The sequence below is a fragment of the Bombina bombina genome, chromosome 6 (assembly GCF_027579735.1).
Source record: "Bombina bombina isolate aBomBom1 chromosome 6, aBomBom1.pri, whole genome shotgun sequence".
In the NCBI taxonomy this organism is placed as follows: domain Eukaryota; kingdom Metazoa; phylum Chordata; class Amphibia; order Anura; family Bombinatoridae; genus Bombina; species Bombina bombina.
Genome location: NC_069504.1, coordinates 1,069,995,715 through 1,070,067,803, shown reverse-complemented (window position 1 = coordinate 1,070,067,803; position 72,089 = coordinate 1,069,995,715). Strand labels below are relative to the sequence as shown.

Genomic DNA, 72,089 nt, shown 5'->3' with positions numbered 1-72,089 from the left:
TCTTGAAACAGCACTGTTGAAAAGAGAAAGTAGATGGATATACCTTCTAAACACTGTCCAACCATGTGGCATGAATGAAAATAATAATTTTTATGTACATCTTCAAACCTAGATTAGAGGCAACAAACCAAATGTGCCCTAAATAAATACAGAGACAGACACACCAGTTTGATCAAATAATAACATGACAAACATATCTGGCATAAATAATAAAATCATCAGCTTCTATCTCATTAAAAACAATGTGGCTAATAAACTTAGACAGAAAATACCCATCTTAATAATGTTACAGTATTTTTAGTTAATAACTGAAACCTATGGATCATATGAACTTCACAAATCTAATTCTTATAGAAATTTCAGTAGTAAATCTACTTTACACACTATAAGCAATTAACTTATAGTATTTTATTCTATTATAAAATAACAAAAAGATCACATTTTTTCCTGTATACGTTACATACACCAGATTGCACTTACTAGTAATCACTATCCCTCACTTGGGAATATATTATACACTTATGCTCAAATTATATTTGTGACACAGCACATACGAGTATACACTGTATGTGCAATATAATATATTGCATCATATTTTGACTCAGTCAGACACTATATCTATACAACCATGGTTGTTCATATAGTTAGATTCTTTATATATTATAGTTTATTTCAATTTAATGTATTCTGTTGTTTTTCACCAGCTATAGCACTTTGTAATATACACATATATAAAAATTCTTTTTGTTTTCTAACACACTATCATAGTGCACTAGATTCTAAAATAAATTGTAATAATACTTTTCTAATTCACATGTGCTCTAGGTATTCATTGGTCCATAGTACATAAAACACAACAAACCCTAACAGCTATTGTTAACTTTAGAAAATATTTATATTTCAGACAATATCACAGGTACAGATCTATCTGCACCAAATGATTATCTAAGAAAATATCTACTCCTATTTTATTTTTTATTTAATGAATCACAATTTAAACATAAATAAAGTAATTTAAGCCAAATGAATGGCTGTATATGACTTGAAACAAGGGGATGAGAAGTGTGACATAACAGAACAAACGTGATACTTTAAGGAATATGGTATTTTCACAACAATCTGCATAACACTTTATTATGGTAACAAGAAACATTAAAAATTAGGATAAAAATTTGAGGTGAAAATATCGTTATAATGAAATCCTCTAATGCTGTCACATCTATTCCTACAAAGCTGTTTGATTTATTCTAATATTTATCATCAGATATAAAATGCTTCTCTACATGAATCGAAAAATGTCACACAGAACTTATGGTGATTCATAAAAGTATTCGATACATAGTTCTCTAAGATGGTAACTTTGTTGCTGTTTCTCCCCCTCTCTATCCAATCAGATGCATACTTGCATCTGGCGTCCGTGATTGTCTGGCTCCTATAGCTAGGGTAATAATACAATACCCAGTGATTGGCAGAACTAACCAAACTGACAAGCAGACTATCCAATCAAAATAGGAGATGCTGTTGTGGGACCGGGTCCTCAACCCACTTAAATTTCCTAACTTCCGACGGCTCGCCGCCTTTGAAAAAGCCCGATACGGGCGAAACCGGTCAGGGGGTTGTAGAGCTTAGGGGAGCTCTATTTATTTTTAAAACTTTACCTTAAATTGTTAGCCTATATAGGTGGAAATAGATACAATACCAATACTTAATAATCGGTACAAACAAACTTACAAATATGTTAACTGGTTAAAAAACTGAGCTATCGCTTAACTTAGACCAACAGAATGTACTTAGTTACATACTATTAGAGAGGAATCTTATTTAAACCTGGCTATTTAATTTAAGCGGCATACAGGCATTTTACGCAGAGAATATGTTTTGATACCAATAGGCCTATACTAAGAAGTAATGCAAACGATCACCTCAGGTGCTAACGGTCTGCTGATTGTGCTGCAATTTGTACCAAGCTAGTTACTATTGTTATATTGAACTAGTAGGATTGACATTACTGTTGAAATACAAAAAAAGAATAAAATAAACTTTTAACAAGTAGCTTCATAAGAGGGTATAGCACCTTAGCAGCATCAATACAAACCGGATATCTACCGGCACAGTTACAGGGCTATATAAAAACCTTGTACATTAGCACAACCTTAGATGCATGCTTAACTATAGCTAATCCACTAGTTTATTTTCTACAATTTATCGCATATAAATCTTGTCTCCTATGACATTATCCCACTAATACAACAGGGGATTAACTCTATCTTTACATAAAGCAAACAAACAGCAAACATATTGACCTTAGTCATTTGTAATGAGATATACTAAACGCAAATGACATAGTGACTGTTGCAAATAGACTTTTACTTGACAATTTATAGAAAAAATATTTCAACCTGATATGCCGCAAAAATGATGTGCTAACACACACCATTATAGTAATATCAACAAATGAAGCCAGAATTTTATTGCAATATTTAGTAATAAGACACGGACACCATTTTATTCAAGTTGATCTTTATTTCTAGTAATCAATATGTCAACTTAATATAAAACCACACAGTTGGTACTATACGTGTCTCTATTGCCTTATTGTATATTATCTCAGGGACAATATGAAAGTGATACTAAAGTGATATCACACAGGTACAGAAAATCATAAGTAAGTTTTCATGTTGACTGCAGATAAGGGGTTACATGCAATCTGCATGCTCTTAAAGCTACAGTATCCAGTATTAACTTAAATATTACATGAATATGATACTATGTACATAAATATGTGACGTCACACAATCATAAATAAAATCTACAAATACACTCACAAGAGGTTGTGTGCGATTTGAATGCTTTAAAATTCGTTGTGTGCTTTTTTGATTACTTTGAAATTTATTTCAACTCAAGTATAATATGAACTTGCTGGTATAAGCACAAATAAAGTGATACCACACAACCATAAAAGTGCATATAAACACCTATAAGGTGTCATACTCTATCTATATACTTTGAGAATATATAATCACAACATACCCTGTGAATAACATTATAATACTGATCCTCACTATTTTTGTCTAATAGTGGTCTATGATATAGCTCTCCACCTATATAAATTCCTTTAACTACTTTGGATATCTCAAAGGCTTACTGATAATTTATTATAATAAATTCAATTTTTTGGTTGTTTTTAATCGTGAGTCTTATTTTAAAATACCAAATAAAAGTTATATTTTAATTTTCCCAATTTTCTCCACTACTAGTCCAGGCGTAGAGTGCTATTCGTGCAGTCTTTTGAGAGGTCCCTTCCTCTTTTTTTGCTTAGTATATTATATACTGCACAGCAGCAACTTTTCTGCTATAATATAAATTCAGACAAGAACAAGGGTTTTTGTCAGCCAATACTACTATAGAAAAGGTCGCCGTTGTGGTGCCACTGTATTTTGTGTTGTGTAGTTTCGTGCTCTGTTGAGCACTTAATCATAGGGTGAGTTTGTTCAGTGTTCATAGCCTATTTAAAGGCACAGGACACCTGAAGACAATTACACATTAAAATATTACAACGTTAAAAATACATATCGAAATCTACCTTATTACAAACTCTATGGATAACAGAAGAAGGAACAAATAAACAAAAAAAACAAAACAAAACAAAATATTACATTGTTCCACACAGAATTGTTATGTTAAACAGAACAAGCATTTCTCTCAGATATAATGTGAAATAGAAAACTTTTTAGGTTATTATATGCTGTACATCTCCATCACCAATGAGATCAACATTATGTCATTCCCAACCTACTGTTGGATGATAAAAATATATTGATTTTACATCCTAATGAATATCAGTCATACATGTTAGTATAAAATATCCGTACAAAAGCCCAAATAGGGGATAGATACAAAAGCCCATATAGGGGATAGATACAAAAACCCATATAGGGGATAGATAAATTACTTAAATACACTAACATAATGATAGAAAAAATAATAAATAAATCAAATGAATTCAAATTAAACAATTCTACAAAATAACTCATATCCCATTCACGGTTTAAACCTAGGGGGGGTGATAGTTCTCAGTTTATATATCCAATATAATTCTTGCTTTAATAACAGCCTGTTCCTATCTCCACCCCTAGGTGGAAACATAATGCGATCTATTACTTGAACCCTCATGTGAAAAATATTGGTCATATGTACCAGATTAAAATGTCTAGCTATCGCCGATTCTTTTACATACTCCTTAGTGTCCCTAACATGTTCCCTAACTCTGGACCTCAACTCCCTACTCGTTTGACCTGTGTATTGTAGATTACAGTACTTGCATTCAAGGAGATAAACTACAAAAGTAGTTCTGCAATTGGCATAGAATTTATGTTTAAACTCTTCTCCTGTCTGGCTACTCCTGAAGCCATCACCTACTTGCACAAAACCACAAGTTATACAAGAACCATGGCCACATTTATAGGTTCCCTTCCTCCTGATCCAATCACTTCTATCAGAGTTGTTGGAGCAAATTAAGCTAGGGGACAACTTAGATGACAATGTAGGTGCCCTTCTCGGCACAAATTTACATGAACCAATAATTGGTCTTAAAACATCATCGTTTTCTAACAAATGAAGATTCCTCCTCAGGATAGAGCATACCTGATAAAATTGTTTAGAGTATTCAGTTGAGAATACTACAGTATCATACTTTATAATATTTTGTTTTCTGGTCCCTCTGATTAATTCCTGCTGGGATTTTTGTCTCACCTCATTAAAAACCTGATCCAAGAGATTTTCATCATAACCCCTTGCTTTGAGGCGTTCAATAAGGGTCTTAGCCTGTGCTTCAAAAAGACTATCTGAATTAGTATTACTACGCAATCTCATAAGTTGACCCCTGGGAATAGATCGTACCAAATGTGGTGGGTGACATGACCCAGCATGTAGGATAGTATTCCCAGCTGTCAATTTACGATAAGTGTCACTAATCACCTCACCAGTTTCCACGTCTCCCTTTAGAGTAAGGTACAAGAAATTAACCACCGACTCATACAGATCCCCCACAAACTTTAGATTGAATTCATTTTGACACAAATATCCGAGAAAGTCTTCATACGCAAAGGGTTCCCTGACTATGAATATCAAATCGTCAATAAAACGCATATAGAAAACTATGTTTTCTTTAAAGGGATAATTTTCAGTGTACAAATAAAGATCCTCCCACAATCCCACATACAGGTTTGCGAATGAGGGGGCAAATTTGGCCCCCATAGCAGTTCCGCAAACCTGTATGTGGAATTCCCTATCGAACATAAAAAAATTATGCTTCAATAGAAACTCAATAACTTCACATAGTACAAGTTTAATCTCATCAGTGAATCTTGTATGTTTGTCAAAAAAATACCTAATGGCCTGTATACCCATATGGTGTGGTATACTGGAGTAAAGTGCAGTGGCGTCCACCACAATCCACTTATACTCCTTTTCCCATTTAAGGTTTTTTAGCAACTGTAGGAGATGCGTAGAATCCCTCAGGTAACTCTTAAGACCCCTCACCAGGGGCTGCAAGATAGAATCCATCCATTCTGAGGTGGGTTCAAGCAATGACCCAATCCCCGAGACAATAGGTCGTCCCGGGGGTTGGGCCAAACTTTTACGCGTTTTGGGCAAATAATGAAAAATCGCCGCCTGTGCACGTTGGTATGCTCTGTTTTCCTCCCCGGATTAAGCCATCACTTCCGCGTCTGTAGCGTCTGGATTCCTGTGAAGTTAGTATATAGACAACAATAGGTTAAAATGTAATCAGTGACATAAGCATATGTCTGAGTAGTAGCGTCTAAAGGATACAAAATGTCACCAATACACAAATTATACATTATAAATAAACATATCATCCTAGAATGCAAACATAATCCTTGGCAGGTAATTATCCTATGTACTCTCAATCAAACCTCTTTTAATGTATATTTGATTGCCGTGTTTAAAACAATGTAAACTTATCATTTTCCCCTGATACAAAGCGTAAAGATAAACTAGAAAACATTATACCTCATATAGGAGGTGGCAGTCTCTCTTGGACCCCTGATGCTATTATATAGTGATTTGAGGATATAATGGGGGATATGTAATAAATAAAAGGCATATAGGCTCGCTTTTGGACCCTTAATAGTATGATACAAGATAGTGACATAACTAACATGTGAAACGGCAGAGTAACAGAGAAGTAGACTGTCACATAAAATTGCTCTTGTAAGTATCAAAATATGTGTATCAATATATCCTATACTATAAAAGGCTAAGTGTGTTTGTCCGAAGCTGTCATGCGCAGTAGAGACAGCAAGAGGAGAAACACACCTGGCCTTACAGTCCCTACCTGATCTGCAGTGCGAGCAGAAGTGGGCGTGGCTGGGTGTGGGTGGGGGCGTGGCCGAGCATGAAGGGGCATGGCCGAGCGTGAAGGTCCGTGAAGGGGACGGGTCCAGACGGGCCGTGAAGGGGGCAGGGCCAGGCGGGCCCATGAAAGGCCGTGCAGACTGAGAGCTCAAAACAGTTCAAAAGAGGGGAGAGAGGGGGTAGGAAAAACATAAGAAAGGTGAGAGAGAGATCAAGAGGGGAAAGAGAGATCAAGAGGGGAGATAAAGAGAGCACAAGAGAGGGAGAGAGAAAGCAAAGAGAGGGGGAGGGAGAGCAAAAGAAAGGGGAGAGAGATCAAAAGAGGGGAGAAAGAGAGAGGGGGAAATAGAGAGAGAGGGGGGAAGAGAGAGAGAGAGGGGGAGGGGGAGAAAGAGAGAGAGAGGGGAGAGAGAGAGGGGGAGAGAGAGGGGAGAGAGAGAAAGAGAGAGAGGGGGAGAGTGAGAGAAGGGGGAGAGAGAGAGAGAGAGAGAGAGAGAGGGGGAGAGAGAGAGGGGAGAGAGAGAGGGGAGAGAGAGAGGGGGGGGAGATAGAGAGAGGGGGGGGAAGAGAGAGGGGGAGAGATAGAGGGGGAGAGAGAGAGGGGGGAGAGAGAGGGGAGAGAGAGAGAGAGGGGGAGAGAGAGAAAGGGGGAGAGAGAGAGAGGGGGAGAGAGAGGGGGGGAGAGAGAAGGGGGAGAGAGAGGGGGAGAGAGAGAGAGAGAGGAGAGAGAGAGAGAGAGGGGATAGAGAGAAAGAGAGGGGAGAGAGAGAGAGAGAGAGAGAGGGGGGGGGGGAGAGAGAGGGGAGAGAGAGGGAACAGAGAGAGAGGGGAGAGCGAGAGAGAGAGAGGGGGGGAGAGAGAGAGAAGGGGGAGAGAGAGAGAAGGGGGAGAGAGAGAGAGAAAGGGGGAGAGAGAGAGAGGGGGGAGAGAGAGAGATGGGAGAGAGAGGGGGGGGGGAGAGAGAGAGAGAGGGGGAGAGAGAGAGGGGGGAGAGAGAGAGGGTGGAGAGAGAGAGGGGGAGAGAGAGAGGGGAGAGCGAGAGAGAGAGGGGGGATAAAGAGAGAGGGGAGAACGAGAGAGAGAGTGGGGAGAGGGAGAGCGAGAGAGAGAGAGAGAGAGGGGGAGAGAGAGAGAGGGGAGAGAGAGAGATAGAGGGGGGAGAGAGAGAGAGGGGAGAGAGAGGGGAGAGAGAGAGGGTAAAGAGAGAGAGAGAGAGAGAGAGAGAGAGGGGAGAGAGAGATAGAGGGGAGAGAGAGGGGAGAGGGAGAGAGAGAGGGGAGAAAGAGAGAGATAGAGATAGAGGGGAGAGAGAGAGAGTGGGGGAGAGAGAGATGGGGGAAAGAGCGAGAGAGGGGAGAGAGGGGAGAGAGAGAGAGGGGGGAGAGGGAGAGAGGGGAGAGAGAGATAGAGGGGGAGAGGGAGAGATTGAGAGAGAGACAGGGGAGAGAGAGGGGAGAGAGAGAGAGAGAGAGAGGGGGAGAGAGAGAGGGGAGAGAGAGAGAGAGAGAGGGGGGGGAGAGAGAGCGCAAAAGAGAGGGGAGAGAGAGAGCGCAAAAGAGAGGGGGGAGAGAGAGCGCAAAAGAGAGGGGAGAGAGATAGCACAAAAGAGAGGGGGAGAGAGAGCCCAAAGGAGAGGGGGAGAGAAAGCGCAAAAGAGAGGGGGAGAGAGAGAGAGAGCGCAAAAGAGGGGGGGAGAGAGAGCACAAAAGAGGAGGGGGGAGAAAGCGCAAAAGATAGATAGATGGGGGAAAGAGCGAGAGAGGGGGGAGAGGGAGAGAGGGGAGAGAGAGAGAGAGGGGGGAGAGGGAGAGAGGGGAGAGAGAGATAGAGGGGGAGAGGGAGAGAGAGAGAGAGAGAGACAGGGGAGAGAGAGGGGAGAGAGAGGGGAGAGAGAGAGAGAGAGAGAGAGGGGGAGAGAGAGAGGGGAGAGAGAGACAGAGGGGGGAGAGAGAGTAGGGGGAGAGCAAAAGAGAGAGCGCAAAAGAGAGGGGGGAGAGAGAGCGCAAAAGAGAGGGGGGAGAGAGAGAGAGCACAAAAGAGAGGGGGAGAGAGAGCCCAAAGGAGAGGGGGAGAGAAAGCGCAAAAGAGAGGGGGAGAGAGAGAGCGCAAAAGAGGGGGGGAGAGCACAAAAGAGGAGGGGGGAGAGAGCGCAAAAGATGGGGGAGAGAGAGCGCAAAAGAGAGGGGGGAGAGAGAGAGCTCAAAAGAGAGGGGGAGAGAGAGAGCTCAAAAGAGAGGAGGAGAGAGCGCAAAAGAGAGGGGGAGAGAGAGCAAAAGAGAGGGGAGAGAGAAAGCGCAAAAGAGGGGGGGAGAGAGAGAGTGCAAAAGAGGGGGGAGAGAGAGCGCAAAAGAGAGAGAGAGAGCTCAAAAGACAGGGGGAGAGAGCTCAAAAGAGATGGAGAGGGAAAGTGCAAAAGAGAGGGGGAGAGAGAGAGAGCAAAAGAGAGGGGGAGAGAGAGAGCGCAAAAAAGAGGGGGGGGGAGAGCGCAAAAGAGGGGGGGAGAGAGCGCAAAAGAGGGGTGAGAGAGAGTGCAAAAGAGAGGGGGGAGAGAGAGAGCTCAAAAGAGGGGGGGAGAGAGAGCAAAAGAGAGGGGGAGGGAGAGAGCGCAAGGGGTGGGACCGCTGTACCCTGCAAAAAATGGCCCATGTGAACGGGCTTTAGGACTAGTTTAATAATAAAAGGAAAAGGTTCTATAGGGTGCATTTCCCTTCCAGTGTAAGCCCACTGGACAAGGGGGGGAAAGTCCGGGGATATTTGAATAAATCAGTTAACAAAGACTAAAGGAGCCATGTATCTGGAGTTCCTGACTATGACATAGGGACCGTGTTACCTCCGTATAAGAATTCAATGAAACATTATTGTCTCCTGTATCTAAGTAAGGAAGCAGTCGCTATATTCTCTGGACATATTTACTAATTATAAGAGACAGAGCCCGTAAGAAACTAATAACTGTAAAGGAAGGATACACTTTTAAAGCTTGTTTGGTACAGGGTGCATACATTGCAAGGAAAAATAAGAGCTATGCATGAAGTTTTAACCACATAAGGTATTCAGTTAGATGCAACACTCCTCACCACTAGACCTATATGTAGAAGAGATGAATGTGGTACCTCCCCTCAGGATTTGCTGTCACCACTGGACGAAGACGGAAAAGGGGTATTGGATATGACCTGCAGAGTGGCAAAGGGTGAGGGGAGATACCTTCCCCCTCTGTTTTTCATTTAATATAATTTCCCTGAACGTGTTAAGAGCATATAAACATTCAACACATTACATTTTCCAAACATTTCCTGAGACCAAATGAATAAATGATATTAACTAGGCATAGTCACACAGTACATAATATTGGAACATATATTAGTTTGCAACCCATATGTTAGGTAAGTTTCGTGACAGTCCCACACATAAGGTAAGTTATTAACAAGACTGAGTGGTGTACCCTACTACATACAACAACCTCTATTAATAGATATTCTAAAAAAGGTTGTTTTCGGATTATAACATAAATCGGAACTAAGATATTTCCGTCTTGGCTGCACATCATCCTCCTAAGGAAAATATAACCAACCATCATAGCACATAACCAGTTATGGTTGATATATGCTAGCTATATACCTCACAATAATGGGGGTGTTACAACACATGCAGTATATAGTATCCATATAAACAAGTGGACAGACTGTATACCAGAATTGTACTGATTGTATATCACAGAAGAAAGGGCTTTCATATCCACTTTGCTATATAGTTAGGTTTTATCATCTGGATCTATTGTAAGCTGTAGTATTGTTTGTAATGGAAATATACTTTCAACAAACAAAGATCAGCCTAATATTGAAATTAAATGATATACTATTTCAAAATCACACCTAGTAAATACCGGTTAGAAAGAGGTATTTTCAAGAACATAAGAGACAGTCTGGATCAATAATATGATTAATAGGTTGTATATAAATCTGAAAGAGAATATACAGAGTATATCTCGTCTAGGGGACTGATGGCGGATTCTCTATCAGCATTACAGCTAAGACTGTGGCCTATATTGGGTATGAAGGCCACGTGAGGGATCCTTTATGGTAAGAATTAACAGTTATATTAAGTCACATAATACTTTCCTATCATTCCAGCTCTTGCCCAGATATGTATCTCCTAGAATCCCGCAACTTGATTGGGAGTGTGATATAATTGAGTGGGTATAGGAAGTGTTTCCAGTGTTTCGCTTTGATCTGCAACTGGAAGCCTAGAGTTAAGCCCTAGTGCATATTAGAACACACTTGCTTTCTTGGCTATACATTTGTTTTAACCATATGGATACTAGGATACATACTACAGGTATTTTCAAAACTATCAAGAGACACACTCTAGTCAAAAGGAATATAATTTAACACACATCAAACACACATCAAAACAGCTCTTAAATATATAAAAAAAACTGGAACTTATAAGATTGAATATATAACTGAACAGTGAGACAAAATTATAAGTATTAACTAACTATGGTGTACCCCCAAATCTAAGGAGACAATGGCACGAATAAAGAGATGCTGTTACTGCTAAATAGAGTCTAGCATGCTATCCCACACCAGTCTTTCTAATCATTTGGCCCAAAAAAAAATTTAAACACAGATTCTGATCGGCTGGGCAGTCAAATTTTACCAGTTGGTCACCTAAAAATATGCATAGGTTACCCCACTCCAGTTTTGTGGGCAGCCTGCTTCGAGCCATAAGTCTGATACAAATTTTCCCAGAAGATAGCAACAGAATGGTAGTTTATGTCCATCCTCTTTGTATTTGTGGAGGATGACTTCTCCCAATACACATAAGCTCTTTGTATCTGCTTTTTATATTCGGTTGTCGGTAGAATTATACCAGCCTGTCTCGTCTCCATACATTCTGGGAGCTCCTGTTTTGTTAATGCGCCACTCCCTTCTCCCGTGACAAGGCTATCCGGCAGTGTCGGCTGATCAGAGACCGGCAACTTCAGAGGGCCCACAGCCTGGTCTGTTGGTCCTGCCACGGTGGCATATGCTCTCAAAGGGTCCCTGCAGTCAGTGCCATGCATCTGGAGGGAGCTATACTCGGAAGTCACATCAGGTGAGGTCGGGGCTGTCAGAAATACACCTTGCACCGGAACAGTAGTCTCCTCCACTGCTTCTGCAGCCCTGTCCACGACATCTGGGGAAATTGACTTAGTTACAACCAGGACCTGATAGAGCTGTTTCTCCATTTCACCAAAATGGCGATGCAGGATGTTGTGCATTTCGGCTTCCCATGCATCGATTGCGGCTGTAATCCTTATAGTAGTGGGCATTATTATATGCTGTAAGGGCTAGGGAGCTACTCTGCAGATATATAAATTATCCGGCAGACTACAGCCACATGGCCAAACTGCAGAGTGTAGATAAAGTTAATAAGATTCAAATTGGCTTCCAAGCAGTGGTATCTTGCTTTGTATAGCTTCTTGAGGGTATAATAGGACTGAACTTATAGCTTTATCCTCAAAAATCAGTAAAGTATCTCATTTAAATCAAAATGAAGCCAGGAGCTCCTCTAAAACACAACCTGCCACTTCGGCTGCAGCCTCCGCCCCCCACCTTTTAGTGGGATTATTTAATTTTATTTTTAAACAAAAAGCTTTATTGAATGAACATAAAAAAAGGCTTAACAGATATAACCTGTTGGGATTATTTAATTTTAAAGTTAATGTCAACTTTCTAGAATGAGTGTCCGATTTTTAAAAATACTCTTAAAAACAGGGGCACTTTCATTCATGAAAGTTTACATTTCCCCGGTTTTGCTAAAATACTTACCTTTTCTTCTTGAAGCCGGAGAAGTGATTCACTTCATACGTCAGCAATGACGAATACGGCATCCTCCGTGTCCCTTTAATTTTGATGTCTTATTTTGTATGTATTATTGTTGAGAAATTAAATAAAATAAAAAAATCCTTGCCTATTGCAAATTATATTTAATAGTGCAAAAAATGTTATCCTGAAAAAATGGAAACAAATGTCCCCTCGTTTATATAGCGATTGGGAAGAAAGAGTAAAAGCTAACCTCTTGAATGAGGAATATTATTACATCAAGATGAATAAGATAGATTTCTTAATTAAAATAAAAGGGATATGGGAGAAGATGATAAGTTAATCACCTAACCCTGCTGAAACATGGTCAACCTAATACGAGGAACTAGGTAAAGGGTGTGGCAAATATTTACTATTATATGGCTAGATTACGAGTTTTGCGTTATGACGCTGCCTTTTCACTACTGCTGGTATTACGAGTCTTGCAGGTATAGCTGTACCACACACTTTTTTGGCCGTAGCGCAACGTAACTACCGCACCTTTCAAAAAGTCCTTTTTTAATGGGACTTCTTTAGCGCCGGTATTACGAGTTTTGCCTAGGAGGCCAAAAAGTGAGCGGTACAGCCTATATCGTCAAGATTCGTACCGCCATCTGAAGTCAGTAGTTATGGGTTTTACAAATCGGTAGCATAAAACTCATAACTAAAGTGTTACAAAGTACACTAACACCCATAAACTACCTATTAACCCTTAAAACCGAGGCCCCTTCGCATCACAAACACTATAATAAAATGATTAACCTCTAATCTGCCGCTCTGGACATCGCTGCAACTTAAATTTTTTATTAAGCCCTAATCTGCCGCTCCGGACATCGCCGCCACTATAATAAACATATTAACCCGTAAACCGCCGCACTCCCGCATCACAAACACTAGTTAAATATTATTAACCCCTAATCTGCCGCCCCCAACGTCAGCGCCACAACTATACTAAAGTTATTAACCCCTAAACCTAACCCTAAGTCTTCACGCCTAACTTTAATATAATTAAAATAAATCTAAATAAAAATTACTATCATTAACTAAATATTTCCTATTTAAAACTAAATACTTACCTGAAAATTAACCCTAAGCTAGCTATAATATAACTAATAGTTACATTATAGCTATCTTAGGTTTTATTTTTATTTCACAGGCAAGTTTGTATTTATTTTAATTAGGTAGACTAGTTAGTAAATAGTTATTAACTATTTACTAGCTACCTAGTTAAAATAAATACAAATTTACCTGTAAAATAAAGGGCCTTTTGCGGGGGATTGCCCCAAAGAAATCAGCTCTTATACCTGTAAAAAAAAAATACAAACAACCCCCCAACAGTAAAACCCACCACCCACACAACCAACCCCCCCCCAAATAAAATCCTATCTAAAAAACCTAAGCTCCCCATTGCCCTAAAAGGGGCATTTGGATGGGCATTGCCCTTAAAAGGGCATTTAGCTCTTTTCAATTGCCCAATCCCTAAGCTAAAAATAAAACCCACCCAATAAACCCTTAAAACTTTTAGTTATATTGTAGCTAGGTTAGGGTTTATTTTACAGGTAAGTATTTAATTTTAAATAGGAATTATTTAGTTATTAATAGCAGGTTTTATTTAGATTTATTTTAATTACATTAAAGTTAGGGGTGTTAGGGTTAGACTTAGGGTTAGGTTTAGGGGTTAATAACTTTAGTATAGTGGCGGCTATTTTGGGGCAGCAAATTAGGGGTTAATAACAGTAATGTAGGTTGCGGCGACGTTAGGAACAGCAGATTAGGGGTTAATAAGATTTAACTAGTGTTTGCGATGCGGGAGTACGGCGGTTTAGGGGTTAATATGTTTATTATAGTGGCAGCGATGTCGGGAGCAACAGATTAGGGGTTAATAATTTTATTGTTTTATTTGCGATGTGGGAGGACCTCGGTTTATGGGTTAATAAGTAGTTTATGGGTGTTAGTGTACTTTTTAGCACTTTAGTTATGAGTTTTATGTTACAGATTTGTAGCGCAAAAACTCATAACTACTGACTTTCAGTTTACGGTATGGATCTTGATAGGCTGTACCGCTCACTTTTTGGCTGGACAGGCAAACTCGTAATACCGGCGCTATTGAAGTCCCATTGAAAAAGGACTTTTTGAAAGCTGCGGTAGTTACGTTGCATTACGGCCATAAAAGTGTGCGGTACAGAAATACCTGCAAGACTCATAATACCAGCGGTAGTGCAAAAGAGCCATAACGTTGCTTTTTCACCCATAGCACAAAACTCGTAATCTAGCCAATTGTGTTTTGTTTTGTTTTATGATGTTTTCAATATATAAAACATAATGAAAAAAATTAAATAAAAATCAAGGTGTAACAAAGCAATAAATACAGTTTTAGATACTTTAAATCGCTTTGGTTTCACAAAGGTTACAGCATTTCATAAAAAAGAAATTCAGAATGACTCAGCAGAATATCATTGTTTATATTTCCAAACAATAGAATGTGTTTTTTTTAAAAAGAAGTAAAAATACATGTAACAAGTTCTTAATCTCTGCATTGTGCACGTTGTGAGTGTAAGGAATGTGCACAACGCTTACAAGTGGGCAGCAACATTTTTACAAAGGTGTGGCTGGAAATAAATAGACAGAACGCAGAACAGAACACGCTGAAAGTGATCTGTAAGAGAGAAACTGACCATGGCACTGAAGGAGGATTCCTATGTTGTGCTGAACGATGGCCACAAAATGCCAGTGGTTGGGTTTGGGACCTATGCCCCAGAGAAGGTAGGTTTCACTGCTCCATATGGTTCAGTTTAGAGAGTCACAACTGATAGGGTATTTAGTAATGGGGAAAAGAATCCTGGAAAACAGCAGCATAAATGCATAAAGTTGTCCTCTACTTCTTTATGGGTCACAGAGAATAACAATGTGTTGGACAAAATGTCCTTTATTATGTCATCAGTGCTAGAGGGACATATTGGTCAAAATTGAACTGCACATAGATTAATTACAATGTTTCTAGTAAAGGCTATCAATGTTTTAGTGTTAAAGGGAAATTCCAGTCAAAATTTAAATGCACATAGATTTCTTACATCTTTGAATAGAAACATATTTGCAATATACATGCAGTGGCAAAAATGCTTCTAGTAAAAGTTATCACTGTGTTAGTGTTAACATTTATCTCTGCACGTGCATGTGAAGCATAGCTAGATATTCTCAGTGCACCAGCATGTTAAATGGTGCAGCTGCTTAGAGCACCAGTGGGGCTTGTATTGTGTCAGCAATTAACAAATTGAGTCATTACCAGATGGTACAATCACCTTAAGCTCTCTGAGCAACTGCTGTGTTTAAAATGCTGGTGCACGGTGCATACTTAAATACACTTTTGAAACAGCTATAGCTTTTATTAGAAGCATTTTTGCTAATGCATGTGTATTACAAAATTTCTTCTGTTTAATACCGAAATGCACCCATGTGGTTTCCAATTTTGTCTGGAATATCCCTTTAACATTTTTCTCTGCATGAGAAGCATAGCTAGATATTCTCAGTGCGCCAGCTTTTTAAATACTGCAGCTACTCAGAGTACCAGTGGGGCATGTATTATGTCAGCATTTAACAAATTGAGTAATTACCAGATGTTGAAAGCACCTTAGGCTGTCTGAGCAAGTGCTGTGTATAAAATGCTGGTGCACGGAGAACACTTAAATACACTTTTGAAACAGCTATAGCTTTTATTAGAAGCATTTTTGCTAATGCATGTACAGTATATTACAAAAATGCTTCTAATAAAAGCTACTTCTGTTTCAAAAAGGTGCATTTAAGCATGCTCTGTGCACCAGCATGTTAAATACTACAGCTGCTCAGAGCACCAGTGGGGCTTGTATTATGTCAGAAATTAACAAATTGAGCCATTACCAGATGTTGAAAGCACCTTAGGCTGTCTGAGCAAGTGCTGTGTATAAAATGCTGGTGCACGGAGAATACTTAAATACACTTTTGAAACAGCTATAGCTTTTATTAGAAGCATTTTTGCTAATGCATGTACAGTATATTACAAAAATGCTTCTAATAAAAGCTACTTCTGTTTCAAAAAGGTGCATTTAAGTATGCTCTGTGCACCAGCATGTTAAATACTACAGCTGCTCAGAGCACAAGTGGGGCTTGTATTATGTCAGAAATTAACAAATTGAGCCATTACCAGATGTTGAAAGCACCTTAGGCTCTCTGTGCAAGAGCTGTGTTTAAAATGCCGGTGCACTGTGCATACATTAAAATACTTTTGAAACAGCTATAGCTTTTATTAGACTTATTTTTGCCAATACATGTACAGTATATTACAAAAATACTTCTATTCAAAACTGAACTACATCCATGTGATTTGCAGTTTTGGCTGGAATGTCCCATGTAGAAATAAAGGTCAATGCTTTTTTATTTATTCTGCTGCTTTCCTGGATTCCGTATTTCAGCAGCTTTACATGTTTATTTAAAGGCAGATGAAATCCAAAATGTATGTTTCATGATTCAGATACAACATATCATTTTAAACAACAAAATCTATTATTCATTTACGGCTAGATTTAGAGTTTTGTCGGTAAAGACCTGCGTAGCTTACGCTGCTTTTTTTCCCAACGCACCCTTAAGACAACGTTGGTATTTAGAGTTGTCTGAAGGGCTGCGTTAGGCTCCAAAAAGGGTGCGTTGAGCCGAATTTACCACCACTTCAACCCTCAATACCAGCGTTGCTTACGGTAGCGGTAAGCTGGCAAAACGTGCTCGTGCACGATTCCCCCATAGGAAACAATGGGGCAGTTTGGGATGAAAAAAAACCTAACACCTGCAAAAAAGCAGCGTTCAGCTCCTAACGCAGCCCCATGGTTTCCTATGGGGAAACACTTTCTAAGTCTGCACCTAACACCCAAACATGAACCCCGAGTCTAAACACCCCTAACCTTACACTTATTAACCTCTAATCTGCCGCCCCCGCTATCGCTGACACCTGCATTATACTATTATATAGGCCAAAAAGTGAGCGGTACAGCCTATACCTTCAAGATTCGTACCACCATCTGAAGTCAGTAGTTATGGGTTTTACAAATCTGTAGCATAAAACTCATAACTAAAGTGTTACAAAGGACACTAACACCCATAAACTACCTATTAACCCTTAAAACCGAGGCCCCTTCGCATTGCAAACACTATAATAAAATGATTAACCCCTAATCTGCCACTCCGGACAACGCCGCAACTTACATTATACCTATGTACCCCTAATCTGCTGCCCCTAACATCGCTGACCCCTATATTATATTTATTAACCCCTAATCTGCCCCCCCAACGACTAGTTAAAATAATTACAAAATTACCTGTAAAATAAATCCTAACCTAAGTTACAATTAAACCTAACACTACACTATCAATAAATTAATTAAATAAATTACCTACAATTACATACAATTAAATAAACTAAACTAAATTACAACAAAAAAAACCACTAAATTACAAAAAATAAAAAAAGATTACAAGAATATTAGGCTAATTACACCTACTCTAAGCCCCCTAATAAAATAATAAAGCCCCCCAAAATAATACAGGCCCCTACCCTATTCTAAATTAAAAAGTAACCAGCTCTTTTACCAGCCCTTAAAAGGGCTTTTTGCGGGGCATGCCCCTAAGTAATCAGCTCTTTTGCCTGTAAAAAAAAATACAACCCCCCCAACATTAAAACCCACCACCCACATACCCCTACTCTAACCCAAACCCCCCTTAAATAAACCTAACACTACCCCCCTGAAGATCTCCCTACCTTGAGTCGTGTTCACCCAGCCGGGCACCGATGGACCAAAAGAGGACATCCGGAGCGGCAGAAGTCTTCATCCTATCCGGGCAGAAGAGGACATCCGGACTGGCAGACATATTCATCCAAGCGGCATCTTCTATCTTCACCCATCTGGAGCGGAGCCATCTTCTTCCAGCCGACGCGGAGCCATCCTCTTCAACCGACGCCTACTCGCCGAATGAAGGTTCCTTTAAATGACATCATCCAAGATGGCGTCCCTCGAATTCCGATTGGCTGATATGATTCTATCAGCCAATCAGAATTAAGGTAGGAAAAATCTGATTGGCTGCTCCAATCAGCCAATCAGATTGAGCTTGCATTCTATTGGCTGATCGGAACAGCCAATAGAATGCAAGCTCAATCTGATTGGCTGATTGGATCAGCCAATCAGATTGAACTTGAATCTGATTGGCTGATTTAATCAGCCAATCAGATTTTTCCTACCTTAATTCCGATTGGCTGATAGAATCCTATCAGCCAATCGGAATTCGAGGGACGCCATCTTGGATGACATCATTTAAAGGAACCTTCATTCGGCGAGTAGGCGTCAGTTGAAGAGGATGGATCCGCGTCGGCTGGAAGAAGATGGCTCCGCTCCGCTCCGGATGGATGAAGATAGAAGATGCCGCTTGGATGAAGATGTCTGCCGGTCCGGATGTCCTTTTCTGCCCGGATAGGATGAAGACTTCTGCTGCTCCGGATGTCCTCTTTTGGTCCATCGGTGCCCGGCTGGGTGAACACGACTCAAGCTAGGGAGATCTTCAGGGGGGTAGTGTTAGGTTTATTTAAGGGGGGTTTGGGTTAGAGTAGGGGTATGTGGGTGTTGGGTTTAATGTTGGGGGGGTTGTATTTTTTTTTACCGGCAAAAGAGCTGATTACTTAGGGGCATGCCCTGCAAAAAGCCCTTTTAAGGGCTGGTAAAAGAGCTGATTACTTTGTAATGTAGAATAGGGTAGGGACCTTTATTATTTTGGGGGGCTTTTTATTTTATTAGGGGGCTTAGAGTAGGTGTAATTAGCCTAATATTCTTGCAATCTTTTTTTACTTTTTGCAATTTAGTGTTTTTTTTTTTTTGTAATTTAGTTTAGTTTATTTAATTGTATGTAATTGTAGGTAATTTATTTAATTAATTTATTGATAGTGTAGTGTTAGGTTTAATTGTAACTTAGGTTAGGATTTATTTTACAGGTAATTTTGTAATTATTTTAACTAGTTAGCTATTAAATAGTTAATAACTATTTAATAGCTATTATACCTAGTTAAAATAAATACAACATTGCCTGTAAAATAAATATAAATCCTAAAATAGCTACAATATAATTATTAGTTATATTGTAGCTATATTAGGGTTTATTTTACAGGTAAGTATTTAGTTTTAAATAGGAATACTTTAGTTAATAAGATTTAATTTATTTTGTTAGATTAAAATTGTATTTAACTTAGGGGGTGTTAGGGTTAGACTTAGCTTTAGGGGTTAATACATTTATTAGAGTAGTGGCAGATTAGGTGTTAATACTTGAAGTTAGGTGGCGGCGATGTTAGTGAGGGCAGATTAGGGGTTAATACTATTTATTATAGTGTTTGCGAGGCGGGAGTGCGGCGGTTTAGGGGTTAATACATTTATTATAGTGGCGGCGAGGTCCGGTCGGCAGATTAGGGGTTAATAAGTGTAGTTAGGTAGCGGCGACGTTGGGGGGGGCAGATTAGGGGTTAATAAATATTATGTAGGTGTCGGCGATGTTAGGGGCAGCAGATTAGGGGTTCATTGGGATAATGTAGGTGGCGCCAGTGTGCGGTTGGCAGATTATGGGTTAAAAATATTTATTATAGTGGCGGCGATGTGGGTGGACCTCGGTTTAGGGGTACATAGGTAGTTTATGGGTGTTAGTGTCCTTTAGAGCACTGTAGTTAAGAGCTTTATAAACCGCCGTTAGCCCATAAAGCTCTTAACTACTGACTTTTTTTGCGGCTGGAGTCTTGTCGGTAGAGGGTCTACCGCTCACTTCAGCCAAGACTCTAAATACTGTTGTTAGGAAGATCCCATTGAAAAGATAGGATACGCAATTGGCGTAAGGGGATCTGCGGTATGGAAAAGTCGCGGCTTGAAAGTGAGCGTTAGACCCTTTCCTGTCTGACTCTAAATACCAGTGGGTGGCCAAAAGCAGCGTTAGGACCCCTTAACGCTGCTTTTGACGGCTAACGCAGAACTCTAAATCTAGGCGTTAGTTATTTATTCAATAAAGAATTTTAACTAATTTTGTTCAAAATGTGTTCATTAAAGGGACATGAAATGTTTTTTTTTTTTTAAATAGTTGTTTTTATTAAGGTTTTTCCATTTACAGAGTGACAATGCAGGTTCCAACATTCACCGGTACATGTAGGTATGAACTGATTTGACCATTTCATGGGTGTAGCAGTCCAGAAATACATAGTTGCCTGTGTAAGACAATCAAACCTTGAACAATTTTAACAACATGAAGGTGGAATGGGGTAACACCACACCATTCCAGAGCAAGCAAACGGCAGTCGCAGATTAATCAGCGACAGCTATCAATTAACAATTAACAGTTAACAAGTAACAAATAGCAAATATCAAGTAACAAGTAATCCTCAGGTTCAATGGGTCAAAAAGGTTTGCGTTCCTCAGAGCTATCTATCTAGGCCTAAGTCTAAAGGGGCTCATTCGAGAGGAGGGGTTGGGTATTGTTATTGTTAATATTAATAGAGAGGGTGTCCCAATAAAATTTAATATCAGTGTATAATGAGAGTCTATTGGTACGATAGTATCCATATTGCTCTAATGAGAGAATCTCCTCCATTTTCTAGGTCCATAGAGATAGAGAAGGGAGTCGCGGGGATTTCCAGTATGTGGCGATAAGTAGCCTAGCACAATTCAGCCCCATCTGTAGTAATGTAGTGCGTAGTTTACATTTGTTTATGGGGATTTTGCTGAATAAAGCCATTTCTGGTGTTAAATTAAAATCTTCTCCCAATAGTTCCCTGTAAGTCTGTTCTAACTCTTTCCAGAAGGAGGCAATGACAGGACAAGCCCACCACATATGTGAAATAATATTTATTTTATGATTTGGAAAGAGAATACAATGTTAAACAGCTTTCCAATTTACTTCTTTTATCTAATTTGCTTCATTCTCTTGGTATCCTTTGTTAAAAAGCACACCTAGGTAGGCTAGCTCCTGATTGGTGGCTGCACATATATCTCTCTTGTGATTGGCTTACCGATGTGTTCAGCTAGCTCTATTTAAATCATAAAAGAAACATTTTGGGTTGCATGTCCCTTTAAATGCTGTATTAATATTTGAGCATTTATCTAATATTGGATACACTTGCTGACAGAGTACAAAGTACACAGAATGTTTAGCCAAGGATTGAGTACAATATCTAAACCTTAGGAGCCAGAACTGATAACTTTATAGATAGGTTGAAACTTAACATGATAAAATCTGATTCTATTTATGCTAAATAAAATATTAACATATGAAACAAACTACATTTTCTATTAAACTTAGCTTCTTTAAAAAAATAATATAATGTAATGTGTTTTTTTTTATCATTCTGCTTTATAAAAGAGTGTAACTTATATAATGTAATCTTCATATTACAGAGATGGGGGGAAAGTTATAATTTAAGAAAATACAAAGCATAAACGAGATAATAGACCTTAAAGATATCAAGAAGCAGGGATTACAGAATAGATTTTAAAGGGACTGTAATCACCTTTGTGAAGGAGCAGTATTGCACTACTTGAAGCTAGCAGAACAAAACAGGTGAGCCATTACCAAGCGGTCAATGGGCCTGAATGCAGCTATTTCCGCGTGAGCCTTTAGGCTCGCCGGAAACAGCAGTTAAGAAACAGTGGTCTTAAGACCACTGCTCCTTAACTGGTCCTCCGCCACAGCAATCAGCCTGATCGATTACGATTGGGTTGATTGACACCCACTGCTAGCGGCCGATTAGCCACGAATCTGCACGGGGCGGTATTGCACAAGCAGTTCACTAGAACTGCTTGTGCGATGATAAATGCAGACAGTGTATGCTGTCGGCATTCAGCGATATCCGCCCGACATATGATAAATCGATCCTATTGACTTGTGTGTATCCACCAATCAGCATCTAGTTTCCTGTAGTGCGTTATTGCTCCTGAGCCTACCTAGGTATAAATACATAAAAGAGCAGGAGCGCTGCAGCTAAAGGTGGATAAAACTATACAATAAAAAGTGATAAACCAAAAGAGTGAACCAAACTAGAATTAATAATGTGAATCAATGTGTAAGTAAATACATATAGATATCAAAAAGTCCAATCGCAAAGGTAGTTAATAGTGGCTATGCCAGGATTTAATAAAGGTGCAATAGGAACAATATAAGCAGTAAAAACAATCAGTAAAAACAATCACTAATGTTAGCTAACATCGGCTAAAAACGGACGTCTCCGTATATAATAAGGGGAAAAGGTTGCCACCACATTGAATGGAATAAATGGAACAGTCAAAAAATGTCTTAAACTTCAAATAGTTCACATAGCAAATCCTGATAAGTTGTAAAATCACTTCTTAAGTTCAAATAACCGGCTTACCCTCGGGCAATGCGTGGCTCAGAAGCCTCTGTGAAAAACTTACAGCCGTAGCCGGATGACGTCACCTTTATGGGCGCTGTCCCAAATGAGCAATCTGATTGGTCTTATTGCGATCCACTTGAAAATGTAGCTACCGTACTCCACACAGCAAAGTATCCACTCATCAGTGCCTAAAAGCACGCAGGGTACTTGTTGGAGATAGTGTGTGGAAAGTGCAAATGGCAAACTTGATACACAGTATTCCACTAGCTGTAAACTGAGTTAGCTGTTCTCCTACCTAGGTATACTTTTCAACAAAGGACACCAAGAGAATTAAGTAAATGACATAACAGAAGTAAATAAAAAAGTTGGAGTATGCTCTATCTGAATCATAAACGTTTTATTTTGGCTTTGCTGTCCTTTTAAGTCTGTGACAAAGCCTCACAAATTCAAGTAAATCTCTGCTAGGCTGATTTAAAATGATTTCCACTGTCATGTTTAAACAAAAGGATTTTCCATGTAGCTGTAAATAATTATTTAAAACAAGTTTCCACAATCCCTGAAAAAAAAAAATTCTATAGGGGGAGCTAAACTATGGCAAATTGGGGATTAAAACTCCTAGATGCCATCAGTTATCAAATTAAATGCGAGAACTCAAAAGGCCCTCGAGAATGCATACCTTGCAAAATAGATTATTCATAGAATCAGACAAAGTCCAATTCCTTGATGATTTTATTTTAACATAATCCTCTAAAAAGTATAATAGTTAATACAATGCATAAAGATGTGTAATACAAATTATACCCATCCTTCAAAACACACAAACTTTATTCCAGCCTAAATATATAATGAAATGATGACACCCCATCTCTTCCTCATTATATCATTCATTGCATGCATACATCAGCAAACTGCCCACATACAGTTGTGCTCATAAGTTTACATACCCTGGCAGAATTTATGATTTCTTGGCCATTTTTCAGAGAATATGAATGATAACACAAAAACGTTTCTTTCACTCATGGTTAGTGTTTGGCTGAAGCTATTTATTATCAATCAACTGCATTTACTCTTTTTAAATCATAATGACAACAGAAACTACCCAAACAGTGGCGTCACTAGGGTTGGTGTCACCCGGTGCGGTAAGTTATGGTGTCACCCCCCCCCCCCCCAGAAAGCAGACACACACAAAAACACAGGCAAGCACACATACAAACACTCAGACACACTTAAAAAATACTCAGATGCACACACAAACACTTATGGCCAATCACCTCTGCACTCTGCCCACCCCCAGACCCCCGCCCGCCCTCCTACCTGTTCAGTGTGCACTTAGTGTACCGTAACCGTAATGGTCTGGTGGGCATCATACGTGGCTCCTTCACTTTAAAGACAGTGTCAAACAGTCATGCGGTCAGGTGCTAGCCATCCCCTCATGATTTGCCAGTTCCCGTTTAGAGAGACAGCACAGCAGTGAGTGACTCCACTGCTCCACATGTCACTGAGCAGTGAGCACAGATAGGCAGGCAGGTTTAGGCTAGCAGCGCAACTTTGCAAGCCCCACGGCATGCCCACAACATTCATAGCGAAATTGGGCAGGGGAGAAGCAAAGTACAAACAAGCAAAAGTAGCCGGGAAAACTATTTGTTGAAATTGCAGCACTGGCTCAAGTGGCAAAAAAATTGTGTGTCTACATCTTCCCAAGTCCGACCAATGTTCACAAATGCCAGCCTCTAATAAAATAATCTATGCATCTCAACATTGTATTTCTTTGAATTTCAATTCACCCGGGTGCGGCCCGCCCCCCCCGCCCCCCCCCTAGTGACGCCACTGTACCCAAATGACCCTGATCAAAAGTTTACATACCCTGGTGATTTTGGCCTGATAACATGCACACAAGTTGACACAAAGCGGTTTGAATGGCTATTAAAGGTAACCATCCTCACCTGTGATCTGTTTTCTTGTAATTAGTGTGTGTGTATAAAAGGTCAATTAGTTTCTGGACTCCTGACAGACCCTTGCATCTTTAATCCAGTGCTGCACTGATGATTCTGGATTCTGAGTGATGGGGAAAGCAAAAGAATTGTCAAAGGATCTGCGAGAAAAGGTAGTTGAACTGTATAAAACAGGAAAGGGATATACAAAGATATCCAAGGAATTGAGAATGCAAATCAGCAGTGTTCAAACTCTAATAAAGAAGTGGAAAATGAGGGTTTCAGTTGAAACCAAACCATGGTCATGTAGACCAACTAAAATTTCAGCCACAACTGCCAGGAAAATTGTTCGGATGCAAAGATAAACCCACAAATAACTTCAGGTGAAATACAGGACATATGGTGTGGCTGTTTCAAGATGCACAATAAGGAGGCACTTGAAGAAAGATGGGCAGCATGGTTGAGTCGCCAGAAGAAAGCTATTACTATGCAAATGCCACAAAGTATCCCGCTTACAATACGCCAAACAGCACAGAGACAAGCCTCAAACCTTCTGGCACAAAGTCATTTGGAGTGATGAGACCAAAATTGAGCTTTTTGGCCACAACCATAAACCCTACATTTGGAGAAAAGTCAACAAGGCCTATGATAAAAGGTACACCATTCCTACTGTGAAACACAGAGGTCGATCTCTGATGCTTTGGGGATGTGTGAGCTACAAAGGCACAGGAAATTTGGTCGGAATTGATGGCAAGATGAATGCAGTATGTTATCAAACAGAACGCCTCATTTTCCACTTCTTGATTAGAGTTTGAACACTGCTGATTTGCACTCTCAATTCCTTGGATATCTTTTTATATCCCTTTCCTGTTTTATACAGTTCAACTACCTTTTCCCGCAGATCCTTTGACAATTCTTTTTCTTTCCCCATGACTCAGAATCCAGAAACGTCAGTGCAACACTGGATGAAAGATCCCAAACCTGTTGATGATACCTAGGTATCCAACTGTAGGGGGCGCTATTCACATATATTAGTTAGCAACATTTGATGTGCAACAAAACAATAATAAATCTCAAACCATACACTTAGTGGAAATAACTTAGCTGGATTCCTTGCCTCAGCTATGTAACATGTACTGATACTCAATATAGTACTGAAATCTTTAAGAAATTATTTTGGTAAAGTCCAGGTATGGTTGGTAGTATGATATTCCCACTTGATAGAAGGCTTGATGGGCAGCTCCTCTTATAACAAACAAAGCAACCGAACATCTGTGGAAATTAATCACTTACGGCTAGATTTAGAGTTTTGTCGGTAACGACCCGCGTAGCTAACGCTGGCTTTTTTCTGGCCGCACCTCTAAAATAACTCTGGTATTGAGAGTCCACAGAATGGCTGCGTTAGGCTCCAAAAAGGGAGCATAGAGCATAATTTAACGCTACTGCAACTCTCGATACTAGAGTTGCTTACGGACGCGGCCAGCCTCAAAAACGTGCTCGTGCACGATTCCCCCATAGGAAACAATGGGGCTGTTTGAGCTGAAAAAAAACCTAACACCTGCAAAAAAGCCGCGTTCAGCTCCTAACGCAGCCCCATTGTTTGCTATGGGGAAACACTTCCTACGTCTGCACCTAACACCCTAACATGTACCCCGAGTCTAAACACCCCTAACCTTACACTTATTAACCCCTAATCTGCCGCCCCCGCTATCGCTGACCCCTGCATATTATTATTAACTCCTAATCTGCCGCTCCGTAAACCGCCGCAACCTACATTATAGCTATGTACCCCTAATCTGCTGTCCCTAACACCGCCGACCCCTAAATTATATTTATTAACCCCTAATCTGCCGCCCACAACGTCGCCCCCACCTGCCTACACTTATTAACCCCTAATCTGCCGAGCGGACCGCATCGCTACTATAATAAAGTTATTAACCCCCTAATCCGCCTCACTAACCCTATAATAAATAGTATTAACCCCTAATCTGCCCTCCCTAACATCGCCGACACCTAACTTCAATTATTAACCCCTAATCTGCCGACTGGAGCTCACCGCTATTCTAATAAATGTATTAGCCCCTAAAGCTAAGTCTAACCCTAACACTAACACCCCCCTAAATTAAATATAATTTTAATCTTACGAAATTAATTAACTCTTATTAAATAAATTATTCCTATTTAAAGCTAAATACTTACCTGTAAAATAAATCCTAATATAGCTACAATATAAATTATAATTACATTGTAGCTATTTTAGGATTAATATTTATTTTACAGGCAACTTTGTATTTATTTTAACTAGGTACAATAGCTATTAAATAGTTAAGAACTATTTAATAGTTACCTAGTTAAAATAATAACAAAATTACCTGTAAAATAAATCCTAACCTAAGTTCTAATTAAACCTAACACTACACTATCATTAAATTAATTAAATACAATATCTACAATGACCTACAATTAAACCTAACACTACACTATCAATACATTAATTAAATACAATATCTACAAATAACTACAATGAAATAAACTAACTAAAGTACAAAAAATAAAAAAGAACTAAGTTACAAAAAATAAAAAAATATTTACAAACATAAGAAAAATCTTACAACAATTTTAAACTAATTACACCTACTCTAAGCCCCCTAATAAAATAACAAAGCCCCCCCCCAAAAAAATGCCCTACCCTATTCTAAATTACTAAAGTTCAAAGCTCTTTTACCTTACCAGCCCTGAACAGGGCCCTTTGCGGGGCATGCCCCAAGAAGTTCAGCTCTTTAGCCTGTAAAAAAAAACATACAATACCCCCCCCCAACATTACAACCCACCACCCACATACCCCTAATCTAACCCAAACCCCCCTTAAATAAACCTAACACTAAGCCCCTGAAGATCTTCCTACCTTATCTTCACCATACCAGGTTCACCGATCGGTCCAGAAGAGCTCCTCCGATGTCCTGATCCAAGCCCAAGCTGGGTGCTGAAGATGTCCATGATCCGGTAGAAGTCTTCATCCAAGCGGGGCAGAAGAGGTCTTCCATCTGATTGAAGTCTTCATCCAAGCGGCATCTTCTATCGTCATCTATCCGGAGCGGAGCGGCAGCATCCTGAAGACCTCCGACGCGGAACATCCATCCTGGCCGACGACTGAACGACGAATGACGGTTCCTTTAAATGACGTCATCCAAGATGGCGTCCCTCGAATTCCGATTGGCTGATAGGATTCTATCAGCCAATCGGAATTAAGGTAGGAATATTCTGATTGGCTGATGGAATCAGCCAATCAGAATCAAGTTCAATCCGATTGGCTGATCCAATCAGCCAATCAGATTGAGCTCGCATTCTATTGGCTGTTCCGATAGAAGATGCCGCTTGGATGAAGACTTCAATCGGATGGAAGACCTCTTCTGCCCCGCTTGGATGAAGACTTCTACCGGATCATGGACATCTTCAGCCCCCCGCTTGGGCTTGGATCAGGACATCGGAGGAGCTCTTCTGGACCGATCGGTGAACCTGGTATGGTGAAGATAAGGTAGGAAGATCTTCAGGGGCTTAGTGTTAGGTTTATTTAAGGAAGGTTTGGGTTAGATTAGGGGTATGTGGGTGGTGGGTTGTAATGTTGGGGGGGGGTATTGTATGTTTTTTTTTACAGGCAAAAGAGCTGAACTTCTTGGGGCATGCCCCGCAAAGGGCCCTGTTCAGGGCTGGTAAGGTAAAAGAGCTTTAAACTTTAGTAATTTAGAATAGGGTAGGGCATTTTTTTATTTTGGGGGGCTTTGTTATTTTATTAGGGGGCTTAGAGTAGGTGTAATTAGTTTAAAATTGTTGTAATATTTTTCTTATGTTTGTAAATATTTTTTTATTTTTTGTAACTTAGTTCTTTTTTATTTTTTGTACTTTAGTTAGTTTATTTCATTGTAGTTATTTGTAGATATTGTATTTAATTAATTTATTGATAGTGTAGTGTTAGGTTTAATTAGAACTTAGGTTAGGATTTATTTTACAGGTAATTTTGTTATTATTTTAACTAGGTAACTATTAAATAGTTCTTAACTATTTAATAGCTATTGTACCTGGTTAAAATAATTACAAAGTTGCCTGTAAAATAAATATTAATCCTAAAATAGCTACAATGTAATTATAATTTATATTGTAGCTATATTAAGATTTATTTTACAGGTAAGTATTTAGCTTTAAATAGGAATAATTTATTTAATAAGAGTTAATTAATTTCGTTAGATTAAAATTGTATTCAACTTAGGGGGGTGTTAGTGTTAGGGTTAGACTTAGCTTTAGGGGTTAATACATTTATTAGAATAGCGGTGAGCTCCGGTCGGCATATTAGGGGTTAATAATTGAAGTTAGGTGTCGGCGATGTTAGGGAGGGCAGATTAGGGGTTAATACTATTTATTATAGGGTTAGTGAGGCGGATTAGGGGTTAATAACTTTATTATAGTAGCGGTGCGGTCCGCTCGGCAGATTAGGGGTTAATAAGTGTAGGCAGGTGGAGGCGACGTTGAGGGGGGCAGATTAGGGGTTAATAAATATAATATAGGGGTCGGCGGTGTTAGGGGCAGCAGATTAGGGGTATATAAGGATAACTTAAGTAGCGGCGCTTTGCAGTCGGCAGATTAGGGGTTAATTATTGTAGGTAGTTGGCGGCGACGTTGTGGGGGGTAGGTTAGGGGTTAATAAATATAATACAGGGGTCGGCGGTATTAGGGGCAGCAGATTAGGGGTACATAAGTATAACGTATGTGGCGGTCGGCAGATTAGGGGTTAAAAAAATTTAATCGAGTGGCGGCGATGTGGGGGGACCTCGGTTTAGGGGTACATAGGTAGTTTATGGGTGTTAGTGTACTTTAGAGTACAGTAGTTAAGTGCTTTATGAACCGGCATTAGCCCAAAAAGCTCTTAACTCCTGACTTTTTTCTGCGGCTGGAGTTTTGTCGTTAGATTTCTAACGCTCACTTCAGCCACGACTCTAAATACCGGAGTTAGAAAGATCCCATTGAAAAGATAGGATACGCAATTTACGTAAGGGGATCTGCGGTATGGAAAAGTCGCGGCTGAAAAGTGAGCGTTAGACCCTTTTTTGAATGACTCCAAATACCGGCGGTAGCCTAAAACCAGCGTTAGGAGCCTCTAACGCTGGTTTTCACGGCTACCGCCAAACTCTAAATCTAGGCCAAAGAAAAGAGGGCGCCTCCTAGTGCAATATTGCAAGATAATAAACAAAAAATAGAATTTGTGCAAGAAAAATACTCACAAAATAAGCAGCACCTATGTGCTGATTGGGGCAGGCTGGGGAATCACAGTGACCCAGCTACACTGAGCCAGCGATTGGATGATGGAACTTCAATGGAAACAAATGTAGAATCTGAACAAGAAATAAAAAAAGAGATGGGGGAGCACCTCCTAGTGCAATAATGTAATATAAATGACACAAATGGACAAACTTGAAGATTGTATACTCACAAAGGGAGCAGCACCTATGTGCTGATTGAGGCAGGCTGGGGAATCACAGTGACCCAGCTACACTGATCCTGCAGCAGGATGATGGTTACCAATATCTCCAAACAAACAATCAGGCTTAGACTTCCATAAAAATAACAATTTCCTCAGGCTACTCTAGACTGAGGAAACAGCCTTTGTAGCTGAGAAACTAGTTGCAATTGTTTTTAAACAATTGTTTTTATATTGGGGTGTTGTCAATTCACATCCCCTGAATTTTTAAATAAATTGTTATTTTTATGGAAGTCTAAGCCTGATTGTTTGTTTGGAGATATTGGTAACCATCATCCTGCTGCAGGATCAGTGTAGCTGGGTCACTGTGATTCCCCAGCCTGCCTCAATCAGCACATATGTGCGTTTGGGAGTATGTGAAAAAGAAAAAATGGGTTAACTGTGCCGTGAAACCCTATTAAGCCTGTGAAAAAACAAGAGGAATCTCTCTACCTCTATACAAGTACTAAAGTGAAAAAGAGAATAATATGGATTCTAAAAGAAACCACAGAATTCAAATGATACAAGCGCTATACAGCTTAAAATAGTGATAGTGAAAAAATAATATAAATAAAAATAGAAAATTAATTACTTCTCAAATGTGTAAATAAATAAAATGAATGGTTAAAAATAAGTAATAAAAAATGTGGACAATTTAAAAATTGAGAACAGTTGTAAAATAAAATAAAATACAATGTGATTAAATGTGCTGATCAGACGCAGTAACATGTGCAGTATACAAATAGCAACAAATATTGAATGGCAACAATTAATGAGTACAACAGAAAAAAACAGATGATGGAAGAAGAAACTCCTGAATCCAAATGATCATCCGATGAGGCGGTCTTGATTGAGCCCAGGTTGAAGATATTTTCAGTCAAGCTGGAACGAGACGAGAGACCGATAAAACGGCAAGAAGATGCACCAATATAAGGTTAACACTTATACTTACACCGGAGACGGTGATGCGATCATGTAAACTCCTCTCAGTGGCTTATCTCCGAACAGCGGGAACAGCAGTATGATACACCATACGAGTGCAGTGATAAAGTGAAGCAGGATAATTGTTTCGCAAACACCTTTGCACACAGGTAACTGAAATTCGTACCTACGGAAGCCCTAGTGTTAATCACGTGTTTTCTGTGGCACTACTCTGGTAACCTAGCCAATGGTGCTTGTCAGGCTTCCTGGGATGGAACTTCGCTCCTAATGGACAGAGAAAAAAGTTTGGGAGTATACAATCTTCAAGTTTGTCCATTTATATTACATTATTGCACTAGGAGGTGCTCCCCCATGTCTTTTTTGATTTATTGTTCAGATTCTACATTTGTTTCCATTGAAGTTCCATCATCCAATCGCTGGATCAGTGTAGCTGGGTCACTGTGATTCCCCAGCCTCCCCCAATCAGCACATAGGTGCTGCTTATTTTGTGAGTATTTTTCTTGCACAAATTCTATTTTTTGTTTATTATCTTGCAATATTGCACTAGGAGGCGCCCTCTTTTCTTAGTGATTAATTTCCACAGATGTTCGATGCAAGGGTCTGTCAGGAGTCCAGAAACTCATTGACCTTTTATACACACACACCAATTATAAGCAAACAGATCACAGGTGAGGATGGTTACCTTTAATAGCCACTCAAACCCCTTTGTGTCAACTTGTGTGCATGTTATCAGGCCAAAATCAGCAGGGTATGTAAACTTTTGATCAGGGTCATTTGAGTAGTTTCAGTTGTCATTATGATTTAAAAAGAGTAAACACAGTTGATTGATAATAAATGGCTTCAGCCAAACACTAACCATGAGTGAAAGAAAAGCGTTTGAGTTATCATTCATATTCTCTGAAAAATGGCCAAGAAATCATAAATTCTGCCAGGGTATGTAAACTTATGAGCACAACTGTATAACCCATTATCATGCTTATATCATGGAATTATTCCATCTCTTACCTTACCTAACCAGAATCACCAAATGTTAACATCTAGCACCAATGTCCATTATTTAGTCAGACAAGTTGCTTTCTTAATGGTTTTCAAGTTATCTGAGGATTCTGCATTATGTATTTGTCTCCTTTGGGCTTTAGGTTTGGAAGAGGCAGAAGCAAACATGTTCTGTAACTATTCTCAAAAATAAATGTGTGCATGTGGTGCACTCTACCATTTTACATGTAGCTCAGACTAACTGAACTCTCATTCTTCATCTCTCAATTCTATTTCCATTTGAAACATACTCATTGTGTGACTGACTGTTCTCCATTTCTAACTTTCTGGAGAAGTTCTATAAAAAAACAAACAGGTGACTGCCAAACCCCTACCAATTATCTCCTGCATCTCTCCCTCCACACACAAACTCCACTTTGGTACACAGAGCTTCACTGTACTGTACGGCTCTCACTCCAGTGCACATGACCAGTCAATTTCACCCATAGAGTCACAGACTACCAAACTCCTGCCGTTGGACTGCCTGAGCTCCACCTGGTCCTATATTCCCAAAAATACATTTGACAATTTTTGAACACCATTTTAAAATACTTTCAAATGCCTCATATTCTACTGCTACAATTCATTGGGAAACTTAGACAACAAATATGAAAACAGGAGACTTAACTATCAGAATTTCGTTCTTTAGAAGTCCACATTAAAATTAGTAATACAGTAATGTTTACTGTATTGTTTTTTGCATGCCATACGGGATAAAACACCCCATACGTAAGATCTTGAGAGACATTCCAAAGGAAACCTCCCTTCAACCTAAGACACCCTTCTTCCAACATACCAAATCTAATACCAACATGGTGATATCGTGAGATAAATAAACGTTTGCAGTCTTGTGATTTCACTACCTAGCTCACCTTTTTGCGTGCTGCATAATTTCCTCTCTGGGACAACATATCATCCCTCTATATCAGTCTTTTTGTCACTTTGAACCATCCATTTTTAATGCCAGGCAACAAGGCCAATGCCTCCCCATATACAAAATCATTACATATACCAAATCAAGTTGTTGCACCCATGGTGTAAGATGACTAAGGTCTTACTTTCCTTCCCTCAGGTAAGTCTCCCAAAATCAATATAAAGAGCTCACCCCACAACAGCCCCGCTATGACACAACCATCTGATCACCAATTTGGATGGGGCAAAACCTAGCTGCTGCCCATCTGTAGACCACACAGTATGTATAGCAGTCCATTTCACAAGCAAATGTCTGACAATCCAGATGCGAATGGGGGTTACTGGACTCACATGCAATAAACAAAATTGTAAACACTATGGTACTTAAGAAACTGCAGACAATCTTCTCAGTCAGGGAACCTGTCCAACAGCAAAGTTTTGATTATACAATCCTATCCCCTGCTTTTGTGTAACTAGTCACTGAAGAGCAGGGGTTGTCAATCACCCCAGTAAGCCACAATCTCAAAGCAGGTCCCACCTGCCATAACTATAGGAGGGAGAGAAGGTAGCTGGGGATTGGTAACAAAGCACATATGCCTCTTGTCATTGGCTCACCAGATGCATTCATCTAGGTTCCAGTAGTGAAATGCTGCTTATTAGCTGATTTTGACTATGTGTAAATATTAAACATACAATTATATACAAGCAACAGTGCAATAATAAAATGCACTTACACATTATATTTTCTTTTTGGCCTTTTATATCCCTTTAAAGAATATACAGAGCTGTCAAGGTAGCATTTAAGTAGGTATCTTACATACCTGATGGATATCAAACTAGGATTGATATTGTTTACAAAATGTTGCAAATTTCTTCTGTAAATGCAAAAGAAAAATATTTGCCCCTGAGCCAGCTGCTGACATAACCTATGATTTTCAATCCCTTTGCTGTGTTTTCCCGGTGTGAATGATAACCTGTTTTTATTGCGTACAATATGGATGATGACAATGTATTGTTATCCTGGTGACCGCCCCACACTGCCAAAGGGTAAGGAAATTGTATTTACTTAAATCGATGGTGGATCTGTCTGTGACATCACCATATGGAATAAACATTAATGTTAGAGCTCTTATGTATCCTCAAAATAAAGGGACATTCCAGACAAAATTAGAATCCACATGGATGAATTTCAGTTTTGAATAGAAGTATTTTTATAATATACATGTATTACCAAAAATGCTTATAATAAAAGCTATAGCTGGTTCAAAAGTGTATTTAAGTATGCACCGTGCACCAGCATTTTAAACACAGCTCTTGCTCAGAGAGACTAAACTGCTTGTACTATCTGGTAATAACTCAAATTGTTAATTGCTGATATGATACTAGTCCCACTGGTGCTCTGAACAGCTGTAGTATTTTAAATGCTAAACAAATATCTAGCTATGCTTCACGTGCAGAGGAAAATGATAACACCAAAAAAGTGATAACATTTACTAAAAGCATTTTTGCCAATACCTGTATATTGTAAATATGTTTCTGTGCAAAGATGTAATTTATCTATGTGCATTTACATTTTGACTGGACTTTAAGATAAGCCAACCCCCTGGGAAATCAGATTTTTTTGTGTAACTTTATAATTTATCTAATATTTTTAGATATTTTAGACCTACTCATTTTCAGTATTAAAGGGATACTAAACCCAATGTTTTTCTTTCATGGTTCAGATACAGCAGCAATTTTAAGCAACTTTCTAATTTACTTCTATTATCAATTTTCTTTGTTCTCTTAGTATCTTTATTTGAAAAAGTGGGAATGTAAGCTAACGTGCCAGCCCATTTTAGGTTCAGAAGCTCGTTGCACTTGCTGATTGGATGGCTACATGTAGCCACCAATCAGCAAATGCAATCCAGGGTTCTGAACCAAAAATGTGCCGGCTCCAAATAAAGATACTAAGAGAACAAAGAGAAATTGATAATAGGAATAAATTAGAAAGTTGCTTAAAATTGCTGCTCTCTCTGAATCATGAAAGAAAAAAATTGTGTTTAGTATCCCTTTAATTGTAATATGGACAAAAATAATAAATTATATTTTCTAATTTTAAATTATCATTCATTATCGAACAATATAAATATAAAATCCAAATTTTTTTGGTGTTTTGGGAAGGTAAACCAATGTGAAATATGGGACCATAACGTCTGTGATTAAAATATTTAGATAATTATGATATCCATTCTGCTATCTATTATGTACACCACAGAACATTACACTAAAATGTATTTTTTTTAAATTTCATATAGTTGTGTTTTCCCATATGATGGTATGTGTGCAAACTAAAGTGACTTTCTAATAATGCCTGGCCTACTTAAATAAACAATGTATGACTTGTGTGTGTACCTCACATAAGAAAAGTTGAAATTGATGTGTAAATGTAGTGAGAGTCAAACAACTAAATACAGTTGTGATGTGAAAGGGTTAATGTTGTGAAATATTAAACTTAGTTATTAAAGTATTACATTTCATATATTTTTTTTTTACATTTAGAATTAATTGAATATTTATATATTTTTTAATAGTATCCCAAAAGTCTGGCAGAGGGGGCCACAAAGGTGGCAATTGAAGTTGGATACCGTCACATAGATTGCGCTTTTATATATGGCAATGAACGTGAGGTTGGCCGTGCAATAAAGGAAAAAATTGAAGAGGGGACAGTGAAGAGAGAGGATCTGTTCTACACTGGGAAGGTAATGAGACATTTTCAGTTTAGGGAGCTATATAGTTCATTTTTTTCTTTATTAACATATTTTTACTACTTTAACCTTGACTGTAGGTTTGATGTTTCGTCTCCAAACCCCACTATGGATCAGTAAAATGACACAATGAAAAATAAAAATAATATTGTGCATTTTTTTTCTGTTGTGTCATTAGATATCTGCAACACGTTTACTTTTTATTTATATATTTATTTATTGTTGTTGTTTTATCACATTTATATATTTATTTATTGTTGTTGTTTTATCACATTTATATATTTATTTATTGTTGTTGTTTTATCACATTTATATATTTATTTATTGTTGTTGTTTTATCACATTTATATATTTATTTATTGTTGTTGTTTTATAACATTTATATATTTATTTATTGTTGTTTTATCACATTTATATATTTATTTATTGTTGTTGTTTTATCACATTTATATATTTATTTATTGTTGTTGTTTTATCACATCAAAATACTAAAATGTTATTGTAACAGTTAAATAACCTTATAAAATGTAGACTTAAAGTGATGGTAAATTCGCCCCAACAGTTTCACATTTTATGAAAGGTCTTCTCTCTAACTAGCAGATTAATATGCTTATTTAGCACAAAAGTCAACTGTACTTTAATTTACCAGCATTTTATTTCCTCATCTAATTCAGCCTCTCACTACAATTTTCGTTTAGGCTTACTTGACTGGCAGCTGTTGTAGCCAATTGTAGCCTCACCATGCGCCCCATGTAAATCAATAAACGCACGCTCCAGTGCTTGGAAATCTGCTTGTAATTTAATATGTGCATGCGCGACCCTCTACACTATTTGCGCAACATAAACAGTGATGCTGCTTAGCATTAACAGTAAGATATGATTGGCTACAACAGCTGCCAGTCAAGTAAGCCTAAACGAAAATTGTAGTGAGAGGCTGCATTAGATGAGGAAATGTAGCGTGAATAAAATGCTGGTAAATTAAAGTACAGTTGACTTTTGTGCTATACAGTGGGGCAAAAAAGTATTTAGTCAGCCACCAATTGTGCAAGTTCTCCCACTTAAGAAGATGAGAGAGGCCTGTAATTTTCATCATAGGTATACCTCAACTATGAGAGACAAAATGGGGAAACAAATCCAGACAATAACATTGTCTGATTTGGAAAGAATTTATTTGCAAGTTATGGTGGAAAATAAGTATTTGGTCACCTACAAACAAGCAAGATTTCTGGCTCTCACAGACCTGTATCTTCTTCTTTAAGAGGCTCCTCTGTCCTCCACTCATTACCTGTATTAATGGCACCTGTTTGAACTCGTTATCAGTATAAAAGACACCTGTCCACAACCTCAAACAGTCACACTCCAAACTCCACTATGTGAAGACCAAAGAGCTGTCGAAGGACACCAGAAACAAAATTGTAGACCTGCACCAGACTGGGAAGACTGAATCTGCAATAGGCAAGCAGCTTGGTGTGAAGAAATCAACTGTGGGAGCAAAAATTAGAAAATGGAAGACATACAAGACCACTGATAATCTCCCTCGATCTGGGGCTCCACGCAGATCTCACCCCGTGGGGTCAAAATGATCACAAGAACGGTGACCAAACATCCCAGAACCACACGGGGGGAACTAGTGAATGACCTGTAGAGAGCTGGGACCAACGTAACAAAGGCTACCATCAGTAACACACTATGCCGCCAGGGACTCAGATCCTGCAGTGTCAGACGTGTCCCCTGCTTAAGCCAGTACATGTCCGGGCCCATCTGATGTATGCTAGAGAGCATTTGGATGATCCAGAAGCGGATTGGGAGAATGTCATATGGTCAGATGATACCAAAGTAGAACTGTTTGGTAGAAACACAACTCATCGTGTTTGGAGGAGAGAGAATGCTGAGTTGCAACCAAAGAACACCATACCTACTGTGAAGCATGGGGGTGGCAATATCATGCTTTGGGGCTGTTTCTCTGCAAAGTTAACAGGACGACTGATCCGTGTACATGAAAGAATGAATGGGGCCATGTATCGTGAGATTTTGAGTGCAAACCTCCTTCCATCATCAAGGGCATTTAAGATGAAACATGGCTGGGTCTTTCAGCATGACAATGATCCCAAACACACCGCCCGGGCAATGAAGGAGTGGCTTCGTAAGAAGCATTTCAAGGTCCTGGAGTGGCCTAGCCAGTCTCCAGATCTCAACCCCATAGAAAACCTTTGGAGGGAGTTGAAAGTCCGTGTTGCCTAGCGACAGCCCCAAAACATCACTGCTCTAGAGGAGATTTGCATGCAGGAATGGGCCAACATACCAGCAAGAGTGTGTGACAACCTTGTGAAGACTTACAGAAAACGTTTGACCTCTCATTGCCAACAAAGGATATATAACAAAGTATTGAGACAAACTTTTGATATTGACCAAATACTTATTTTCCACCATAATTTGCAAATAAATTCTTTCCAAATCAGACAATGTGATTGTCTGGATTTGTTTCCACATTTTGTCTCTCATAGTTGAGGTATACCTATGATGAAAATTACAGGCCTCTCTCATCTTCTTAAGTGGGAGAACTTGCACAATTGGTGGCTGACTAAATACTTTTTTGCCCCACTGTATAAGCATATTGATGTGCTAGTAAGGAGAAGACCTTTCATAATATGTTAAACTATCGGAGAGAATTTGCCATCACTTTAATAAACTGTAGATAGATTGTTACATTTTATAAATAAAATAGATTTAGTAACGTACAAAAATTAATTAATGAAGTAATAAAAAGCACAGAGAAAGAAGAGAGATGTGTCTGGGATCTAAGTGTGATTTGAATCAAACAAGCTATATAAGCCTATATGCCCCTTAGGCTATGTTGCCCATAGACCTTTAAGTGAACAGTCCAGCAAATACTAGGCAGAGTTATCCCTTGTAGGAATGGATAAAGTCCCAAACGATCAGACAGTCAAATATAGGGTTAATCCGCAAATTGTAATATCCACAAAGAGTGAAAAGTTGTATAATTAACAGATGTACGCTGAACAATACTGGTTCCCCGGCACTACCAGTGAGGATCAAATATTACACTGAAATATACAGCTAAACCGCTATGCGGTCAGATCCATTTACCGGTCTCAGTGCCTCCTTCCTTCGAACGCTGCCTAAATCAATGGCAGCCCCAGATATATTTGGCGTTCTTAAACAAGCGTGTCCCTTCTTGATGTCGATCCGCCAAAGCTCAGCGTCTCGCTGCTGCGGTACGCGTAACACAAACACGTGTTCGGCTCATCCAATGAGATGCAGGTTGGTGCTGTCAGCTATAACTAGAGACGAGATCCGCTGTTTCACTGCTGGTCTAAGCTGCAAAATGCTCTAGCATACTGTGATGGGGGCAAGTAGCGATATTCAAGAAAGTATAGCCTCTGCAATTCTGGTAAAGTTAATAGATAAACAAAAGAACGAGCAGCAGAGGTTTACTTGCAAAGTAAAAATCCAAAATGTATTGAAATGTTAAAAGGATAAAAAGTTATATCCAACATGAAAGGTACCATGTATAGTAAATAGGTTGTGTAGCAACTAGCAAGCTGACATGTTTCGGCCCCGGGCCGTAATCATAGCTAATGGGTACACCTGTAATCTGACTTTAAGTACCCCCTGTTGCATTTCTATTGGTTTAAAAACAACAAATAGAGCTAATCACTGACAATGAACACAATATTAATCTAACTCAGGATAACATTTAACCCTCTCTGCTTACAATGAGTATATCAATAGTATATCAATAGTATTTAACCTGTTATGCTTGCTATATTTCAGCATAATCCTAAATAGGTCATGCAGGGGTAGTACAGAGAACACAATTAGAAAATTATTCACATTGCATATTATCATATTAAAAATATGAAAGTAAGTGAATGTATAACATAAATAAACAGATGTATATATAAAAAATGAAAAATGAAATCTTATACGAAATCTTTAAAGAAAATAGTAAAAATCTGACGGCTAGATTTAGAGTTCTGCGGCCAAAGGGGTGGGTTAGCTACGCGTGCTTTTTCCCCCCCGCACCTTTTAAATACCGCTGGTATTTAGAGTTCACAGAATGGCTGCGTTAGGCTCCATAAAAGGAGCGTAGAGTATATTTACCGCCACTGCAACTCTAAATACCAGCGTTGCTTACGGACGCGGCCAGCTTCAAAAACGTGCTCGTGCACGATTCCCCCATAGAAAACAATGGGGCAGTTTGAGCTGAAAAAAAACCTAACACCTGCAAAAAAGCAGCGTTCAGCTCCTAACGCAGCCCCATTGTTTTCTATGGGGAAACACTTCCTACGTCTGCACCTAACACTCTAACATGTACCCCGAGTCTAAACACCCCTAACCTTACACTTATTAACCCCTAATATGCTGCCCCCGCTATCGCTGACCCCTGCATATTATTTTTAACCCCTAATCTGCCGCTCCGTATACCGCCGCAACATACATTATAGTTATGTACCCCTAATCTGCTGCCCCTAACACCGACGACCCCTATATTATATTTATTAACCCCTAATCTGCCCCCCACAACGTCGCCGCCAGCTACCTACAATAATTAACCCCTAATCTGCCGATCGGATCTCGCCGCTAGTCTAATAAATGGATTAACCCCTAAAGCTAAATCTATCCCTAACACTAACACCCCCCTAAGTTAAATATAATTTAAATCTAACTAAATAAATTAACTCTTATTAAATAAAATATTCCTATTTAAAGCTAAATACTTACCTGTAAAATAAACCCTAATATAGCTACAATATAAATAATAATTATATTGTAGCTATTTTAGGATTAATATTTATTTTACAGGCAACTTTGTAATTATTTTAAACAGGTACAATAGCTATTAAATAGTTAATAACTATTTAATAGCTAAAATAGTTAAAATAATTACAAAATTACCTGTAAAATAAATCCTAACCTAAGTTACAATTAAACCTAACACTACACTATCATTACATTAATTAAATAAACTACCTACAATTATCTACAATTAAACCTAACACTACACTATCAATAAATTAATTAAATAAAATACCTACAATTAAATACAATGAAATAAACTAACTAAAGTACAAAAAATTAAAAAGAACTAAGTTACAAAAAATAAAAAAATATTTACAAACATTAGAAAAATATTACAACAATTTTGAACTAATTACACCTACTCTAAGCCCCCTAATAAAATAACAAAGCCCCCCAAAATAAAAAAAATGCCCTACCCTATTCTAAATTAAAAAAGTTCAAAGCTCTTTTACCTTACCAGCCCTGAAAAGGGCCCTTTGCAGGGCATGCCCCAAATAATTCAGCTCTTTTGCCTGTAAATAAAAACATACAATACCCCCCCCCCAACATTACAACCCACCACCCACATACCCCTAATCTAACCCAAACCCCCCTTAAATAAACCTAACACTAAGCCCCTGAAGATCTTCCTACCTTATCTTCACCATGCCAGGTTCACCGATCCGTCCTCGGAAGTCTTGATCCAAGCCTCCGAAGTGTTGATCCAAGCCCAAGCGGGGGGCTGAAGAGTGACGTCTATCCTCCGGCTGAAGTCTTGATCCAAGCGGGCAGAAGAGGACATCCGGACCAGCAAACATCTTCTTCCAAGCCGCATCTTCTATGTTCTTCAATCCGATGACGACCGGCTGATCTTCAAGACCTCCTGCGCGGATCCATCCATCTTCACCGACGACTTCCCGACGAATGACGGTTCCTTTAAGGGACGTCATCCAAGATGGCGTCCCTCGAATTCTGATTGGCTGATAGGATTCTATCAGCCAATCGGAATTAAGGTAGGAATATTCTGATTAGCTGATGGAATCAGCCAATCAGATTCAAGTTCAATCTGATTGGCTGATCCAATCAGCCAATCAGATTGAGCTCGCATTCTATTGGCTGTTCAGATCAGCCAATAGAATGCAAGCTCAATCTGATTGGCTGATTGGATCAGCCAATCGGATTGAACTTGAATCTGATTGGCTGATTCCATCAGCCAATCAGAATTTTCCTACCTTAATTCCGATTGGCTGATAGAATCCTATCAGCCAATTGGAATTCGAGGGACGCCATCTTGGATGACGTCCCTTAAAGGAACCGTCATTCGTCGGGAAGTCGTCAGTGAAGATGGATGGATCCGCGCTGGAGGTCTTGAAGATCAGCCGGTCGTCATCGGATTGAAAAACATAGAAGATGCGGCTTGGAAGAAGATGTTTGCCGGTCCGGATGTCCTCTTCTGCCCACTTGGATCAAGACTTCAGCCGGAGGATGGACGTCACTCTTCAGCCCCCCGCTTGGGCTTGGATCAACACTTCGGAGGCTTGGATCAAGACTTCCGAGGACGGATCGGTGAACCTGGCATGGTGAAGATAAGGTAGGAAGATCTTCAGGAGCTTAGTGTTAGGTTTATTTAAGGGGGGTTTGGGTTAGATTAGGGGTATGTGGGTGGTGGGTTGTAATGTTGGTGGGGGGGGATTTGTATGTTTTTATTTACAGGCAAAAGAGCTGAATTATTTGGGGCATGCCCCGCAAATGGCCCTTTTCAGGGCTGGTAAGGTAAAAGAGCTTTGAACTTTTTTAATTTAGAATAGGGTAGGGCATTTTTTTATTTTGGGGGTCTTTGTTATTAGAGTAGGTGTAATTAGTTTAAAATTGTTGTAATATTTTTCTAATGTTTGTAAATATTTTTTTTTTATTTTTTGTAACTTAGTTCTTTTTTATTTTTTGTACTTTAGTTAGTTTATTTAATTGTAGTTATTTGTAGGTATTTTATTTAATTAATCTATTGATAGTGTAGTGTTAGGTTTAATTGTAGGTAATTGTAGGCAGTTTATTTAATTAATTTATTGATAGTGTAGTGTTAGGTTTAATTGTAACTTAGGTTAGGATTTATTTTACAGGTAATTTTGTAATTATTTTAACTAGGTAACTATGAAATAGTTATTAACTATTTAATAGCTATTGTACCTGGTTAAAATAAATACAAAGTTGCCTATAAAATAAATATTAATCCTAAAATAGCTACAATATAATTATAATTTATATTGTAGCTATATTAGGGTTTATTTTACAGGTAAGTATTTAGTTTTAAATAGGAATAATTTATTTAATAAGAGTTAATTTATTTTGTTAGATAAAAATTATATTTAACTTATGGGGGTGTTAGTGTTAGACTTAGCTTTAGGGGTTAAAACATTTATTAGAATAGCGGTGAGCTCCGGTCGGCAGATTAGGGGTTAAAGTTTGAAGTTGGGTGTCGGCGATGTTAGGGAGGGCAGATTAGGGGTTAATACTATTTATTATAGGGTTATTGAGGCGGGAGTGAGGCGGATTAGGGGTTAATACATTTATTATAGTATCGGTGAACTCCGGTCGGCAGATTAGGGGTTAATAATTGTAGGTAGGTGGCGGCGACGTTGGGGGCGGCAGATTATGGGTTAATAAATATAATATAGGGGTCGGCGGTGTTAGGGGCAGCAGATTAGGGGTTCATAGGGATAACGTAGGTGGCAGCGGTGTGCGGTCGGCAGATTAGGGGTTAAAAAAATTTAATAGAGTGGCGGCGATGTGGGGGACCTTGGTTTAGCGGTACATAGGTAGTTTATGGGTGTTAGTGTACTTTAGAGCACAGTAGTTAAGAGCTTTATGAACCGGCGTTAGCCCAGAAAGCTCTTAACTACTGACTTTTTTCTGTGGCTCACTTCAGCCACGACTCTAAATACCGGCGTTAGGAAGATCCCATTGAAGAGATAGGATACGCAAATGGCGTAGGGGGATCTGCGGTATGGAAAAGTCGCGGCTGCAAAGTGAGCGTTAGACCCTTTCCTGACTGACTCCAAATACCAGAGGGCGGTAAAAACCAGCGTTAGGAGCCTCTAACGCTGGTTTTCACAGCTACCGCCCAACTCTAAATCTAGCCGTGAGAGATTACAAAGTTTGAAGCAAAAGGTATAAAAAATTTCATAACAAGTGTATATATTTGTCGAGTTATTAGAAGGGCCACAGGTACCCCATTTAACTTTATTCTACAGATCCAATGTATAATAAGGAGGGATACAGTGTCAATAAGCACATAGTTAAAAGAGCCCCAAAAAAATCAAAAACATATACACATGTCCTATACCTAAAATTGTATGCCAGTCTGTATGAAAGAATAATCAATGAAGTTATTACCCTTTAAAAATGGAAATGGAAGTTATATTGATAGTTATCTCCAATAATTAATCAAATCAAATTCTGAATTAATTCCTTGTGGAATTCTAGTGCCTAGAGTGACGATCCAAAACATTTCCATCTTGCTCAGCAATTTGTCCCTGTCACCTCCCCTAGGTGGTGTGTGCACCTTTTCAATTGCTTGCCATTGAAAGGTAGCCAAAGACTTATTATATTTTTACGCAAAATGCTGGACAAGAGGGGTTGTGGTTTTTCCTGTAGAGATGATTCCTCATGCGTACATTAATCTTGTTCGTCGTTAGACCTACATATTGCAATTTGCACATGGTGCATGTTATCACATAAATGACATAAGAAGCAGTGCAATTGAGACATGATTCTATCTTAAAACTCTCCCCTGTAGTCATAGAGCTAAAAGTGTCAGAAAACAAGGCATATACACAAGGCCTGCAGTGCCTTCTGCCACATTTAAACATACCCTTGTGCTCTAACCATGAGCTCTTAGTTTGCCTTATAGGTCTGCTAATACAAGATGGGGAAAGAATATTTCCCAGTGTTTTACTCTTCCTATATGAACATTGAAGTCCATTATCCACACTGGTAATTAAACTGTCATCTGCAGATAAGAGTTGGAAATTCTTCCTAACAATTCTACATATCTCTTTGTATTGGGAGCTATGATTGGTCACAAAATACACTCCATTGCACTTTCTGTTACAGTTATCATTTTGTACGTTGTCTTTTAGGAGCAACTCTCTGTCCATTCTGGCTACCTGATTAAGTGCTTTATCCAAAATAGGTTCAGAGTACCCCCTTTCCTTGAATCTGTTTCTTAGATCCTCACTCTGTTTAATGAAATCTGCCTCCCGTGTACAGTTCCTTTTTATTCTCATAAATTGGACTTTGGCCACTGCAAAAAGAACATGTACAGGGTGGCAGCTCCTTGCGTGTAGAAGTGTATTCCTTGTGATTGGCTTGCGATATATATCACTTACAATTCTGCCATCACTAGAACCTGTCAAATGTAAATCCAAAAAATTAATACTTCTTACATGATGTTCATATGTGAATTTCAGATGAGACTAAACAAGTTTCCAACCTTTGAAGTCTCAGATGAGGACTTCATCAATTCTTGGAATGACATTGTGACAGAATGTTCTTTACGTTTGATGTTATTATTGATTACATATAAGAATCATCAATTGACCTCACTTAGAGAAGAGATAGGTAAAATACAGATAGAAATGAATAACAGAAAGGCTGAAGCAGATTATCCCAGGTTTGATGTTATATTGAGGTCCTCACTTACTGAGACCAAAGGTTTGGTGTTAAATCTTAAACACTCTAAATATATTAGGGATCAGGGAGATTACGATACCAAGAGTTTTTATGTCTGGAACAGGTCTAACAGGACAAATATAAGAAGGGCCCAGAACAGGGGTAGATCACGTAGTAGGAATAGGAGAAATAATAGAAGCAGTAGATCACCTAGTCACAACCCAGCTCAGTCCTCTAATGGAGACATGGGTACTCAGGCCAGGGGTGACAGTAGTGTTGTTAATAACCCTCATTTAGGCACGGTACATCTGTCACAAGGAGGGATTTTTAAATCCAGTACCTATAACAACAAAAATGGGAATTTTGATACACCTACTACTCAGGCTTCTGCACAAATGGGGGAACAGATAGTTAGACCCAAAGAGCCCATACAGCAGATCAATACATCAAATAGAGGATCCAAATACATACAGAGTATCAGCAAAGACACAACACACATAGTCAGCCAAGAAAAAAGAGAGTTTGAGCAGGTTTTTCAGGTGGTTGCCGAAAAAACAGGTATAGGACACGAAACAAGGGACAGGTATCCCCTAAGAGGCAACAAAACCAACAAAAAGTATGAATGAATAATGTAATCAATTTGTCCACCAGTGTCCTGATGGATGAACAGATTAAGCTGCTCAGCTTAGATCTTAATTTTGCTCCGACAAATAACTTTAATTTTTTTGAAACCATGTTGGATTTAAATAAATTAATATGCATCTTAACACTCCAAAGGTTTTTTGCCAATTTAGATCCTAGCCAAGACACTGATAGGGGGACTAGTATTGCCACTAATATACCCCATGGGGAATCAAATATGTTAGACTTTAAGGATGCTTGTGATTTGATTACTTTAAAATCCCTGTCAGATGAGGGTATCAGGGATCCCTCTCTACCCTTTGTAAATGAATTCAGTTGCTTCAAGGAGGCCTCTGAATTCTACCCCATACATCAAAGGGGGACTATTTTAGAGACCTTCTACAGAAGGGTGGAGAGGGATCTCTCAGCCTTGGATTCTAGAGTGAAAAAACATGATAATTTGACAGTCTGTATGAAAGAATAATCAATGGAAGTTATATTGATAGTTATCTCCAATAATTAATCAAATCGAATTCTGAATTAATTCCTTGTGGAATTCTAGTGCCTAGAGTGACGATCCAAAACATTTCCATCTTGCTCAGCAATTTGTCCCTGTCACCTCCCCTAGGTGGTGTGTGTACCTTTTCCATTGCTTGCCATTGAAAGGTAGCCAAAGACTTATTATGTTTTTACGCAAAATGCTGGACAAGAGGGGTTGTGGCTTTTCCTGTAGAGATGATTCCTCATGCGTACATTAATCTTGTTCGTCGTTAGACCTACATATTGCAATTTGCACATGGTGCATGTTATCACATAAATGACATAAGAAGCAGTGCAATTGAGACATGATTCTATCTTAAAACTCTCCCCTGTAGTCATAGAGCTAAAAGTGTCAGAAAACAAGGCATATACACAAGGCCTGCAGTGCCTTCTGTTACATTTAAACATACCCTTGTGCTCTAACCATGAGCTCTTAGTTCGCCTTATAGGTCTGCTAATACAAGATGGGGAAATAATATTTCCCAGCGTTTTACTCTTCCTATATGAACATTGAAGTCCATTATCCACACTGGTAATTAAACTGTCATCTGCAGATAAGAGTTGGAAATTCTTCCTAACAATTCTACATATCTCTTTGTATTGGGAGCTATGATTGGTCACAAAATACACTCCATTGCACTTTCTGTTACAGTTATCATTTTGTACGTTGTCTTTTAGGAGCAACTCTCTGTCCATTCTGGCTACCTGATTAAGTGCTTTATCCAAAATAGGTTCAGAGTACCCCCTTTCCTTGAATCTGTTTCTTAGATCCTCACTCTGTTTAATGAAATCTGCCTCCCGTGTACAGTTCCTTTTTATTCTCATAAATTGGACTTTGGCCACTGCAAAAAGAACATGTACAGGGTGGCAGCTCCTTGCGTGTAGAAGTGTATTCCTTGTGATTGGCTTGCGATATATATCACTTACAATTCTGCCATCACTAGAACCTGTCAAATGTAAATCCAAAAAATTAATACTTCTTACATGATGTTCATATGTGAATTTCAGATGAGACTAAACAAGTTTCCAACCTTTGAAGTCTCAGATGAGGACTTCATCAATTCTTGGAATGACATTGTGACAGAATGTTCTTTACGTTTGATGTTATTATTGATTACATATAAGAATCATCAATTGACCTCACTTAGAGAAGAGATAGGTAAAATACAGATAGAAATGAATAACAGAAAGGCTGAAGCAGATTATCCCAGGTTTGATGTTATATTGAGGTCCTCACTTACTGAGACCAAAGGTTTGGTGTTAAATCTTAAACACTCTAAATATATTAGGGATCAGGGAGATTACGATACCAAGAGTTTTTATGTCTGGAACAGGTCTAACAGGACAAATATAAGAAGGGCCCAGAACAGGGGTAGATCACGTAGTAGGAATAGGAGAAATAATAGAAGCAGTAGATCACCTAGTCACAACCCAGCTCAGTCCTCTAATGGAGACATGGGTACTCAGGCCAGGGGTGACAGTAGTGTTGTTAATAACCCTCATTTAGGCACGGTACATCTGTCACAAGGAGGGATTTTTAAATCCAGTACCTATAACAACAAAAATGGGAATTTTGATACACCTACTACTCAGGCTTCTGCACAAATGGGGGAACAGATAGTTAGACCCAAAGAGCCCATACAGCAGATCAATACATCAACTAGAGGATCCAAATACATACAGAGTATCAGCAAAGACACAACACACATAGTCAGCCAAGAAAAAAGAGAGTTTGAGCAGGTTTTTCAGGTGGTTGCCGAAAAAACAGGTATAGGACACGAAACAAGGGACAGGTATCCCCTAAGAGGCAACAAAACCAACAAAAAGTATGAATGAATAATGTAATCAATTTGTCCACCAGTGTCCTGATGGATGAACAGATTAAGCTGCTCAGCTTAGATCTTAATTTTGCTCCGACAAATAACTTTAATTTTTTTGAAACCATGTTGGATTTAAATAAATTAATATGCATCTTAACACTCCAAAGGTTTTTTGCCAATTTAGATCCTAGCCAAGACACTGATAGGGGGACTAGTATTGCCACTAATATACCCCATGGGGAATCAAATATGTTAGACTTTAAGGATGCTTGTGATTTGATTACTTTAAAATCCCTGTCAGATGAGGGTATCAGGGATCCCTCTCTACCCTTTGTAAATGAATTCAGTTGCTTCAAGGAGGCCTCTGAATTCTACCCCATACATCAAAGGGGGACTATTTTAGAGACCTTCTACAGAAGGGTGGAGAGGGATCTCTCAGCCTTGGATTCTAGAGTGAAAAAACATGATAATTTGACAGTCTGTATGAAAGAATAATCAATGGAAGTTATATTGATAGTTATCTCCAATAATTAATCAAATCGAATTCTGAATTAATTCCTTGTGGAATTCTAGTGCCTAGAGTGACGATCCAAAACATTTCCATCTTGCTCAGCAATTTGTCCCTGTCACCTCCCCTAGGTGGTGTGTGCACCTTTTCCATTGCTTGCCATTGAAAGGTAGCCAAAGACTTATTATGTTTTTACGCAAAATGCTGGACAAGAGGGGTTGTGGCTTTTCCTGTAGAGATGATTCCTCATGCGTACATTAATCTTGTTCGTCGTTAGACCTACATATTGCAATTTGCACATGGTGCATGTTATCACATAAATGACATAAGAAGCAGTGCAATTGAGACATGATTCTATCTTAAAACTCTCCCCTGTAGTCATAGAGCTAAAAGTGTCAGAAAACAAGGCATATACACAAGGCCTGCAGTGCCTTCTGTTACATTTAAACATACCCTTGTGCTCTAACCATGAGCTCTTAGTTCGCCTTATAGGTCTGCTAATACAAGATGGGGAAATAATATTTCCCAGCGTTTTACTCTTCCTATATGAACATTGAAGTCCATTATCCACACTGGTAATTAAACTGTCATCTGCAGATAAGAGTTGGAAATTCTTCCTAACAATTCTACATATCTCCTTGTATTGGGAGCTATGATTGGTCACAAAATACACTCCATTGCACTTTCTGTTACAGTTATCATTTTGTACGTTGTCTTTTAGGAGCAACTCTCTGTCCATTCTGGCTACCTGATTAAGTGCTTTATCCAAAATAGGTTCAGAGTACCCCCTTTCCTTGAATCTGTTTCTTAGATCCTCACTCTGTTTAATGAAATCTGCCTCCCGTGTACAGTTCCTTTTTATTCTCATAAATTGGAATTTGGCCACTGCAAAAAGAACATGTACAGGGTGGCAGCTCCTTGCGTGTAGAAGTGTATTCCTCGTGATTGGCTTGCGATATATATCACTCACAATTCTGCCATCACTAGTACCTGTCAAATGTAAATCCAAAAAATTAATACTTCTTACATGATGTTCATATGTGAATTTCAGATGAGACTAAACAAGTTTCCAACCTTTGAAGTCTCAGATGAGGACTTCATCAATTCTTGGAATAACATTGTGACAGAATGTTCTTTATGTTTAATGTTATTATTGATTACATATAAGAATCATCAATTGACCTCACTTAGAGAAGAGATAGGTAAAATACAGATAGAAATGAATAACAGAAAGGCTGAAGCAGATTTTCCCAGGTTTGATGTTATATTGAGGTCCTCACTTACTGAGACCAAAGGTTTGGTGTTAAATCTTAAACACTCTAAATATATTAGGGATCAGGGAGATTACGATACCAAGAGTTTTTATGTCTGGAACAGGTCTAACAGGACAAATATAAGAAGGGCCCAGAACAGGGGTAGATCACGTAGTAGGAATAGGAGAAATAATAGAAGCAGTAGATCATCTAGTCACAACCCAGCTCAGTCCTCTAATGGAGACATGGGTACTCAAGCCAGGGGTGACAGTAGTGTTGGTAATAACCCTCATTTAGGCATGGTACATCTGTCACAAGGAGGGATTCTTAAATCCAGTACCTATAACAACAAAAATGTGAATTTTGATACACCCACTACTCAGGCTTCTGCACAAATGGGGGAACAGATAGTTAGACCCAAAGAGCCTATACAGCAGATCAATACATCAAATAGAGGATCCAAATACATACAGAGTATCAGCAAAGGCATGGCACACATAGTCAGCCAAGAAAAAAGAGAGTTTGAGCAGGTTTTTCAGGTGGTTACCGAAAAAACAGGTATAGGACACGAAACGAGGGACAGGTATCCCCTAAGAGGGAACAAAACCAACACAAAGTATCAATGAATAATGTAATAAATTTGTCCACCTGATGGATGAACAGATTAAGCTGCTCAGCTTAGGTCTCAATTTTGCTCCGACAAATCACTTTAATTTTTTTGAAACCATGTTGGATTTAAATAAATTAATACGCACCTTAACACTCCAAAAGTTTTTTTGCCAATTTAGATCCTAGCCAAGACTCTGATAGGGGGACTAGTATTGCCACTAATATACCCCATGTGGAATCAAATATGTTAGACTTTAAGGATGCTTGTGATTTGGTTACTTTAAAATCCCTGTCAGATGAGGGTATCAGGGATCCCTCTCTACCTTTTGTAAATGAATTCAGTGGCTTCAAGGAGGCCTCTGAATTCTACCCCATACATCAAAGGGGGACTATTTTAGAGACCTTCTACAGAAGGGTGGAGAGGGATCTCTCAGCCTTGGATTCTAGAGTGAAAAAACATGATAATTTGACACATAAAGAAAGACAGGCCTTGTCTAATTTAAAGAAAATGGATGGGATAGTAGTCCGCAATGCCGATAAGGGCGGTGCAGTCGTAGTACTTAACAAGGCAGACTACACCAAAGAGGCATTATGTCAATTACAGGATATTGACAATTATGTACTTCTCCCAGCAGATCCAACTAGAATGTACCGGACAGTACTTAGGACACCTTTGGATGATGGTGTGGAAGATGGGCTCATAAATCAGTCCACACGGGACTACTTGTTTGTTGAATACCCTGTGGTGCCCATCTTCCACCATCTTCCAAAAGTTCACAAAACACTTTCCAATGCACAGGGCCGCCCCATAGTGAGCGGCATTGGTTCTCTTTCAGAGCGCCTTTCTGAATGGCTGGATACCATCCTTAACCCTATATTTACAAGGCTCTTTAGCTATTTCAGAGACACAAAGCATGTATTGAATCTAATGGAGAAACAGAGATGGATAGAGGGCCGCTATGAATGGTTTACCATAGATGTTGCGGACCTTTATTCATCCATACCGCATGCGGAAGGGCTTAGAGCTTTGGAGTATTTTCTGGACACCTGTACTGATTTCTCCAAAGAACTCAAGACTTTTGTGACTAGGGTTGCTAGGTATCTCTTAACCCACAAGTATTTCTCCTTTGAAGATCGTTTTTATCTTCAGAAGTGTGGGTCAGCTATGGGGCTAAGTTTGCCCCCTCCTATGCCAACCTTTTTATGGGTTGGTGGGAGCTGTCCCACATTTTTGGAGATGGAAACAGATACAAGGGATATATCATATTTTATCGACAATACATTGACGATCTGTTGCTGATTTGGCAAGGATCGGAAGGGGAATTGGAAGACTTTGTATGCCAAATTAATGACAACGAGATTGGTCTCAAATTCACATATGAACATCATGTAAGAAGTATTAATTTTTTGGATTTACATTTGACAGGGTCTAGTGATGGTAGAATTGTGAGTGATATATATCGCAAGCCAATCACGAGGAATACACTTCTACACGCAAGGAGCTGCCACCCTGTCCATGTTCCTTTTGCAGTGCCCAAAGGCCAATTTATGAGAATAAAAAGGAACTGTACATGGGAGGCAGATTTCATTAAACAGAGTGAGGATCTAAGAAACAGATTCAAGGAAAGGGGGGTACTCTGAACCTATTTTGGATAAAGCACTTAATCAGGTAGCCAGAACGGACAGATAGTCGCTCCTAAAAGACAAGGTACAAAATGATAACTGTAACAGAAAGTGCAATGGAGTGTATTTTGTGACTAATCATAGCTCCCAATACAAAGAGATATGCAGAATTGTTAGGAAGAATTTCCAACTCTTATCTGCAGATGACAGTTTAATTACAGTGTGGAGAATGGACTTCAATGTTCATATAGGAAGAGTAAAACACTGGGAAATATTCTTTCCCCATCTTGTATTAGCAGACCTTTAAGGCGAACTAGGAGCTCATGGTTAGAGCACAAGGGTATGTTTAAATGTGGCAGAAGGCATAGAATCATGTCTCAATTGCACTGCTTCTTATGTCATTTATGTGATAACATGCACCATGTGCAAATTGCAATCTGTAGGTCTAACGACGAACAAGGTTAATGTACGCATGAGGAATCATCTCTACAGGAAAAGCCACAACCCCTCTTGTCCAGCATTTTGCGCAAAAACATAATAAGTCTTTGGCTACCTTTCAATGGCAAGCAATTGAAAAGGTACACACACCACCTAGGGGAGGTGACAGGGACAAATTAGAAAACAAAGACAAAAAGAGGGCGCCTCATTGTGTAATCCTGGGAAAAATTGCTGAGCAAGAGGGAAATGTTTTTGATCTTCACTCTAGGCACTAGTATTCCCCAAGGAATGAATTCAGAATTCGATTTGATTAATTATTGGAGATAACTATCAATATAACTTCCATTTCCATTTTTAAAGGGTAATAACATCATTGATTATTCTTTCATACAGACTGGCATACAATTTAGGTAAAGGACATGTGTATATGTTTTTGATTTTTTTGGGTTCTTTTAACTATGTGCTTATTGACACTTTATCCCTCCTTATTATACATTGGATCTGTAGAATAAGGTTAAATAGGGGAACCTGTGGCCCTTCTAATAACTCGACAAATATATACACTTGCAGTGTTCAAAGCAGTGTTCAAACTATTGAATAATGAATTTCTCATATTCACATTAATATCAATTATATCTGTATTATGTCATGAACAGTAAGAAGGCTATTTAAAGACAAATGTTCTTAAAACTGCATATAATATAATATATATTGTTTGAAATGCTGTTTTTTGATAGGAGTGAGGAATATGCTTATGTTCCGTATATTCATTCTATATGGAAATCATTTGCCTGATTATGATAGCTATTATAGCTATCACATATACATATACTTTATATATATATATATATATATATATATATATATATTCTAATCAATGTTTCAAGTCTTATTGTAAATAGGATCCTAGGTAAGAAATCAAACACACATTTGAATGTAAACTTATGTTTCCTTAAATATATTTATTTTTAATCTATATACTCATATCACGTATGAACACTGTATCAATGAGGTTTATTAAGGTGTTAGTGTAAAAGTTTTGTAAGCACAGAAGGGGAGGATAGGGGTTAAATCCCAGAAATTTGGTTTTAGCCAATTGGATGTTTTTTCATAATTTAAAAGGGGCTGGATTAGGCCATTTGACCACACTACAATTAAGGCTTAGCTGCCGAAACGCGTCAGTGGGTCACTGGGATTTCACCATTATCCCCTGACCTTTGCTATGTTGTGGCTAATGTGAGGATTTTAACAAGCTTGGAATAAAGATTACATTTTACACCAATTCCCGTGGAGGTGCTCTGGTGTTTTGTACTGTGCATTTTTTTCTTGCCCATCATCATACTTTAGTTATGTTAGACAATAACTGTGCCTTTTGCAGTCTTGGCAATTAGCGGTTTATGTACAGTATTCAATACTCTAAAGCAAAAACTAAAATGCCTCAGCAGGAGACTGACCCAAGGGTGTCTACACATTTTTTCCCCAGGGTGGGAAGGCAAAAAAAAAAAATCCCATAAAATAATTTTAGTGGCAAATTGTGCCAAAGGGGATAGATACATATTTTAAAAATTGCCATCAAGATTTCACCCAAATAGGTGCATATATTAATAAAAATGTAAATTACAAAATTACAGGGGAACATTTACTCCACTTTATCCCCATCACTCTGTATTTCAGATCTGGCTAAAATAGTATTGCTCCTTTGGAAGATTGTAATTCCTTAAAGGAATTTAACAACTTTCATAAAGAAGTGATTAGTGAGGCTTCTTATACACCAGTAGTGTTCAGCCTTTTCAAAAATTGGCCCAAATAAAATGATTTACTTATATGACCGGTGAGCGCATTTTATAAAATCCATGAAGAAATAAACATACATCGTTTTATTTTAGCATTACAAGGCTGTATAAATTAAATAAAGTTTTTCTTCTTACTATTATTCATTTTCACGTTATCAGAATCTTGGATAATCTCAGTATTTTTGTATAATTTTCATAATACTGCTGTATTCCTCTTTACCAATATTGATCACCATTTTGCAGCTTTGGAGCACTTTTCATTCGCCTTCCATGGTTCGTCCAGCCCTGGAGCGATCTCTGAAGGATCTACAACTGGATTATATGGATCTCTTTATCATCCACTCTCCTGTTGAATTTAAGGTCTGTTTATCTTAAAGGGACAGTCAAGTCCAAAAAAAACTTTCATGATTCAGATAGGGCATTTAATTTTAAACAACTTTCCAATTTACTTTAATCACCAATTTTGCTTTGTTCTCTTGGTATTCTTAGTTGAAAGCTAAACCTAGGAGGTTCATATGCTAATTTCTTAGACCTTGAAGGCCACCTCTAATCTAAATGCATTTTGATAGTTTTTCACCACTAGAGGGCATTAGTTCACGTGTTTCATATAGATAACATTGAGCTCATGCACGTGAATTTACTATGGAGACAGCTCTGATTGACTAAACTGAAAGTCTGTCAAAAGAAGTGAAATAAGGGGGCAGTCTGCTGAGGCTTAGATACAAGGTAATTACTGAGGTAAAACGTGTATAAATATAACTGTGTTGGTTATGCAAAACTGGGAAATTGGTAATTAAGGGTTTATCTATCTTTTTAAACAACAAAAATTCTGGTGTTGACTGTCCCTTTAAGTAAATGCAACAATGTCTTTCTTATGTTTCTTAAAGGGACATTAAACTCTTAATAGATGCTAGATAGAATTATGCATTCAATTAAAAGATTAGTCTGAAAATAACACGTAGATGCATTTTTAAAGTTTCATTGGCTGTTTATATATTGACAAAATAAGTTTAAAGTTGAAATGTCTATAAAACAAAGGGAGCTGCCATGTTGTAACTTAGGTTACCTCCTCTGCTGTGTCCAGTTAGGGACAGTTATAAATAGGTCACTAGAGTGTGCAGCCAATAGCTGTGTGGAACAGTGTTCTGCACTTCCATTTCTAACAGGAACTGAAAAGCTCACAATTTCAGAATGGAATTACAGGAAAAGGGAACAAAATAAATAATGAAAGTATATTGCAGGCTTTTTTACATGTACAATTTATCATTTTATATTACTATCTCAAAGTGTTTAATGTCCCTTTAATGTCATCACTGTATTGTTAGCATATTGATTTCTTTGCACCAGACTGGACATTAATCTAAATATTAGACTGTCACTTTTCTTTTCTTCTATTCAATTTTAAGCCTGGGGATGATTTATTTCCAAAAAATGAGAATGGACACTTTATTTACAACAACACAGACATTCGAGATACATGGAAGGTAAGAAACCTGTTTGGTAAATCAAATTAGAAATGGAATGTCTTTATTTTGACATTCTGATGGTAAATTCAATATTATCATTTGAATATTGAATGTAACATTAAAATATTCAAATGCAATGTTCAAATATCATATTGAAATGTTGATTTCATTAGACTTACATTGAAGACAATGAGATTCAGCATTTAAATGTTAACATTTATATATTGCATTCAGTGTAACAATGTTATATTACATACAAAAGTGGGCAACATTTACATTGGGAAACACGAAATCACCCAGAGTCACAGGAGAAGCGTCACTTTAGGGACCACCAGAACAGTAAGATACATATTACATTTTTTTAATTGATTTTAGCTGTTAATATTACTGTGAAATATTGGGAGAAAACATACGTTTGCCAGAAAAAAATCTACTGCTTATTTGAAATTCAGAGTTAGTGTTATTGCATTGTCTTTTTATTATTCACGTGTTAGTTATACAGTACCATTATACTGCATTTAGTGGTCTTTTAATATGAGAATTAAGAAACACACATTGCGTTTTAGTGTTGAGTCTTAACATACTATGCAGGCAAGCAAGGTATTTAATTCTATAAAACTCTCTGGGCTTGTGAGATTCTATAAGAATTATCTCCAGTACTATAAAGCCACTGTCATATATATAAAGGCAATTTTTACCTTAACAGTGAGTCTTGCAAAAATGTGTTCCCAGAATTTAAAGGGACATGAAACCCAATTTTTTTCTTTCATGATTTCTTTCAATGATTTAAAAACCAATTTACTTGTATTATCTAATTTGCTCCTTTGTTGAAAAGCACACCTAAATTGGCTCAGTAGCTGTTTATTGGTGGCTGCACATAGATGTCTCATGTGATTGGCTCACCCAAATAAATAGCTATTTTTTTCAACAAAGTATATCTATAGAATGAAGCAAATTAGATAATAGAAGTAAAATAGAATGTTGTTTAAAATTGTATTCTATATCTGAATCATGGAAGACATTTTTTGGGTTTCATGTCCCTTTAAGTATGTGAAGACAATGCAAGAGGACTCACAAAAAAAAATTATAATATAAAAACAAATACACACTTAAATTAAAATAGTCAATAAAACGTATTGTTTAATTGCATTAAAAATCCTAATGAAATCGTTCTGGAAAAGTTGTATTTTATGAAATAATTTAAATTTGTATTGAAATCTTGCAGGAAAGAAACAGGTACACATTAGTAAAACTACACGTACAATACGTATATATAATGTGAAGTTCAGTGCATAACATTTTATTTATTGTTCCATGGCCATTGCTAAAATTTGTCCTCCAGGTCTTGCGTATTCTGTAAACATTTTACAACTGCAGTTCTTGCTTTTTTTTCTCACAAACTAAAGCGTGGCAAGAGTGGGTCAAAATACGCTAAAAACACTTACTACCCTTAATAGAAAAATACCTTCAAATGAAAATGAAGGCAATTTTAAGAAACGATATGCTGCAAACAGTAATCTGATTTGTATTGGTTGCAGCATTTAATATGTAAAGTGCGCCCCCTGATCACTTCACTCTCCCCAGTGAAGTTTCATTTTATAGAGAGCTCCATTACTTTCTATGGCAGACATCTCGCAACTCACAAGGGACAACCACTTTTTTTTATAAAATTCCCTAAGGTAGGGCCGCCGTATTGCCTCTTTAGAGGAGGAAATATATGATACATACATACCTCAGGGTTTTTATTATGGAAAATTATTCAAAACATTTCTTGAAACAGCCCCTAACGTATATTTTTCATAAGTGTCCTCTCTTAAAGTGGCAGTACGATAACCCTACCCTAAGCGCAACCCCTGCAAGTGTTGAAGGGGTTTTTCATGTCCTGTTTTTAGAATTGGGCCCCCAGTCCCAGTGAAACTCTAAACAAACTTGTATCTGTTATAGGCTCTGGAGGAGTGTAAAGCTGCTGGGCTGGTAAAATCTATCGGTGTCTCCAACTTTAACCGCCGGCAGCTGGAACTGATTCTCAACATGCCAGGTCTGAAGTACAAACCAGTCTGTAATCAGGTAACAAATATTATGTCCTTGATCAGTTAATTACCTTCTAAACACAACTAAAGGGTTTTCATCTCTTGGTCTATAATTATAATCATTTTAATTTTTAGGTGGAATGTCACATCTATCTAAATCAGAGCAAATTGCTGGCATTCTGCAAGTCTCAAGACATTGCTCTTGTTGCATACAGTGTTCTGGGCTCAAGCCGGGATGAGAATTGGTAAGTCCCCATCTGACAATGTACACTGCGCTTTGTTTATTTTAATTAAAGAATATCACAATTCAGATTTTCTGTAAAATGTACACAAAAATCTTGAATTCCAGCCAATAGCTGATTGCCTTTAAATGTATCATCTACTGTTCTACACTCCTTGTTTCCTGTTTCTAACATAGTTAACTCACTTGGGCTGCGTTCCCATAATTGCTGATTATTTAAAAAGTTAACGTCTCGTCTATCTGTAGTTTACATAGTACAGACTTTTTACAGTTTGCACTTACTAAATATTGCTAGCGGCTTAGGACTAGATTACAAGTGGAGCAAAAATTGCGCTTTCGCGATCGTCAAATTTGTGCTCCACTCGTATTACCATCTTATACATTTTTACATACACAAATAATAATACAAATTTATAGTAAACTGTCCCTTTAAGATGCATTTGACCCACTGACAATACACTGGTATCTGCATGAAAATTGTTCCTTCGGGTTTATTTTTGTACTGTATATGAAATAGCTGTCTTTGCTCATTAAAATGTGCTGTGCTTTCAATGAGCACACCTCCTTATTTTATCTTTCTATATACACAAAGGCTTCCTTTTCTTATCTATTTTTGCATACACAAATACCGGTATAAATGTATAGTAAAATGCTACTTTAAGATGCCAGTACCATTGTATTCTGCATACATGTGCATTTGCCAGTTGTGTTTGCTGTACATGAAACCACAAGCAATTGGAGTTCATACACTTGGCAAATACCTGTGTAATACCACAATATTGGTAGCAGGTCATTTGCACATTGGAAGTTATCATCTAAGTAAGGATAACATATAACAGAAGTATTGTTTGCAACGGAAAGTATATATGCACTTCCATACCACTTTTATGTCTCTTAAAATAACAGTCAGATCATCATGAATGTAAAGAAAAATTACTTTGTGGTGTCATAACTTGTCTGTGAAATATGCTTTTTTCTAGGGTAGATCAGAATTCGCCTGTGCTTGTTGAAGACCCTGTGCTAAATACAATTGCTAAAAAACACAACCGATCCCCTGCCCAGGTGGCCATGCGGTACCTACTACAGAGGGGAGTCATTGTCCTTGCAAAAAGCTTCACTCCTGACAGGATCAAACAGAACTTCCAGGTAACAAAGGGGTTAAAAGAAAGGGCTTCTTAGAAATACTTTTGAATACGACATAAGGAATGTTTCCATCTTTAAATAAAAAATTGCTTTTGTTTTGGATGAATTTAAAAAAATATAAATTGTTTCATATTAATAGCATTAGTTTGAAAACGTTAAACAGCCCATGCAAGAAAAAATGTCTTGCATATTCTGTAAACAGTTACCCCCTGCAGTTCTTGTTGTTTTTTCTTGCAACCTAAAAGGTGAGGAGATTGTATCATGATATGAATAACACATTTACCTAATAGAAAAACACCTTCATGCAAATGCAGAGGTGATTGTAAGATACTATACACTCCAAGCAGAGTAATCAGATTTGTATTGACTGCAGGATTTAATTTTTAAAGTACTCCCTGCTAACTTCACTCTCCTCAGGGACATTTCCATTTCCACTGAGCTCCATTACTTTCTACGTTGACAGCAAATTCCGAGAGGGCAGTCCCTGTGTTTGTCATTGTGGCTTTTCACATCTGGCCTAGTGAAGTGTTTAGAATCTAGCCCTAGGTGATGGACAGGCAGAAACATAAAATGAAAAGCAACTGTGTATAAAATATATACACACGAAGCGCTGTTATATCTATATATAAAATATAAATACAGAGTGTAATACAGTAAGAATAGTTATAATAAACAAGGCAAACTGTAAGAGCTTAAAGGGACATTAAACATTAAATACATGCTAGATAGAATGATGCATTCAAAGAAAAGATTAGTCCATGACTAACATGTAGATGTATTTTTAAAAGTTTCATTAGTTGTTTATAAAGTGACAAAATAAGTGTAAAGTTTTAGTGTCTATAAAACACTGGGAGCTGCCATGTTGTAACTTGTGTTACCTTCTCTGCTGTGGCCAATTAGGGTCAGTTATAAATAGGTCACTAGAGTGTGCAGCCAATGGTTGTGCTTGATTTAACAGTGTTCTGCACTTCCATTTCTAACAGGAACTGAAAAGCTCACAATTTCAGAATGAAATTACAGGCAAAGAGGACAAAATAAATAATGAAAGTATATTGCAGAGTTGTTTTATATATACAATTTATCATTTTATATTACCATCTCAAAGTGTTTAATGTCCCTTTAATACACCAATGTGTATAAAGTCCAATAACAAACAGTCAATTCAAAAAGACACTAAAGTACAATACTCACTTAAATACAGCAAGTATATAAGTTGTTCTATCATATAATAGATGTGCTATATAGTCCAGCAGCTCCTCTTAGATTAGGGCAACTCCAGGAATCCCAATAACAAAAGCTGTAGATTATAAACTTTAATTACACTGCACAAATAAAATGGCACACTCACAAGATTACCATATAAAACAGGCACATAGGGAGGTTATCCAACTGACAAACAATCCCCCACATAGGTATATTCAGATCCGTGCAAATGTTCAGGTCTGTGCAAGCGTCAGCTGTGTTATCCAGGAGATGAATCGCTACGATACCGTCTGATCAGTCTGATCCTGTGTGAGACTGTGTGAATCTCACTACTGGACGCTCCAAACACACTGTGCTACAAATGATAGGAAGTGAGGAAACCCTTGGTCGTCTGCCAATCTGCGTGCACTTCAGAACTACGGCAGCTTCAGAGGGATCTAAAGGGATAGCAGACTTCTACGCGTTTCATCCCGATCGACGGGACTTTCTCAAGAATAGAGTATTAGTTGAGCCCTGATCCTTTTTTACAGGCAGAAACATGTTTACCCACTGCTCTTTCATATGATATAGAATTCTTGCAGTGTTCCTTTAATTATTTTTGTACCCACAAAAATACCCTGTTTACAGGATATACATATCTGAATCAAGTCCATACCTCCCAACATATTGCAGAGGCTTTCAGGGGCTGGCAGGTGAGGGAGCTTTGTGGGTGTGGCTGTGTTTTTGTAGACACAGCCTCTATTAGATGCATTTGATTGTGAGTCATACAATGGGTTAAGTTAAGCAGGCCATTGGGGAGTATGTGAAGGCTGTGGCTAGGCATGAGCCATCTCTGGTTTTGCTCTGGAAACCTAAAGCTTAGCCTTGATGGAGAAGCTACAGGAGGGGTCAGGCAAAGCTCCCACTGTAAGACTGTAGTTATGTAAACATTTTTAAAGGTCTTAAAATGCATCTCCAAAATGAAAATGCAGTCTCTATAATCTCTTCTCATTTGTAAAAAGAGCATCACTGGGTGTGAGTACAGATAACTTGAGAAAGAGTTATTTGTATGTGGCACATACAGACAACAGTATACCGCAGGGCAGGACTTCCCAACTCCAGTCCAAAGAAACCAACTCAGGGTGGATCCTGAGGACTGGAGATGTGGATGCCCTTCCTAACACATGTCTGGTACTTAAAGGGGCATTGTAATATTTTTTTTAAATTTGATCCACCTAAAATAACAACCAACAATCTAAATATATATATATGTTAATGGATGTTCCTGTACTTGATAAATAACTATTTATTGACGGACTTGTGAAGGGTTGTCAATATCCACCAGCAGTTGGAGTTGCCCCTTTCACTCAGTGAGCATTAATACAATGGTATCGATTGTGCGTTGATTTTCTGCTAGTTTCTATTCACATGTAAATACAGAGGAAATGTGTTCATAGACTTATTACCAAACATCATATGTGATCATAGCAATAATTTTGCTTTCTCATGATCTATACACAAATATGGCTATTTTATTCTCAGGTCTTTGACTTCCAATTAAGTGATGAAGATGTGAAAACTCTGGATTCACTCAACACAAATAGTCGTTATGTGGAAACCCCTATGTAAGTGATTTTGGTGACTTTCTGTTTAACATGAAATAAGCAAAAAAAAAATGTTTATTTTTGTTAAAATCAATTTATTGCAGACTTACGTAGCATAGTAATATTGGGCTATATACTGTAGTTGCAGAATGTCCCTTCATTGTTCTTTATATATTAAAAAAATACAATTGTTTTGTCTTCACCAAAGTGATGACTTAAAGGGGCAGTCTACTCCAAAATTGTATTGCTTAAAAAGATAGATAATCCCTTTATTACCCATTCCTCAGTTTTACATAACCAACAGTTATATTAATACACGTTTTACCTCTGTGATTACCTTGTATTTAAGCCTATTCTGTCAGCCCCTTATCACATGGCTATTTATTATCTATTTATTTGAATTTTAGCCAATTAGTGCAGTGTCATGAACAACTCCACAGGAGAGAGCACAATGTTATCTATATAACCCACAGGAACTAGCAGTCTTGTTGTGAAAAGCTAATAAAAAAGCATGTGATAAGAGGCTGTCTGCAGTGGCTTAGAAACAGGCAGAAATTCTGAGGTTTTGATGTTGTAAAGTATAATAATATAACAATGTTGGTTGTGCAAAGCTGGGGAATGGGTAGTAAAGGCGTTATCCATCTTTTTAAACAACAACAATGTTGGTGTAGAGTACTATCCCTTTAAAAGGAAAGTGTACTGTAAAACTGTTTTCCCTTTAATGTGTTTCCAATGATTTGTCACACTAGTTGCAGAGTATACAATATATATGAAATAGCTGCCATTGCTCATTAAAATGTGCTGAGCTTTTCCTTATTTCATCTCTCTATATACACAAAGGCTTCCCTATCTTATCTATTTTGCATACACAAATCCCAATACAAATTTATAGTAAAATGTCCATGTCAGATGCATATGACCCACTGCCAGTACACTGGTATTATTATTATTATCGGTTATTTGTAGAGCGCCAACAGATTCAGCAGCGCTAGGTATTCTGCATACCTGCTTGCACACCTGTGTCATATCACCATATTGATAGCAGGCCATTTGCACATTAAAAGTTATCATTTAAGCAAGGATAACATTTAACAGAATATTATTTTTGCAAAGGAAAGTATATAGCAAAAATGTTTATTATGGTGTTTGAAATGCACTACCATTCCACGTTTATGTCTCTTTAAATACCATTCAGGTCAGCATAAATGTATTGATGTCTGAATAAAGAGATAAAAATCTACTAAAAAAAAATCAGATCATTGGGAGGAGAAAAAGCTTATAAAATGAAGTCAGATTATAAAATGTTAATTTGTTCATTTTCATCTACTTTTTATGTTTAACTCCTGCAAAGCAATTAAACACACAAATAAAGTCACACATGGGAGTTGAAAGCACTCCAAGCAAAACCCCACTGGTAATTGACAGTTACGTGTGAGAAGTTGCAGAGGGTTAAACACATCTAACATGAGCATCTAAAGTTTGCATTAATATATATTCATTTTAATAATGTTCCAATAACTTTCATATTAAAGTTATTTACAGCAAATTATCTAGACATTACCGATAACTGATTTCTATATCTTTATTTAGGTGGAAGGATCACCCCAAATACCCTTTCCATGATGAATATTAGAAGAATGGGATTCCATACACCTGCATCTTCAGCTGATCAGCATCTCCATTCTTACAGTTACATTATTTTTTTATCATCGAGTAAATATTACCACCAAAGCCAAATTGCCAGGAAACTTGAAGCAATATATTTCACTTTTTAAATAAATGTATATATAATTTAAGATCCGTGTTCTGATTGATCCTTTCTTTAAGAGGCTTGTTTCTATAGGATGATGCATTAGCAGAGTTGCTGGGGACCACATCTCCAAATAGTGAATACAATTTACAATTAAAAAGTTTAGTAAAACCTTACTATTATGATTTTTCATTTTTTGAATAGATAAGGATCTCAGACAGGGAACCTCTCTGCCATATTTCATGGCAACTCAGAGAGCAAGCAGCATTCTCTGCCCATATTTATTGTTGCATGATCATAAGCTTGTGCAACGATGCCCCCTGCTCTTGTGCAACCAGTTGCATGAGAGCAGGACTTGCCATTCATCCTGGGTGAGTCAGTCTAGGATGAAGTAATGGGCTAGACCAGTGTTTCTCAGCCTTTTTGCAGCAAGTACCCCTACAGACATACATTTTTGCTCTGAGTACCCCCAAATGTAACACATACATATTATTTATTCAAAAAAACAAGAGACAATATTGCATATGCCAGAATGTGACAAATTGGTATCAGATATTTTTGTGTTTTCATGAATCTATTTTTAAATCCAGTTTTACAGAATGCGAATGCAGCAATCTTTGGAAATGTTAGAGCAACAAATAATAATAATAATAATAAAGAAATATAAAGAAAACACACAACGAGCATGCATATATTTGTTACAATGTTTCAGTTTAGAAAAAAACATGATGTTGGAAGTAATATTCATGTTACAATATTTGTGTGTGTCTTCATCACATATGCAGCTTTTCAGGCGCATTTCAATGTGGCATACTTGGGTATAGAACGTTTTACCTGGCATGTTTCACTGTGGTATATTTTCCTTGTAATTTATGAATCATAGAAATATAGATATTGACGGCAGATAACAGCCATAGGCCCAGCAAATCTGCCCGATATGACCTAAAAGTATAAACTTATCTAGTTTGTAGGATAGTCTTATGCTTGTCCCAGTGTTTGTCATTATTACCTCTTGAGGAAGTTTATGCCATAATATCTCACTGTGGCCCTATATCTGGCACATATATATCTGCATTTCTTTACTTCAGTCTTCAAATGCCACTACAGGTACAAATACCCAAATCTTGAATTCCAAAATCCAGACTATGGGGCATATGTATCAATCTCCGAATGGAGCATGATGCCCCGTGCAGGCTCGCCAGAAACAGCAGTTATGAAGCAGCGCTCACAAAGACCGCTGCTCCATAACCTGTCCACCTACTCTGAGCAGGCGGACAGGCATCGCCGGAAATCAACCCGATCGAGTACGATCGGGTTGATTGACACCCCTCTGCTGGCGGCCTATTGGCCGCGAGTCTCCAGGGGGCGGCGTTGCACCAGCAGCTCTTGTGAGCTGCTGGTGCAATGCTGAATACGGCGAGCGTATTGCTCGCCGTATTCACCGAGGTCTGTCAGACCTGATCCGCACTGTCGGATCAGATCCGACAGACCTTAATAACTAGAGGTCTTGTTATGAAATCCAAACTTTTTAGTTTAATATTTTTTTTAAAATAAAATGATCAAAAATTACTTTTTTTTCTCTGTCTGTTCCAAAAAACAAATCGTGTTCTATATTTATTTAAAACAACTATTACCTTTCTGATTACAATACTGTATTACCTTTCTGATTACAGTACTGTATTACCTTTCTGATTACAGTACTGTATTACCTTTCTGATTACAGTACTGTATTACCTTTCTGATTACAGTACTGTATTACCTTTCTGATTACAGTACTGTATTACCATTCTGATTACAGTACTGTATTACCTTTCTGATTACAGTACTGTATTACCTTTCTGATTACAGTACTGTATTATCTTTCTGAGGGTATTATGTATACAAAAATATTAAAAAGTATTAACAATGATATAAAACTATCTGAGTGAGCAGCTGTCAGATTTCCCTACTTGAGTACAGGTGAGTCAGTGACAGTGAGTGAGCAGCTGTCAGATTTCCCTGCTTGAGTACAGGTGAGTCAGTCACAGGGAATGAGCAGCTGTCAGATTTCCCTGCTTGAGTACAGGTGAGTCAGTCACAGTGAGTGAGCAGCTGTCAGATTTCCCTACTTGAGTACAGGTGAGTCAGTCACAGGGAGTGAGCAGCTGTCAGATTTAACTACCTGAGTACAGGTGAGTCAGTAACAGTGAGTGAGCAGCTCTCAGATTTCCCTACCTGAGTACAGGTGAGTCAGTCACAGTGAGTTAGCAGCTGTCAGATTTCCCTACTTGAGTACAGGTGAGTCAGTCACAGTGAGTGAGCAGCTGTCAGATTTCCCTACTTGAGTACAGGTGAGTCAGACACAGGGAGTGAGCAGCTGTCAGATTTCCCTACTTGAGTACAGGTGAGTCAGTCACACTGAGTGAGCAGCTGTCAGATTTCCCTACTTGAGTACAGGTGAGTCAGTCACAGGGAATGAGCAGCTGTCAGATTTCCCTACCTGAGTACAGGTGAGTCAGTCACAGTGAGTGAGCAGCTGTCAGATTTCCCTACCTGAGTACAGGTGAGTCAGTCACAGTGAGTGAGCAGCTGTCAGATTTCACTACTTGAGTACAGGTGAGTCAGTCACAGTGAGTGAGCAGCTGTCAGATTTCACTACTTGAGTACACGTGAGTCAGTCACAGTGAGTGAGCAGCTGTCAGATTTCCCTACTTGAGTACAAGTGAGTAAGTCACAGTGAGTGAGCAGCTGTCAGATTTCCCTACTTGAGTACAGGTGAGTCAGTAACAGTGAGTGAGCAGCTGTCAGATTTCTCTACCTGAATACAGGTGAGTCAGTAACAGTGAGTGAGCACCTGTCAGATTTCCCTACTTGAGTACAAGTGAGTCAGTCACAGTGAGTGAGCAGCTGTCAGATTTCCCTACTTGAGTACAGGTGAGTCAGTAACAGTGAGTGAGCAGCTGTCAGATTTCTCTACCTGAATACAGGTGAGTCAGTAACAGTGAGTGAGCAGCTGTTAGATTTCCCTACCTGAGTACAGGTGAGTCAGTCACAGTGAGTGAGCATCTGTCAGATTTCCCTACTTGAGTACAGGTGAGTCAGTCACAGGGAATGAGCAGCTGTCAGATTTCCCTGCTTGAGTACAGGTGAGTCAGTCACAGTGAGTGAGCAGCTGTCAGATTTCCCTACTTGAGTACAGGTGAGTCAGTCACAGGGAATGAGCAGCTGTCAGATTTCCCTGCTTGAGTACAGGTGAGTCAGTCACAGTGAGTGAGCATCTGTCAGATTTCCCTACTTGAGTACAGGTGAGTCAGTCACAGGGAATGAGCAGCTGTCAGATTTCCCTGCTTGAGTACAGGTGAGTCAGTCACAGTGAGTGAGCAGCTGTCAGATTTCCCTACTTGAGTACAGGTGAGTCAGTCACAGGGAATGAGCAGCTGTCAGATTTCCCTACTTGAGTACAGGTGAGTCAGTCACAGGGAGTGAGCAGCTGTCAGATTTAACTACCTGAGTACAGGTGAGTCAGTAACAGTGAGTGAGCAGCTCTCAGATTTCACTACCTGAGTACAGGTGAGTCAGTCACAGTGAGTTAGCAGCTGTCAGATTTCCCTACTTGAGCACAGGTGAGTCAGTCACAGTGAGTGAGCAGCTGTCAGATTTCCCTACTTGAGTACAGGTGAGTCAGTCACAGGGAATGAGCAGCTGTCAGATTTCCCTACCTGAGTACAGGTGACTCAGTCACAGTGAGTGAGCAGCTGTCAGATTTCCCTACCTGAGTACAGGTGAGTCAGTCACAGTGAGTGAGCAGCTGTCAGATTTAACTACTTGAGTACAGGTGAGTCAGTCACAGTGAGTGAGCAGCTGTCAGATTTCACTACTTGAGTACACGTGAGTCAGTCACAGTGAGTGAGCAGCTGTCAGATTTCCCTATTTGAGTACAAGTGAGTAAGTCACAGTGAGTGAGCAGCTGTCAGATTTCCCTACTTGAGTACAGGTGAGTCAGTAACAGTGAGTGAGCAGCTGTCAGATTTCCCTACTTGAGTACAAGTGAGTCAGTCACAGTGAGTGAGCAGCTGTCAGATTTCTCTACCTGAATACAGGTGAGTCAGTAACAGTGAGTGAGCAGCTGTTAGATTTCCCTACCTGAGTACAGGTGAGTCAGTCACAGTGAGTGAGCATCTGTCAGATTTCCCTACTTGAGTACAGATGAGTCAGTCACAGGGAGTGAGCAGCTGTCAGATTTCAATACCTGAATACAGGTGAGTCAGTCACAGTGAGTTAGCAGCTGTCAGATTTCCCTACTTGAGTACAGGTGAGTCAGTCACAGTGAGTGAGCAGCTGTCAGATTTCCCTACTTGAGTACAGGTGAGTCAGTCACAGGGAATGAGCAGCTGTCAGATTTCCCTACCTGAGTACAGGTGACTCAGTCACAGTGAGTGAGCAGCTGTCAGATTTCCCTACCTGAGTACAGGTGAGTCAGTCACAGTGAGTGAGCAGCTGTCAGATTTAACTACTTGAGTACAGGTGAGTCAGTCACAGTGAGTGAGCAGCTGTCAGATTTCACTACTTGAGTACACGTGAGTCAGTCACAGTGAGTGAGCAGCTGTCAGATTTCCCTATTTGAGTACAAGTGAGTAAGTCACAGTGAGTGAGCAGCTGTCAGATTTCCCTACTTGAATACAGGTGAGTCAGTAACAGTGAGTGAGCAGCTGTCAGATTTCCCTACTTGAGTACAAGTGAGTCAGTCACAGTGAGTGAGCAGCTGTCAGATTTCTCTACCTGAATACAGGTGAGTCAGTAACAGTGAGTGAGCAGCTGTTAGATTTCCCTACCTGAGTACAGGTGAGTCAGTCACAGTGAGTGAGCATCTGTCAGATTTCCCTACTTGAGTACAGATGAGTCAGTCACAGGGAGTGAGCAGCTGTCAGATTTCAATACCTGAATACAGGTGAGTCAGTCACAGGGAGTGAGCAGCTGTCAGATTTCAATACCTGAATACAGGTGAGTCAGTCACAGGGAGTGAGCAGCTGTCAGATTTCCCTACTTAAATACAGGTGAGTCAGTCACAGGGAGTGAGCAGCTGTCAGATTTCCCTGCTTGAGTACAGGTGAGTCAGTCACAGGGAATGAGCAGCTGTCAGATTTCCCTACTTGAGTACAAGTGAGTCAGACACAGGGAGTGAGCAGCTGTCAGATTTCACTACCTGAGTACAGGTGAGTCAGTCACAGTGAGTTAGCAGCTGTCAGATTTCCCTACTTGAGTACAGGTGAGTCAGTCACAGGGAGTGAGCAGCTGTCAGATTTCCCTACATGAGTACAGGTGAGTCAGTCACACTGAGTGAGCAGTTGTCAGATTCCTCTACTTGAGTTCAGGTGAGTCAGTAACAGTGAGTGAGCAGCTGTCAGATTTCCCTGCTTGAGTACAGGTGAGTCAGTCACACTGAGTGAGCAGTTGTCAGATTCCTCTACTTGAGTACAGGTGAGTCAGTAACAGTGAGTGAGCAGCTGTCAGATTTCCCTACTTAAATACAGGTGAGTCAGTCACAGTGAGTGAGCAGCTGTCAGATTTCCCTACTTGAGTACAGGTGAGTCAGTAACAGTGAGTGAGCAGCTGTCAGATTTCCCTGCTTGAGTACAGGTGAGTCAGTCACATGGAGTGAGCAGCTGTCAGATTTCCCTACTTGAGTACAGGTGAGTCAGTAACAGTGAGTGAGCAGCTGTCAGATTTCCCTACTTGAGTACAGGTGAGTCAGTAACAGTGAGTGAGCAGCTGTCAGATTTCTCTACCTGAATACAGGTGAGTCAGTAACAGTGAGTGAGCAGCTGTTAGATTTCCCTACCTGAGTACAGGTGAGTCAGTCACAGTGAGTGAGCATCTGTCAGATTTCCCTACTTGAGTACAGGTGAGTCAGTCACAGGGAATGAGCAGCTGTCAGATTTCCCTGCTTGAGTACAGGTGAGTCAGTCACAGTGAGAGAGCAGCTGTCAGATTTCCCTACTTGAGTACAGGTGAGTCAGTCACAGGGAATGAGCAGCTGTCAGATTTCCCTGCTTGAGTACAGGTGAGTCAGTCACAGTGAGTGAGCAGCTGTCAGATTTCCCTACTTGAGTACAGGTGAGTCAGTCACAGGGAGTGAGCAGCTGTCAGATTTAACTACCTGAGTACAGGTGAGTCAGTAACAGTGAGTGAGCAGCTCTCAGATTTCACTACCTGAGTACAGGTGAGTCAGTCACAGTGAGTTAGCAGCTGTCAGATTTCCCTACTTGAGTACAGGTGAGTCAGTCACAGTGAGTGAGCAGCTGTCAGATTTCCCTACTTGAGTACAGGTGAGTCAGACACAGGGAGTGAGCAGCTGTCAGATTTCCCTACTTGAGTACAGGTGAGTCAGTCACAGTGAGTGAGCAGCTGTCAGATTTCCCTACTTGAGTACAGGTGAGTCAGTCACAGTGAGTGAGCAGCTGTCAGATTTCCCTACTTGAGTACAGGTGAGTCAGTCACAGTGAGTGAGCAGCTGTCAGATTTCCCTACTTGAGCAGCTCTCAGATTTCACTACCTGAGTACAGGTGAGTCAGTCACAGTGAGTTAGCAGCTGTCAGATTTCCCTACTTGAGTACAGGTGAGTCAGTCACAGTGAGTGAGCAGCTGTCAGATTTCCCTACTTGAGTACAGGTGAGTCAGACACAGGGAGTGAGCAGCTGTCAGATTTCCCTACTTGAGTACAGGTGAGTCAGTCACAGTGAGTGAGCAGCTGTCAGATTTCCCTACTTGAGTACAGGTGAGTCAGTCACAGTGAGTGAGCAGCTGTCAGATTTCCCTACTTGAGTACAGGTGAGTCAGTCACAGTGAGTGAGCAGCTGTCAGATTTCCCTACTTGAGTACAGGTGAGTCAGTCACAGGGAGTGAGCAGCTGTCAGATTTAACTACTTGAGTACAGGTGAGTCAGTCACAGGGAGTGAGCAGCTGTCAGATTTCCCTACTTAAGTACAGGTGAGTCAGACACAGTGAGTGAGCAACAGTCAGATTTCACTACCTGAGTACAGGTGAGTCAGTCACAGGGAGTGAGCAGCTGTCAGATTTCCCTGCTTGAGTACAGGTGAGTCAGTCACAGTGAGTGAGCAGCTGTCAGATTTCCCTACTTGAGTACAGGTGAGTCAGTCACAGGGAGTGAGCAGCTGTCAGATTTCCCTACTTGAGTACAGGTGAGTCAGTCACAGTGAGTGAGCAGCTGTCAGATTTCCCTACTTGAGTACAGGTGAGTCAGTCACAGGGAGTGAGCAGCTGTCAGATTTCCCTACTTGAGTACAGGTGAGTCAGACACAGTGAGTGAGCAGCTGTCAGATTTCCCTGCTTGAGTACAGGTGAGTCAGTAACAGTGAGTGAGCAGCTGTCAGATTTCACTACTTGAGTACAGGTGAGTCAGTCACAGGGAGTGAGCAGCTCTCAGATTTCCCTACTTAAGTACAGGTGAGTCAGACACAGGGAGTGAGCAGCTGTCAGATTTCCCTACTTGAGTACAGGTGAGTCAGTCACAGGGAGTGAGCAGCTGTCAGATTTCCCTACTTGAGTACAGGTGAGTCAGTCACAGGGAGTGAGCAGCTGTCAGATTTCCCTACTTGAGTACAGGTGAGTCAGTCACAGTGAGTGAGCAGCTGTCAGATTTCCCTACTTGAGTACAGGTGAGTCAGTCACAGGGAGTGAGCAGCTGTCAGATTTCCCTACTTGAGTACAGGTGAGTCAGTCACAGTGAGTGAGCAGCTGTCAGATTTCCCTACTTGAGTACAGGTGAGTCAGTCACAGTGAGTGAGCAGCTGTCAGATTTCACTACTTGAGTACAGGTGAGTCAGACACAGGGAGTGAGCAGCTGTCAGATTTCCCTACTTGAGTACAGGTGAGTCAGTCACAGTGAGTGAGCAGCTGTCAGATTTCCCTACTTGAGTACAGGTGAGTCAGTAACAGTGAGTGAGCAGATGTCAGATTTCCCTACTTGAGTACAGGTGAGTCAGTCACAGGGAGTGAGCAGCTGTCAAATTTCACTACTTGAGTACAGGTGAGTCAGTCACAGTGAGTGAGCAGCTGTCAGATTTCCCTACTTGAGTACAGGTGAGTCAGTCACAGTGAGTGAGCAGCTGTCAGATTTCCCTACTTGAGTACAGGTGAGTCAGTCACAGTGAGTGAGCAGCTGTCAGATTTCCCTACTTGAGTACAGGTGAGTAAGTCACAGGGAGTGAGCAGCTGTCAGATTTAACTACTTGAGTACAGGTGAGTCAGTCACAGGGAGTGAGCAGCTGTCAGATTTCCCTACTTAAGTACAGGTGAGTCAGACACAGTGAG

At 39.1% G+C, this 72,089-nt stretch overlaps 1 protein-coding gene across 1 annotated transcript; it reads left to right on the top strand.

Moving 5' to 3' along the window:
* Nucleotides 1–14,826: 14,826 nt before the first annotated feature.
* LOC128664192 (aldo-keto reductase family 1 member C15) lies at nucleotides 14,827–63,825 on the top strand. The gene is made up of 9 exons (XM_053718956.1): nucleotides 14,827–14,984; nucleotides 35,514–35,681; nucleotides 54,607–54,723; nucleotides 55,770–55,847; nucleotides 57,774–57,896; nucleotides 57,995–58,104; nucleotides 59,081–59,246; nucleotides 61,968–62,050; nucleotides 63,620–63,825. Exons 1-9 carry the CDS (start codon nucleotides 14,898–14,900, stop codon nucleotides 63,660–63,662), a joined length of 975 nt encoding a protein of 324 aa, XP_053574931.1. The 5' UTR covers nucleotides 14,827–14,897; the 3' UTR covers nucleotides 63,663–63,825.
* The last annotated feature ends 8,264 nt before the right edge of the window (nucleotides 63,826–72,089 follow it).

Coding starts and splice junctions, on each gene's coding strand:
- LOC128664192 (XM_053718956.1), top strand. CDS start 14,898: ATGGCACTGAAGGAGGATTCCTATGTTGTGCTGAACGATGGCCACAAA. Junction 35,682..54,606: donor ATCTGTTCTACACTGGGAAG/GTAATGAGACAT, acceptor ACCATTTTGCAG/CTTTGGAGCACTTTTCATTC. Junction 58,105..59,080: donor TCAAGCCGGGATGAGAATTG/GTAAGTCCCCAT, acceptor GCTTTTTTCTAG/GGTAGATCAGAATTCGCCTG.